General features: G+C 45.6%; 1 long non-coding RNA gene across 2 annotated transcripts; it reads right to left on the minus strand.

Moving 5' to 3' along the window:
• Positions 1–17336: 17336 nt before the first annotated feature.
• On the minus strand, positions 17337–20641 carry LOC120967377 (uncharacterized). 2 transcript variants are annotated; one of them, XR_006665043.2, is made up of 5 exons: positions 20404–20641; positions 20164–20334; positions 20029–20080; positions 19875–19942; positions 17337–18099 (listed from the first exon to the last, which is right to left on the minus strand). It is a non-coding gene; the product is annotated as an uncharacterized lncRNA (long non-coding RNA). The 2 variants fall into 2 exon arrangements; XR_006665042.2 differs by having other exon boundaries at positions 17337–19942.
• Positions 20642–72089: the final 51448 nt, after the last annotated feature.

Genomic DNA, 72089 nt, shown 5'->3' on the forward strand with positions numbered 1-72089 from the left:
ATCTTCATAAACATGCCATCTTGCTGTAGGTATGCTTGGTTTGTCATGCATTGCTATGTAGTGAGTGCATCAAGCTCACAAAGAGGCCTACATATTATTATTTCTGCCATGCTCTGTTTTCTGCTAAGTCTGAAACCTGATAACGAAACTTGCTATGTTTACATGCTTGCCATCATATCTTCTCGTCCTTTTTGTCTTATGGTCAGTAAAGGACTTTTGTCTTGTGCATTTAGTAGAACACTACCATGCCTTGTTTTGCTATGTTAAGTTCTTGTAGAATGTTGATTTCGTGCTCTGAACATTGCTACCTGATGTTGTTTTCTGCCATGTCCAGTTTTTCACTAAGTCTGAAACCTGATAACGAAACTTGCTATGTTTACATGCTTGGCATCATATCTTTTGGTCCTTTTTGTCTTATGGTCAGTAAGGGAAGTTTGTATTGTGCATTAAGTATAACACTACCATGCCTTGTTTTGCTATGTTAAGTTCATGTATCATGTTGATTTCGTGCTCTGAACATTGCTACCTAATGCTATTTTCTGCCATGTCCAGTTTTTCACCAAGTCTGTGAACCTGTAATCTTTTGCACTTTTGCCATGCTTGTTTGAGCTTGATATGTTGTGAACTAGCCGTAGCTCAGTGTTCATCTTTTGTCAATCATCTCCTGTAGATTACTTTTATATTCTTTGTTGCTATGTTGGGGTGCTGTAGCATTGTTGCTTGTTGCATTTTAAGTGCTATCTTGCTGTTTATCGCAGATTAGTGTCATTCTTGTTTTGCTTGCCATTTGCAAACCGTGCATCCGATTCCGGTGATCTTTATATCGATTTCGACCGAAATCATCTCATCTTTCCAGTGGCACTATTGGTTTGCCAAGTTACTGCCATGTTCATCATTTTCCTTCCGGAGCACGCATATGCATCGCATATCATATCTTGCATATCATACATGTTTTGCATCATGTTGCTTGCGCTTTTCTCGTTGTTGATTGTGGTTCCGTTTGTTTGTGTTCTTGTCTTGGGTAGAGCCGGGAGACGAGTTCGTGAACGAGGAACCTGTCGAGTACGCTTACGAGGATCAAGATTTCGACAACTCTGAGAACCTTGCAGGCAAGATGACCACCCCTCGAAATCACTTCTATCTTTGCTATGCTAGTTGTTCGCTCTATTGCCATGCTCCGCTACCTATCACTTGCTATTTCATGTCTCCCATTTTAGCCATGTCATCCCCTAACCATCCTTTCCTAGCAAACCGTTGTTTTGGCTAAGTTACCGCTTTTGCTCAGCCCGTCTTATAGCGTTGCTAGTTGCAGGTGAAGTTGAAGTTTGTTCCATGTCGGAACATGGATATGTTGGGATATCACAATATCTCTTATTTAATTAATGCATCTATATATTTGGTAAAGGGTGGAAGGCTCGGCCTTATGCCTGGTGTTTTGTTCCACTCTTGCCGCCCTAGTTACTGTTATACCGGGATTATGTTCCTTGAGTTTGCGTTCCTTACGCGGTCGGGTGATTTATGGGACCCCCTTGACAGTTCGCCTTGAATAAAACTCCTCCAGCAAGGCCCAACCTTGGTTTTACCATTTGCTACCTAAGCCTTTCCCCCCGGGTTTTCGCGAGCCCGAGGGTCATCTTATTTTAACCGCCCCCCCCCCCGGGCCAGTGCTCCTTCGAGTGTTGGTCCGAACCGAGCAGCCTGCGGGCCACCTCGGGGAAACTCGAGGTCTGGTTTTACTCGTAGCTTGACTTATCCGGTGTGCCCTGAGATCGAGATATGTGCAGCTCCTATCGGGATTTGTCGGCACATTCGGGCGGCTTTGCTGGTCTTGTTTTACCATTGTCGAAATGTCTTGTAAACCGGGATTCCGAGACTGATCGGGTCTTTCCGGGAGAAGGTTTATCCTTCGTTGACCGTGAGAGCTTATGATGGGCTAAGTTGGGACACCCCTGCAGGGTATTATCTTTCGAAAGCCGTGCCCGCGGTTATGAGGAAGATGGGAATTTGTTAATGTCCGGTTGTAGATAACTTGTCACTTGACCCAATTAAAATACATCAACTGCGTGTGTAGCCGTGATGGTCTCTTCTCGGCGGAGTCCGGGAAGTGAACACGGTCTGAGTTATGTATGACGTAAGTAGGTGTTCAGGATCACTTCTTGGTCATTGCTAGATGACGTCCGTTCCGTTGCTTCTCTTCTCACTCTCATTTGCGCAAGTTAGCCACCATATATGCTTTTGCCGCTGCAGCTCCACCTCATTACACCATCTTTTCCTACAAGCTTAAATAGTCTTGATCTCGCGGGTGTGAGATTGCTGAGACCCCGTGACTCACAGATTCTACCAAAACAGTTGCAGGTGCCGACGATGCCAGTGCAGATGATGGTGTCGACTCAAGTGGGAGTTCGACGAGGAACATGGCCGTTACTATGTGTCTTTTCTTGATGATCAGTAGTGGAGCCCAGTTGGGACGATCGGGGATCTAGCATTTGGGGTTGTCTTATTTTCATCTGTATTTTGGCCGTAGTCGGTCTATATGATTGTATTTTGGATGATGTATGATATTTATTTATGTATTGTGTGAAGTGGCGATTGTAAGCCAACTCTTTATCCCATTCTTGTTCATTACATGGGATTGTGTGAAGATGACCCTTCTTGCGACAAAACCACTATGCGGTTATGCCTCTAAGTCGTGCCTCGACACGTGGGAGATATAGCCGCATCGTGGGCGTTACAAGTTGGTAATCAGAGCCATCCCCGACTTAGGAGCCCCTGCTTGATCGAATCGCTGGCGTTGTCGAGTCTAGAATAAAAATGTTTTGAGTCTTAGGATTATATATATCGGAGAGTAGGATTCTATTTACTCCTCAGTCCCTTCGTCGCTCTGGTGAGGTCTCCTGACGTAGAAGTTTTGACTACTCTCTCCTCAAATTTCACTAAAAAAAATTTAGGATCACGCGGGTATCTTGGAATCGTTCCGATGGTTTTGTGACGAGAACATTGTTCTTGGTGCCTCCTGTCATTTAGGGGTTGTGGCAGTCTCCCGGGGAGTTGAGCTCCGAGGTGTTGTCGTCACAATTTTATCGTTGCAGTTCTGGAATACCTGAGTTTCGCCGACATCGAAATCTCTTTTATGCAGTTGTTGGTGAGATCACCTCGACGCCACCCAGTACTGGGGCGGGAGTTCGGGAGTATTGCCATAACTTGTATAACGGATGTTTTTCGAAGGTTGAGGTAAACGATTTCCGAAGGTTTCTTGGTTATGTGTTGACAGATGGATACAGCTAGATCTAGGGATTGCTAGTTTGGGTGATATATTTTGTGTCCCCTGTATCCCCTACACCAGATTGCATAACCAGAAAGTTTCGGGAGTTTATAAGTGGGAATTCAAGTAGCCTTAGGATATCTTTCCGACAAACGCATGATATGAGATTGGGGTTCGACGTCTAGTGGTCCGCCTGTACACGGTTGATTTTACAGTGGTCTCGTAGTGTCTTAAAGAGTCCATGGCTTTGCCGACTCGGGGACGCTTCGTATGTCATGTGCACAGCCTTGTACATGATGGTGCTGTACGATTGAGCCCGTGTGGGCCCCACCACGAAAACTTCGGACGAAATCTCTATCATATGTTTGTTCCGGCTTATTCTGCAAGCCAATACTTTGTTTTATTTTGTATTGTGGTTTTCGAGTTGCTTCGAATTCATATGTTCATTCCATATCTTTTTCTAAGTGGCTTCTCAACTTATGGAAGTGTGATGATTTACTACAGAATTCATTCGTTCATCTTCGTTCGAATGTTTATTGTGAAGACTATATGTTGCAATTTCTGTCCGTTGATTCTACTTATCTATTTGTCTATCAAGATGCTAACGGATGTCACCCTCTTTAGGATGGCTCCGCCAACGCGTCAGAATCAGGATCGCAATGAAGGGAGTCAAGAGAACCCTCCGCCACCTCCTCCACCTCCGGAGGCATGGCATGCTATCATGGCAGCCACCAACGCCAATGCTCAGATGATTCTGCAACTCTTGCAAGAACGTACTCAAGAGCAAGGCAATCAAGGCAATCAAGGTCAAGGCAACAATCAGTTTCACTTTGCCACTCTCAACCAGTTTCTCGCAAATCAGCCCAAGTCTTTCAGCTACTGTGCCGAGGCCACGGATGCCGATGATTGGCTCGTGGACATCAACAAGCATTTTGAATGTAGCAATGTCAGGCCTGAGGACTATGTCAAGTTCGCTTCTTTCCAGCTCAAGGACCAAGCTGCTGATTGGTTTCAGCAATACAAAGATTCCAGAGGAGGTCGTGTGATCACTTGGACTGACTTCTGTCGGGACTTCAAAGCGCACCACATTCCACAAAGTGTTGTTGAGAGCAAGCGTGAGGAGTTCCGCAATCTCAAGCAAGGCAACATGTCTGTGTATCAATACAACATTCAGTTTCAGAAACTTGCTCGCTTCGCTAAACAAGACGTTCCTGATGAGAAGAGCATGATCTATCACTTCAGAGGTGGCCTTAAAGAGGATCTGCAGTTAGCTCTCGTTCTTGTTGAGCCTACTCACTTTGATCAATTCTACAATATGGCACTGAAGCAAGAGGCTGCTCAGCTCAAGTGTGAGGCTTCTAAGAAGAGAGTCAGAGACGCAGTTCAGTCTTCTTCTTCCTCACTTGTGAAAGCTAAGCAACAGAAGTTCTGGTTGCCTCCTCCTCCTCCGTTTCGTCAGCCTTATCAGCAGAAGAACAAAGGTGGCCATGGTTCTTCCAACTCTTCCAACTCTGGCTATCAGAACAAGTCTCAGAATCAAGCTCCCAAGTCCAATGCTCCTTATCACCGTCCACTCTCAGAGGTGACTTGCAACAAATGTCAGCAGAAAGGTCACTATGCTAACAAGTGCTTCAACCAGAGGCGTCTTCCTCCTCCTCCTCCTGTCAGATCTTCCAGCAATGCAGTGGTCAAGCATAATCCAAAGTCTGCCAAGGTGAACATGATGAATGCAGCTCAAGCGGAGGAATCTACTGATGTGATAATGGGTAATCTTCATGTTAATGATATTCCTGCAAAAGTTCTTTTTGATACTGGTGCATCTCTTTGTTTCATGTCAAGACCGTTCTTTGCCAAGCATGAATTCACGTGTTCTCATCTGAGTAAACCCATGAATGTCGTTTCTCCGGGTAAACGTTTGAGTTCTAGTATGATGGTTCCGGATGTTTCCATCAAGATGGGCGACTATGATTTTCAGTCTTCTCCAATTGTTCTTGGTGACTCGGATATTGATCTTATTCTCGGGATGGACTGGCTTTCTAAGCACAAGGCTCAACTTGATTGTGCTGCCAGGGAAATTCAATTGACACACTCATCTGAGGATGTGATTATCTATGCCGCTCGTGATGAAACCATTCGGTTTATCTCTCTCAATGAGAAGGGCGAATTGAATGCCATCTCTCAAATTCCACTCGTTTGCGAGTATCAAGATGTCTTTCCGGAAGAGCTTCCGGGTATGCCTCCTCATCAGCCAGTTGAGTTCGTTATCGAACTGGAGCCTGGCAGTGAACCCGTTTGCAAGCGTCCATACAAGCTTGGACCCAACGAGCTGAAGGAATTGAAGAAACAGCTCGATGAACAAGAACGTCTGGGTTTGATCAGACCGAGTTCTTCTCCATGGGGTTGTGGTGTTCTTTTTGTCAAGAAGAAGGATGGCACGGACCGACTTTGTGTCGACTACCGTCCATTGAACAAGAAGACAATCAAGAACAAGTATCCACTTCCCAACATCAATGAGCTATTTGAGCAACTCAAAGGGGCTAAAGTATTCTCGAAGCTTGACCTTCGTATGGGTTATCATCAGATTCGCATTCGTGAAGAAGATATTCCCAAGACAGCATTCAGAACAAGCTTTGGTTCTTATGAATATACTGTCGTGTCTTTCGGCCTTGTCAATGCTCCTCCGGTGTTCTCTCGGATGATGAATTTCATCTTCAACCCCTATACCAATGAATTCGTTCTAGTGTATCTCGATGATATCTTGGTCTTCTCCAAGAATAAGCAGGATCATGCCAAACATTTGCGATTGGTGCTCGACAAGCTCAGAGAGTATCAATTCTATGCGAAGTTCTCTAAATGTGAGTTTTGGCTCGATGAAGTTCTTTTCCTTGGTCACATCATCTCTGCCAACGGCATCGCTGTTAACCTTGAGAAGGTGTCCGCAGTTGTGGATTGGGAACCTCCTCAAAATGTCAAGCAGCTCCGCAGTTTTCTGGGTCTTGCAAGCTATTGCCGAAGATTCGTTGAGAATTTCTCCAAGATTGCAAAGCCTCTTTCCAACCTCCTACAGAACCATGTGAAGTATGTCTGGTCTCCTGAGTGTGACGTTGCTTTCAACACTCTCAAAGAGAAACTAGTCACAGCTCCTGTCTTGACTCCTCCTGATGAATCCAAGCCGTATGAAGTTTTCTGTGATGCTTCTCTCCAAGGTCTCGGTGCTGTGTTAATGCAAGAAAAGAAAGTTGTGGCCTATACCTCTCGTCAGTTGAAGCCCAACGAGAAGAACTACCCCACTCACGATCTTGAGTTGGCGGCAGTTGTCCATGCATTAATAACGTGGAGACATCTCTTGTTGGGAAGACAAGTGGACATTTTCACTGATCACAAGAGTCTCAAGTACATCTTCACTCAGCCCAACCTCAACCTCAGGCAGACTCGATGGGTCAAAATGATTCAAGAGTACAATCCGAGTATCGAATATACTCCAGGCAAGGCCAATGTCATTGCAGATGCTTTAAGCAGGAAGGCTTATTGCAACAGCTTAATCCTCAAGCCTTTCCAACCGGGTCTTTGTGAAGCTTTCCGCAAGCTGAATCTCCAAGTTGTTCCTCAAGGCTTTCTTGCCAACCTCATAGTCTCTCCTACTTTGGAAGACCAAATTCGTGAGGCACAACTCCTTGATGCCATGGTGAAGAAGGTGAAACGTGGTATCGATAAGGGCCTTTCCAAATACAAGTGCTATCGCATTGATGACAGAGACACTTTATTCTTCGAGGACCGGATTGTGGTTCCTAAAGGTGATCTACGGAAAGTCATAATGAACGAGGCGCACAATTCTCTTCTTTCCATTCATCCTGGAAGTACGAAGATGTATCATGACCTCAAGCAGTCGTATTGGTGGACTCAAATGAAGCGAGAAATTGCTCAATTCGTGAATGAATGTGATGTCTGCCGAAGAGTGAAAGCAGAACACCAACGACTAGCTGGTCTCCTCCAACCTCTTGTTATCCCAGAATGGAAGTTTGATCATATCAAAATGGACTTCGTGACTGGATTTCCAAAGTCCAAGCGCGGAAATGATGCTATCTTTGTTGTCATTGACAAGCTTTCTAAAGTGGCTCATTTCCTTCCAATCAAAGAATCCATCACAGCAGCTCAGCTGGCAGAACTTTACACCTCCAGAATTGTCTCGTTGCACGGCATTCCACAATTGATTTCTTCAGATCGTGGAAGCATCTTCACCTCTAAGTTCTGGGACTCCTTCCAGAAGGCCATGGGCACAAACATTCGCTTCAGCACAGCTTTCCATCCTCAAACTAGTGGCCAAGTCAAGCGAGTCAATCAAATTCTTGAAGATATGCTCAGGGCTTGTGTCATTTCCTTTGGCATGAAATGGGAAGATTGTCTTCCATATGCTGAATTCTCCTACAACAACAGCTTCCAAGCGAGTTCGGGCAAGGCCCCATTTGAGATTCTCTATGGCAGAAAGTGCCGTACTCCTCTCAACTGGTCAGAGACTGGTGAACGTCAACTTCTTGGCAATGACTTAATCACTGAAGCTGAAGAAATGTGCAAAGTCATCCATGATAATCTCAAAGCCGGGCAATCGCGCCAGAAGAGTTACTATGATAGTAAGCATCGTGATTTGGCTTTCGAGATCGGAGGCCATGTCTACCTCCGCGTCTGTTCAATGAAAGGCACTCGTCGCTTTGGTATCAAAGGGAAGCTTGCCCCTAGATACGTGGGTCCTTTCAAGATCATTGGCAAAAGAGGCGACCTCGCCTATCAACTTGAGCTTCCTTCCAACTTCGCGAACGTGCACGATGTGTTCCACGTGTCACAGCTCCGCAAGTGCTTCAAGACGCCTGAGCGCACTATCGACTTCGAAGAGATTGACCTCCAAGAAGATTTGTCTTATCATGAGCACCCCGTTGCTATTCTTGAAGAAACTGAGCGCAAGACTCGCAACAAGTCCATCAAATTTCTGAAAGTGAAGTGGTCGCACCATTCCGACCGGGAAGCACCTGGGAACGCGAGGACCATCTCCGTTCCGAATATCCGGAGTTCTTTCAGTCCTAGATCTCGGGATGAGATCCTCTCGTAGTGGTGGAGTGTTGTAACAACCCGCACGTAACTTGCCATAATTGTAACTCCGACTCTTGCCATTTCCGGCTATGTGTCATGATTTTCCCTCCATTGTCGGGTTTTGTTTTTTGTTTTGTTTTTTTGTCATGTCATGCATTTCATATCATGTCATCATGCGCATTGCATTCGCATACGTGTTCGTCTCATGCATCCGAGCATTTTCCCCGTTGTCCGTTTTGCAATCCGGCGCTCCTATCGCCTCCGGTGCATCCCTTTCGTTTTCTTTCGTGTGCGGGTGTCAAACTTTCTCGGAATGGATCGAGGCTTGTCAAGTGGCCTTAATATACCGCCCGGAGACTACCGGTCAAGTTTCGTTCCATTTGGAGGCCAAGAAGTTGAAATGGGAAGATTGTCTTCCATATGCTGAATTCTCCTACAACAACAGCTTCCAAGCGAGTTCGGGCAAGGCCCCATTCGAGATTCTCTATGGCAGAAAGTGCCGTACTCCTCTCAATTGGTCAGAGACTGGTGAACGTCAACTTCTTGGCAATGACTTAATCACTGAAGCTGAAGAAATGTGCAAAGTCATCCGTGATAATCTCAAAGCCGCGCAATCGCGCCAGAAGAGTTACTATGATAGTAAGCATCGTGATTTGGCTTTCGAGATCGGAGGCCATGTCTACCTCCGCGTCTGTTCAATGAAAGGCACTCGTCGCTTCGGTATCAAAGGGAAGCTTGCCCCTAGATACGTGGGTCCTTTCAAGATCATTGGCAAAAGAGGTGACCTCGCCTATCAACTTGAGCTTCCTTCCAACTTCGCGAACGTGCACGATGTGTTCCACGTGTCACAGCTCCGCAAGTGCTTCAAGACGCCTGAGCGCACTATTGACTTCGAAGAGATTGACCTCCAAGAAGATTTGTCTTATCATGAGCACCCCGTTGCTATTCTTGAAGAAACTGAGCGCAAGACTCGCAACAAGTCCATCAAATTTCTGAAAGTGAAGTGGTCGCACCATTCCGACCGGGAAGCACCTGGGAACGCGAGGACCATCTCCGTTCCGAATATCCGGAGTTCTTTCAGTCCTAGATCTCGGGATGAGATCCTCTCGTAGTGGTGGAGTGTTGTAACAACCCGCACGTAACTTGCCATAATTGTAACTCCGACTCTTGCCATTTCCGGCTATGTGTCATGATTTTCCCTCCATTGTCGGGTTTTGTTTTTTGTTTTGTTTTTTTGTCATGTCATGCATTTCATATCATGTCATCATGCGCATGGCATTCGCATACGTGTTCGTCTCATGCATCCGAGCATTTTCCCCGTTGTCCGTTTTGCAATCCGGCGCTCCTATCGCCTCCGGTGCATCCCTTTTGTTTTCTTTCGTGTGCGGGTGTCAAACTTTCTCGGAATGGATCGAGGCTTGTCAAGTGGCCTTAATATACCGCCCGGAGACTACCGGTCAAGTTTCGTTCCATTTGGAGGCCAAGAAGTTGAAATGGGAAGATTGTCTTCCATATGCTGAATTCTCCTACAACAACAGCTTCCAAGCGAGTTCGGGCAAGGCCCCATTCGAGATTCTCTATGGCAGAAAGTGCCGTACTCCTCTCAATTGGTCAGAGACTGGTGAACATCAACTTCTTGGCAATGACTTAATCACTGAAGCTGAAGAAATGTGCAAAGTCATCCGTGATAATCTCAAAGCCGCGCATCGCGCCAGAAGAGTTACTATGATAGTAAGCATCGTGATTTGGCTTTCGAGATCGGAGGCCATGTCTACCTCCGCGTCTGTTCAATGAAAGGCACTCGTCGCTTCGATATCAAAGGGAAGCTTGCCCCTAGATACGTGGGTCCTTTCAAGATCATTGGCAAAAGAGGCGACCTCGCCTATCAACTTGAGCTTCCTTCCAACTTCGCGAACGTGCACGATGTGTTCCACGTGTCACAGCTCCGCAAGTGCTTCAAGACGCCTGAGCGCACTATCGACTTCGAAGAGATTGACCTCCAAGAAGATTTGTCTTATCATGAGCACCCCGTTGCTATTCTTGAAGAAACTGAGCGCAAGACTCGCAACAAGTCCATCAAATTTCTGAAAGTGAAGTGGTCGCACCATTCCGACCGGGAAGCACCTGGGAACGCGAGGACCATCTCCGTTCCGAATATCCGGAGTTCTTTCAGTCCTAGATCTCGGGATGAGATCCTCTCGTAGTGGTGGAGTGTTGTAACAACCCGCACGTAACTTGCCATAATTGTAACTCCGACTCTTGCCATTTCCGGCTATGTGTCATGATTTTCCCTCCATTGTCGGGTTTTGTTTTTTGTTTTGTTTTTTTGTCATGTCATGCATTTCATATCATGTCATCATGCGCATGGCATTCGCATACGTGTTCGTCTCATGCATCCGAGCATTTTCCCCGTTGTCCGTTTTGCAATCCGGCGCTCCTATCGCCTCCGGTGCATCCCTTTTGTTTTCTTTCGTGTGCGGGTGTCAAACTTTCTCGGAATGGATCGAGGCTTGTCAAGTGGCCTTAATATACCGCCCGGAGACTACCGGTCAAGTTTCGTTCCATTTGGAGGCCAAGAAGTTGAAATGGGAAGATTGTCTTCCATATGCTGAATTCTCCTACAACAACAGCTTCCAAGCGAGTTCGGGCAAGGCCCCATTCGAGATTCTCTATGGCAGAAAGTGCCGTACTCCTCTCAATTGGTCAGAGACTGGTGAACATCAACTTCTTGGCAATGACTTAATCACTGAAGCTGAAGAAATGTGGCTTGTCAAGTGGCTTTAATATACCGCCCAGAGACTACCGGTCAAGTTTCGTTCCATTTGGAGGTCGTTTGGTACTCCAACGGTTAACCGGGCTTCCGCAAAGTCCATTTGAGTGTCCAGCAGAAACCCCCGTCCAAAACCAGCCCAAAACCCACCAAACTCTCTTCCATGCTCTAGGTCGTTCGATCACGATCGTGTGGGCGAAAACCGCACCTCATTTGGAGCCTCCTAGCTCCCTCTACCTATTTATAAGTGAGCATCCCGAAATACATTTGCAGACGAAACCCTAGTTTCTCCACCGCGCGCCGCCGGACGAAATCGTCTGCCGACGGACATGTCCGCCCGCCTGCGCCGCCGCCACGTGTCGCCGCCGCCTTCGCGCCGCCGCGGCCCGCCGGGCCCGAGGCCGGCCCGCCCGCGCCCCGACCGGGCCCCGCGCCGCGCTGCCGTCTCCGCCGCGCCGGCCGGCCCCGCCGCCCCGCCGCCGGCCGCCGCCGCCGCCGCCCGGCCCCGCCGTGCCCCGCCGCCGCGGTCGCGCCGCCCCATCGCCGGAGTTCGCCGCGCCGTCCTCTCCTCCTCCGGCCTACCTCGCCGCCGCCCTTCTTCCTCCCGCCGGCGAGCGCCATCGACCGAGCCGGCGAGCTCCTCGAGCTCCTGTAGCTTCCCCGATCCAGATCCATCGTGAGCGTTGACTTCCCGCACCCCCCAAGTTTCTCCAAGTCTTGGATTTTTCTCAGCATTTGCTCCTATTCGTGATGCCGTAACTCCTTGCATGTAGCTCCGATTCGCGCGTGTAATATGTCAAATTGTTCGCCTCGTGATGCTCTTCAGTTTGTTAAATTGCACCATGTTCATTAGAGGTCATCTTGATGCCCAAATCTCTGTTGGAAGAGGGCTAGTTGCTGTTATTCTCTGGTTCTTATCAGAACTTGGAGATTTGACATTTTTGTATCATTAAATCTGTGCATCTTTTGGGCATGAGCTCTACATGTGTTTTGAAGTATGCCATGCCATCTTTCCAGTGGTGTAGTCCATGTATTTTTGTGATCTCTGTGGTGACAAGCACAAGCATGCAAAGTAGGCCCCGTAATATTTCTGATTTCAGGGACAGTGATTTCTCCAAGTCTTTGTCTGCTGTAATTTTGTTGCCATGTAAACTTGATGCTACAGAGAGATCCGTGCATATTTTGGAGATGTTCAGTAAGGATGTTTTGTAGCTATAGTTGTAATGGATCCATTCCTGCAATTGTTTGCAATTATGGAGTGCTATAGCATGACTCAATCTTGCTCTACTTTTGCGATAAAATATTTCTGGCAGATTCTTAACATGATATGCAATCTTGCCAAGCTTATTGTAGTTGATCTATACATGCTATGCAATTGTTCTTGCCATGGTTATCTTCATAAACATGCCATCTTGCTCTAGGTATGCTTGGTTTGTCATGCATTGCTATGTAGTGAGTGCATCAAGCTCACAAAGAGGCCTACATATTATTATTTCTGCCATGCTCTGTTTTCTGCTAAGTCTGAAACCTGATAACGAAACTTGCTATGTTTACATGCTTGCCATCATATCTTCTGGTCCTTTTTGTCTTATGGTCAGTAAAGGACTTTTGTCTCGTGCATTTAGTAGAACACTACCATGCCTTGTTTTGCTATGTTAAGTTCCTGTAGAATGTTGATTTCGTGCTCTGAACATTGCTACCTGATGTTGTTTTCTGCCATGTCCAGTTTTTCACCAAGTCTGTGAACCTGTAATCTTTTGCACTTTTGCCATGCTTGTTTGAGCTTGATATGTTGTGAACTAGCCGTAGCTCAGTGTTCATCTTTTGTCAATCATCTCCTGTAGATTACTGCCATGTGCTTTGTTGCTATGTTGGGGTGCTGTAGCATTGTTGCTTGTTGCATTTTAAGTGCTATCTTGCTGTTTATCGCAGATTAGTGTCATTCTTGTTTTGCTTGCCATTTGCAAACCGTGCATCCGATTCCGGTGATCTATATCGATTTCGACCGAAATCATCTCATCTTTCCAGTGGAATTCTTGGTTTGCCAAGTTACTGCCATGTTCATCATTTTCCTTCCGGAGCACACATATGCATCGCATATCATATCCTGCATATCATACATGTTTTGCATCATGTTGCTTGCCCTTTTCTCGTTGTTGATTGTGGTTCCATTTGTTTGTGTTATTGTCTTGGGTAGAGCCGGGAGACGAGTTCGTGAACGAGGAACCTGTCGAGTACGCTTACGAGGATCAAGATTTCGACAACTCTGAGAACCTTGCAGGCAAGATGACCACCCCTCGAAATCACTTCTATCTTTTCTATGCTAGTTGTTCGCTCTATTGCCATGCTCCGCTACCTATCACTTGCTATTTCATGTCTCCCATTTTAGCCATGTCAGCCCCTAACCATCCTTTCCTAGCAAACCATTGTTTTGGCTAAGTTACCCCTTTTGCTCAGCCCTTCTTATAGCGTTGCTAGTTGCAGGTGAAGTTGAAGTTTGTTCCATGTCGGAACATGGATATGTTGGGATATCACAATATCTCTTATTTAATTAATGCATCTATATATTTGGTAAAGGGTGGAAGGCTCGGCCTTATGCCTGGTTTTTTGTTCCACTCTTGCCGCCCTAGTTACTGTTATACCGGGATTATGTTCCTTGAGTTTGCGTTCCTCACGCGGTCGGGTGATTTATGGGACCCCCTTGACAGTTCGCCTTGAATAAAACTCCTCCAGCTAGGCCCAACCTTGGTTTTACCATTTTCTACCTAAGCCTTTTCCCTCGGGTTTTCGCGAGCCCGAGGGCATCTTATTTTAACCCCCCCCCCCCGGGCCAGTGCTCCTTCGAGTGTTGGTCCGAACCGAGCAGCCTGCGGGGCCACCTCGGGGAAACTCGAGGTCTGGTTTTACTCGTAGCTTGACTTATCCGGTGTGCCCTGAGAACGAGATATGCGCAGCTCCTATCGGGATTTGTCGGCACATTCGGGCGGCTTTGCTGGTCTTGTTTTACCATTGTCAAAATGTCTTGTAAACCGGGATTCCAAGACTGATCGGGTCTTTCCGGGAGAAGGTTTATCCTTCGTTGACCGTGAGAGCTTATGATGGGCTAAGTTGGGACACCCCTGCAGGGTATTATCTTTCGAAAGCCGTGCCCGCGGTTATGAGGCAGATGGGAATTTCTTAATGTCCGGTTGTAGATAACTTGTCACTTGACCCAATTAAAATACATCAACTGCGTGTGTAGCCGTGATGGTCTCTTCTCGGCGGAGTCCAGGAAGTGAACACGGTCTGAGTTATGTATGACGTAAGTAGGTGTTCAGGATCACTTCTTGGTCATTGCTAGATGACGTCCGTTCCTTGCTTCTCTTCTCGCTCTCATTTGCGCAAGTTAGCCACCATATATGCTTTTGCCGCTGCAGCTCCACCTCATTACACCATCTTTTCCTACAAGCTTAAATAGTCTTGATCTCGCGGGTGTGAGATTGCTGAGACCCCGTGACTCACAGATTCTACCAAAACAGTTGCAGGTGCCGACGATGCCAGTGTAGATGATGGCGTCGATCTCAAGTGGGAGTTCGACGAGGAACGTGGCCGTTACTATGTGTCTTTTCCTGATGATCAGTAGTGGAGCCCAGTTGGGACGATCTGGGATCTAGCATTTGGGGTTGTCTTATTTTCATCTGTATTTTGGCCGTAGTCGGTCTATATGATTGTATTTTGGATGATGTATGATATTTATTTATGTATTGTGTGAAGTGGCGATTGTAAGCCAACTCTTTATCCCATTCTTGTTCATTACATGGGATTGTGTGAAGATGACCCTTCTTGCGACAAAACCACTATGCGGTTATGCCTCTAAGTCGTGCCTCGACACGTGGGAGATATAGCCGCATCGTGGGCGTTACACTATGTGTTTGATCTCTCTCTCTCTCTCTCGTGTTCTTGAGGTGGTACGATCTTGATGTATCGCGAGCTTTGCTATTATAGTTGGATCTTATGATGTTTCTCCCCCTCTACTCTCTTGTAATGGATTGAGTTTTCCCTTTGAAGTTATCTTATCGGATTGAGTCTTTAAGGATTTGAGAACACTTGATTTATGTCTTGGATGTGCTTATCTGTGGTGACAATGGGATATCACGTGATCTACTTGATGTATGTTTTGGTGATCAACTTGTGGGTTCCGTGACCTCGTGAACTTATGGATAGGGGTTGGCACACCTTTTCGTCTTGACTCTCCGATAGAAACTTTGGGGCACTCTTTGAAGTACTTTGTGTTGGTTTGAATAGATGAATCTGAGATTGTGTGATGCATATCGTATAATCATACCCATGGATACTTGAGGTATGGTGACATTGGAGTATCTAGGTGACATTAGGGTTTTGGTTGATTTGTGTCTTAAGGTGTTATTCTAGTACGAACTCTATGATAGATCGAACGGAAAGAATAGCTTCGTGTTATTTTACTACGGACTCTTGAATAGATCGATCAGAAAGGATAACTTTGAGGTGGTTTCGTACCCTACCATAATCTATTCGTTTGTTCTCCGCTATTAGTGACTTTGGAGTGACTCTTTGTTGCATGTTGAGGGATAGTTATATGATCCAATTATGTTATTATTGTTGAGAGAACTTGCACTAGTGAAAGTATGAACCCTAGGCCTTGTTTCCTAGCATTGCAATACCGTTTACGCTCACTTTTACCACTTGCTACCTTGCTGTTTCTATATTTTCATATTACAAAAACCTATATCTACCATCCATATTGCACTTGTATCACCATCTCTTCGTCGAACTAGTGTACCTATACAATTTACCATTGTATTGGGTGTGTTGGGGACACAAGAGACTCTTTGTTATTTGGTTGTAGGGTTGTTTGAGAGAGACCATCTTCATCCTACGCCTCCCACGGATTGATAAACCTTAGGTCATCCACTTGAGGGAAATTTGCTACTGTCCTACAAACCTCTGCACTTGGAGGCCCAACAACGTCTACAAGAAGAAGGTTGTGTAGTAGAAATCAAGGTGTCGTACGTTCGGTACTTGGATCGATTGGATCGTTAAGATGTTCGACTACATCAACCGCGTTACTAAATGCTTCCGCTTTCGGTCTACGAGGGTACATGGACACACTCTCCCATCTCGTTGTTATGCTTCTCCTAGATAGATCTTGCGTGATCGTAGGAATTTTTTTGAATTACCACGTTCCCCAACAGTGGCATCCGAGCCAGGTCTATGCGTACATGTTATATGCATGAGTAGAACACAAAGAGTTGTGGGCGATAATAGTCATACTGCTTACCACCAACGTCTTACTTTGATTTGGCGGCATTGTTGGATGAAGCGGCTCGGACCGACATTACATGACCGCGTTCATGAGACTGGTTCTACCGACATGCTTCGCACACAGGTGGCTAGCGGGTGTCTGTTTCTCCAACTTTAGTTGAATCGAGTTTGACTATGGCCGGTCCTTCTTGAAGGTTAAAACAACACACTTGACGAAAAAATCGTTGTGGTTTTGATGCTTAGATAAGAACGGTTATTGCTAGAAGCCCGTAGCAGCACTACAAGAAATACGCTCAATTATGACTCCCCATTTTGGTCGTTAATTCGTCATTGCTTTCGTTTATTGACCTTTTTTGACCAAATTCAGAAGGTCAACAGTTGGCCGTCAAGAACAAGCAAACGTGACATTTTCTGGAATTTTTGTCATGGCTGCCCTTGACCAAAATTTTGGTCTTTAATTCTTTGACCAAAATTATGGTCATTACTAATAAGCCTAGACCACGTAGGATCTGACATGGCGATGTCCACATGGCAAAAATGATGACATGGACGCCATGTAGGATCAGTAGAAATCAGTTTCTTCAATGGGCCGAGCCCAATAATTAGCCCATTTTCACAATTACTTTTGGGCAACAACTATGAGCCAAGCCCATTAATTTAGTCCATTTTTAGATTTACTTTTGGGCCACAACCATGGGCCTAGCTCAATAGATTAGCCTATTTAATGTTTGTTCTTGGGCTGAGGCAATGTACAACCGATTTATTAATTGAGCCAGCCCTTTTCTCTAAACGGTCCAGCCCACTCACACAATTTAGTAGTTTTGGTCCAGCCCTTATTCAAGGGAGATCAACATTTCATTGGACAATTTGGTGGTCAACCAAAAGCACAGGATAATATAATGGTAATAATAATATAATTCTCAAAATAACACAACAGTATCATTACACCACAGTATCATTACACCACAGGATCACAAAATAACACAGCAGAATGAACAAACAGCACATCGTTTCATCAAATTTGTCCCAGCAGTATCATTACACCACATGTTTATAAGATAGTACCAACCAGAATAACACAACCAATAACCTAGTATCTTGTACATGAGCATCCAGAGCAGATGCAGATCTATTGAATATCTTCTTGGAGCTTGACTCAAGGTCACATTTCAAAGGAATGTGCTGGAGGGACATTCTTTAGTGAGAATGTTAGCAACATTTAATGCTTGCAAGAACATACAGAAGCAGATATACTTCCCAATGATATTTACAAGACCAATATATTTCTTACCAAGGTGCATACAGATGTAATAAAGGATGAGGGCACTCTTAAGTTTGAAACATTTCAAAGTTAAGAAATGAGAACAGACAGCAGAGCATCAGGTTTGCAAGCTAAAGCAGGACACAGAGTAACTTCTGTGAGACTGAAATTCTAGAATACCAGGATATAATAGATTTACTTTCTTTTTTAGCTACTGAAAAAACAAACAGTTTACTGAGATAGGACAGTGGCAGAAATACTAATCAAGTTACTCAATAATAAGGCATCTAAGAAGGATCTGATGAATATTGCATGAAACACCAGCAATGTGAAACTGGAACAACAGGAAGAACAAAAAACAGAGTAAAAAAGTTTAAGAAAGGGAAAATGGACACCTTTGTCGCATCAGGGTCAGTATATTTCCTTGGAAATATCATCATAACCCTGCAAAGAACAATGTGCATCAGACAAGAACCACAAGAGTAAAGCATCAAGACAAACTGAATATGGTGTCCACTTTATGCTACAACATCATCATCAGGATTAGAACAACATATGGATACTCAGTGCTGGATGAGACCATATAAAATACCACTACAAGAAAATAGGCCGCCGCACGCCGCGGTGCACCAGCATACTTGATCCGGCCTTGATGTTCATGAGCATGTCGGCCTCCCACTCCGCGGTGGGCAGCTCAAAGCTGAACCAAACCAGCCAGGTCACAATGGTTAAGTGACGCTGGACCAGACCGCTGACGAGCGGCAGCAGCCTAAGGTGAACCGCACCTCATGCACTTATGCACCTCACATATTTGAAGTTTGCATATTAGAAAAGGAAGGAGGATATCAAGCTACCATGTAAAAAACACTAGATCAATTGTAGATTAAAAAATTGACAACAACCCATATTTATTTACACGAGACATGTCATATGATTGCATACCAGAAATGACATCAAGGAACTGGTAATACTCTGCTAAATTGGCTATTAAGCAAGTTCAGGTTTCTGAAGGATGAGAAATCTGCTCCTAAAATAACAGTGCTATGTGCAGACTTGAAGAATGGCATGACAGGTTATTTACTACTACATAAGTATGATTGCACCTAAGCAAAAATACCATTCTGCTACCACAACCATCCTTTATTCTCCTTTTCCCTTTATTCTCAAGTAGTTATATTTATTTTCTCGGTATGATTAGTAAACTGATTAAAAGAAATAAAGCATGAATGCCAACACAATTGGAGTGAACTTAGGAAAAAAATATTGCAACCATGAGAGAATTGTGTCCAGTGAATATTAAGATCAAATATCAAGTAAATATAAGGAATATCCCTGTGAACCATTGCCGGCCAATTATAGCTACATAATTATCTATTGGTTCCATCTAATTTGCTCCACAACAGCTCTAGCAAAGGGCTGATGTGACTGAACAAACAGTTCTGCATAATAATAAAAATGATATAGGATACTCCATTTGAACTACAAAAAACATGTAGGTTTACTTGTAGATATATCTGCCATGTAAGTAGAAAGAAGTGATAGATTCCTGTAGATATAGAAGGTGGTCGCGAGATGGATAAGTCATAAAACAGCCTTTCACATGTTAGGAATTGTATCTGTCTCTTGCAGTTTGTTCATATGCAGGTAAGGCTATTAAGAATCCCACAGCAGGGTGTAGGGAAAAAAAGGTATCCTCAATGTCTATTTTTTAAAACAGCAAGGGCGGTATATACATGGTAACATATATTGCATCAGCCCTTGGTTGGTTGCTGGGTGCAAACTACTATGGGATGCATCACAACACACAGAAGTAATTACTTTTTTAAACAGAAAAGTAATTCGACATGGTGCACCAATGAACACATATACTCAATATGTATTCTATTGATTTAAATAGACATTGATTAAAAGCTGCATATACCCTTTTTTCACTACAAACAGAAGTTCTATGGAATCTAAAAATTTGAGCACCTATATAGACAGTGAGCAACTAAAAGATTTATCATATAATATATGATAGGATGTATGCATGATAAGAAATGGATTGACGAAAAAAAAGCTTGTTCATGCACACAATGGAAATCTTCTCACTGTCCAATAGTTATGTATATAAATGGCAGGAAAAAAATGTGTGAGCGTTCATGCATACAGTGGAACAGATTATGAAGTAACCAATTAAACATTAGTTCCTGATTATCCACATATGCATAGGAGCTCACCACGTGTGGGGGTAGGGGATGGGAGGAGGACATCCTACAGTAGCAGTTTCTCCTCATCAGAGCAGCACCTGCACAAAACAGAGCCTTCAACTTGTCTAGATCCGGAAGAGAAACAGAAAAATTAAAAAGGCAGAACAAGAAAGGAGAACCTTACATGGCATCCTGTACTAGGAGCAGCTCCTCTCTCCAGCCATGGCCTTGAATTCCTTTCCTCGACACAATACAAGAACGCATCAAGAGGAGAAGAAGAGAAGTCGTAGAAGGAGACAGCGGGAGGAGCGATTCATACTCTCTAGGGCTCCGAGCGCTGAGAGGGAGGCTCCATGAGTGATGCGGGAGAAGGAGCTCCGTCTCCATGGTCTGGTGGTGGAGCTGCGTCGTTCATGGCATCGGGACATGGGAGGAAGAAGCCTTCCCATCCATGGCGTCCCGGTGCTCGAGCGGCTACGGTGCGCTAGATCTGCGAGGGAGACGAGATGATGTGAGGAAGAGACAGAGGAATGTGACGATGAGGAGTGGAGGGACTCACCTAAGTCACCGGAGCAACGCCGGAGCCACGCTGGCGACATGCTGGCCCAAACCCTAGCTGCTGGGCAGGGTCACACTTGGCCACTGAGGACACGCGCGCCGGATCTGGCCCGATGGGAGGAAGGAGCATTGAGAGGGGGCACGGTGGTGTGCTGGGCACGCCGGAGGACGCTGGAATCGGGCGGGATCGGGCGCCGTCGGTGGTGGTGGTGGTGGCGGCGGCGAGAAGTGGTGCGGGGGAGAGGGAGAGACGAGTGAGAGAGGAGGGATGGGGTGGGTGGGTGGGATTTCGCGTTCGCGGGCTAGGTCTTATTGTTCGCGGGCTGTGAGAATGAAAACCAAACGAAATCGTTCGCGGGCTCCAAACCTCCGGGCGCCAAAGTGTGAGTCTGACTTTGCCTCACTTTTGTCTAAAAAAAGACTTTGCCTCACTTCACTCTCAAAAAAAAGACTTTACCTCACTTTTATTTATTTATTATTATCATTTCTTTCTTTCTTTTCTTTTCCTCAAAAAATTACTATTCCCAACTATACTTCAAACAAAAAAGAAACAACTTTTCCCAACACATCAAAAGGGAAAAAGGAACTTAATTCTCGTCTCCATAGATAAACTTCTCTTCGCGGGCACACATGGACGGCTCCCTCTCATCGCTCCCGGCCCGCACGGACCATCTCTCCGGCTTACCCCGCACCCTCGACGATAGCATGTGTGCCGTCCTTCACCATTGAATGGCGGCATGCACGGTCGAGATCGGACCACTCACCCCTGCTACTATTACTTCAGTAGCCACTCGATGATGATCCCGGGTGGCAGCACGTTGTTGCAACCCATTACATGTTTGTGACGTATGTTGTTCTCTCTACGGCAGCACACACAACGTCCCTCACAATCAGATGTCCAACAAACAGGGACACGACCCTCCATGGCACTACAGGGGTCCCGAACCATCAGAAGCCTGCCACCATGGCTCCCTTGTGCCCAAAATGAGTTTTTTTTTGTGAAGAATGTACCATATATTTGTTGCAAAATTGGACCAAATCATTTTTCTAAAATATTAGGCTATATTTAATGCATAATTGACCAAATAGTTGGGTGTCAGAAGTTTTGATCTACCTCTCGTAAAAAAGACAAATTTCCGCTGATTCATCTGAAAGCAGATCAAATTTGAACTGCAGCTGTCGCATACTTTGCTTTTTATTTTTTTCCGCCGATTCCCGTCGTTTTGACCGCATTTTGAAACGGACATAAAAAATTCAAAAAAAATAAAAAAAATGGAAAACCTTCGCATTGTGTCATTATATGTGGCCAAGTTATCAGGAAAAATAACAAGCTTGTAATACGATAATTATTTTTTAAAAGTGTTCTCAGAAACGAGCTATCATGTGTGGAGATCAATGGCTTTCAAGCCAAATGATCAATCTTATGGCCACATTCATGGCATGGTTTGTTCAAATGATCTCATATTGTGCACAAGGGTGCATATTGGAATGGCAAACAATGTTACCTAAGGAAGTTTTCATTTTCTTTGGACGAAAAAATCATTTTCCATTTTCCGAGTGCCCAAAATGAGTTTTTTTGTGAAGGGCCTACCATATATCTGTTGAAAATTTGGACCAAATTAATTTTATAAAATACTAGGCCATATTTAATACACAATTGACAAAATGATTGGGTGTCCAAAGCTTTTGATCCACCTCTAGTGAAAAAGACAAATTTCCGCCGATTCAACAGGAAGCGGGTCAGATTTGAACTGCAGTTGCCTCATAGTTTGCTTTTTATTCTTTCCAAAAATCATTTCTAGTTACATAAGTATCTATTTAATCATAAATACATGGTTTGGTGGCGATACATCGAGGTTTGGACGGTGGCCGAGTGCCCCAACTCTAGAAAACGTAAACTCGCACGCCCGCGCGTGGTCACCGCGTGACCGTGGCGTTGCCTTGTGTTCTGGGCAGCCTAGGCATGTCTAGTGGGTTGGTCACTCCCCAGGTAGGTTCTAGGAAGAAAATTACAATATAAGATTCTCACGAGGAGACCAAACTATGCTCAAACATGAATTAGCAGCCAAGTGTTTGAATAGCGGTACGGGAAATGTGCATGGCCAATGGGCATGAGTTTTGGCTGAGGATGATCATCTACTAAGAAGATTGTCTTCACAAATTTTCAGCTCAAAAGGAGGAGCCTAGGTGGTACTTGCTTTGCAAAGTACCACACTGGACGGTCATACCCCTCATTTGAACGCATTTTGAAATTGGCATAAGAAAATAAAAAACAGAAATATGTAAAATATTTGCATTGTGTCATTATATGTGACCTAGTTTTCTTCCTATATTTTCCGTATACGTCCAGAACATTTTTCTTTCTTTCTGTTGGTTTTCATTCTACATTTTTCATATACGTCAAGAACATTTTTAATGCATGTTTAATATCTTACAAATACTTGTTTAACATTTTTTTCAAATGCTTGCTTTAACATTTTCTAAATACAAGATTTACTTTGTTTACAGACATTGTATATTTTCTGTATACATTTTTCTTATACATGAGACACAAAAAAAATTTATACACAATTAACAATTTCAAGTGCTTGGTTAGAACTTTTTGAATACATAGTCAACATTTTTATATACAACATTTAAATATTTTTTAAATACAAGATTAATATTTTTAATAAATGGTTTATTTACACATTTTAACATTTTCAAATGCTTGATTTACATTTTTTATATAATTTTTTAATATTTTTTAAATGCTCAATTAACATTTTTAAATACATGATCAACTTTTTCCACATACATTGTATATTTTTTGTACATATGGTAATCATTTTCTTTATACACATGTAAGATTTTCAAATGCTTGGTTAAGATTTTTTCAAACGTTTTATGTGAAGTTTGTTTTTCAATATATATATAGAATAATTGGAAGTATAAATAATAAAAAAATAAAAAAAGAATGAACGAACAAAAAACAGACCAAAAAAGAGCCGCGGCCCAGTAGTTGGCCCACTCGGCGGACAAAAAATATAAAAGAAAAAAAGGTGCCCTTGTCCCACCAAGGCCCAAGCCCACTCGACACTACCCATTAAATAGGTTACGGGCGAGAATGTACCAGTGTCTTTGTTATGATGTGGTGGTTTGTCTTCTTAGGGGAACTCGACTAGTAGCTAGTTCGAATCACGTGGTGTGGTTTTTTTTTGCTTTATTCACCTTTGTGGGACGGGTCCTTTTTTTCTTTGGGAGTGGCTTTTTGGCGTGGTGGCCTTTCTTTTTTGCTTTATTCACCTTTGTGGGACAGGTCCTTTTTTTTCTTTGTGAGTGGTGTTTTGGATCTTAGATGTAGATACACCTATTATGAAATATGTATAGAAAAAATCCCGTGTGTACATCTGGACATCCTGTGTCCGCACACAAAATTTCGGTGAACAAGGGCATTTTTGTTGCATGTGTAAAAAAGATTAAAAATGGCTTGTGAATAGCTGTAATAAAGCATAGAAAATTGTCTTTTTTACACAAGCCACAAAAAATGTCATTTTTCATCGAAACTTGGTGCACACACATATAGTGTCCGGATTTACACGCGATAATTTTTCTCGGTTTTTTTTACTTTTTAAAATATGTATTTAGACAATGGGTGCATATACACCTATGAGCCAAAGTGAATTTTTGCCTTTTTCTGCTTTATTCACCATTGTGGGACGGGTCCCACATGTCATTTGTACTGTGTTTGTTGGCCCCGTGTGTAAATGTAGACCCAGTTTAGTCAACAAGTCAATCTATGGACGGACTGACGCTACAACCGACACATAAGCCAAAATGACACGACACATAGGTAAAATTGATGATGTGGACGTCCAGTCATCCATGTTACAACACCATGACCATCTGGATTGGTCGTAATCAGCTAGAAATAAGGCTGTCGACCACTGTTGTCTGCTTATGACCATTTTCTGTAAGGCAATTATGACCTTTTTGACCAAAATAGTCACTATGGTTTATGGTTTCGACTCTCCTAAACAGGCCACGACCAATTGGATCGACATGGTCATAGATTTATGACGATTTCTTCCACAGTCACTGCCAGAAGGTCACAATTGAGCATATTTCTTGTAGTGCAGCCACGTAAAACTTGCAACAACAAAGTAGAGGACGTCGAACTTGTTTTTGCAGGGCGTATTATGATGTGATATGGTCAAGACGTGATGAGATATCAATTGTTGTATGAGATGATCATGTTTTGTAACCGTTATCGGCAACTGGCAGGAGCCTTATGGTTATCGCTTTATTGTATGAAATGCAATCGCCATGTAATTGCTTTACTTTATCACTAAGAGGTAGCGGTAGTCGTAGAAGCAATAGTTGGCGAGAAGACAACGATGCTACGATGGAGATCAAGGTGTCAAGCCAGTGATGATGGAGATTATGACGGTGCTTTGGAGATGGAGATCAAAGGCATGATACGTCCATTTTGCGTCATGCTTTTATATCGATATTTATTGCATTATGGGCTGTTATTACACATTATGTCACAATACTTATGCCTATTATCTCTTATTTTACAAGGTTTACACGAAGAGGGAGAATGCCGGCAGCTGGAATTCTGGGCAGGAAAAGGAGCAAATATTAGAGACCTATTCTGCACAACTCCAAAAGTCCTGAAACTCCACGGAAGTCAGTTTTGGAATATATAACAAATATTGGGCGAAGAAAGCACCAGAGGGGGGCCACCCACCGTCCACAAGGGTGGGGGCGCGCCCTACCCCCCTGGGTGCGCCCCCTGCCTCGTGGGCCCCCTGGCAGGCCTCCGGTGCCCATCTTTTGCAATATGAAGTCTTTCGCCCTGGAAAAAATCAGAAGGAAGCTTTTGGGACGAAGCGCCGCCGTCTCGAGGCAGAACCTGGCGAAACCAATCTAGGGCTCCGGCGGAGCTGTTCTGCCTGGGAAACATCCCTCCGGGAGGGGGAAATCAGCACCATCGTCATCACCATCGATCCTCTCATTGGGAGGGGGTCAATCTCCATCAACATTTTCACCAGCACCATCTCATCTCAAACCCTAGTTCATATCTTGTATCCAATCTTTGTCTCAAAACCTCAGATTGGTACCTGTGGGTTGCTAGTAGTGTTGATTACTCCTTGTAGTTGATGCTAGTTGGTTTATTCGGTGGAAGATCATATGTTCAGATCCTTTATGCATATTAATACCCCTCTGATTATGAACATGAATATGATTTGTGAGTAGTTACGTTTGTTCCTGAGGACATGGGAGAAGTCTTGCTATAAGTAGTCATGTGAATTTGGTATTCGTTCGATATTTTGATGAGATGTATGTTTTCTTTCCTCTAGTGGTGTTATGTGAACATAGACTACATGACACTTCACCATTGTTTGGGCCTAGGGGAAGGCATTGGGAAGTAATAAGTAGATGATGGGTTGCTAGAGTGAGAGAATCTTAAACCCTAGTTTATGCATTGCTTCGTAAGGGGCTGATTTGGATCCACATGTTTCATGCTATGGTTAGGTTTACCTTAATACTTCTTCTGTAGTTGCGGATGCTTGCAAGAGGGGTTAATCATAAGTGGGATGCTTGTCCAAGGAAGGGTAGTACCCAAGCACCGGTCCACCCACATATCAAATTATCAAAGTAACGAACGCGAATCATATGAACATGATGAAAACTAGCTTGACGATAATTCCCATGTGTCCTCGGGAGCGTTTTCCTTTATATAAGAGTTTGTCCAGGCTTGTCCTTTGCTACAAAAAGGATTGGGCCACCTTGCTGCACCTTGTTTACTTCTGTTACTTGTTACCCGTTACAAATTACCTTATCACAAAACTATCTGTTACCGATAATTTCAGTGCTTGCAGAGAATACCTTACTGAAAACCGCTTGTCATTTCCTTCTGCTCCTCGTTGGGTTTGACACTCTTACTTATCAAAAGGAGTACGATAGATCCCCTATACTTGTGGGTCATCAAGGCACAAGATGATGATGGCCATATCATGTCACATATTTTAATTGCATGTGATGTTTATCCTTTATGCATCTTATTTTGCTTAGTACGGCGGTAGCATTATAAGATGATCCCTCACTAAATTTCAAGGTATAAGTGTTCTCCCTGAGTATGCACCGTTGCTACAGTTCATCGTGCCGAGACACCACGTGATGATCGGGTGTGATAAGCTCTACGTTCACATACAACGGGTGCAAGCCAGTTTTGCATGTCCAGACTATGATAGATCCCCTATACTTATCGAAAGGACTACGATAGATCCCCTATACTTGTGGGTCATCAAGACTCTTTTCTGGCGCCGTTGCCGGGGAGTGAGGCGCCTTTGGTAAGTGGAATTTGGTAAGGAAAAATTTATATAGTGTGCTGGAATTTACTGTCACTTGTTACTATGGAAAATAATCCTTTGAGGGGCTTGTTCGGGGTATCTTCACCCCGACCAGTAGAGCAAAGAGTTGCTCCTCAACCTACTGAAAATGTTTACTTTGAAATTCCTTCGGGAGATGGAACATTGCATCCCGATTTGCACCTAATCTATGTGGATGAAGTTTGTGGATTATTTAAGCTTGCAGGTATGCCCGAGGATGTTATCAAGAAGAAGGTCTTCCCTTTATCTTTGAAGGTAAAGGCATTGACATGGTTTAGGCTATGCGATGATATTGGATCATGGAACTACAACCGATTGAAATTGGAATTTCATCAGAAGTTTTATCCTATGCATCTGGTTCATCGTGATCGTAATTATATATATTTTTTTTTGGCCTCGCGAAGGAGAAAGCATCGCTCAAGCTTGGGGGAGGCTTAAGTCAATGTTATATTCATGCCCCAATCATGAGCTCTCAAGAGAAATTATTATTCAAAAAATTTATGCTCGGCTTTCTCTCAATAATCGCTCCATGTTCGATACTTCTTGTACTGGTTCTTTTATGATGAAGACTATTGAATTCAGATGGGATTTATTGGAAAGAATTAAACGCAACTCTGAAGATTGGGAACTCGACGAAGGTAAGGAGTCAGGTATAACACCTAAGTTTGATTGTGTTAAATATTTTATGGATACCGATGCTTTTCGTGAATTTAGCACTAAATATGGACTTGGCTATGAGATAGTAGCTTCTTTCTGTGAATCATTTGCTACTCATGTTGATCTCCCTAAGGAGAAGTGGTTTAAATATCATCCTCCCATTGAAGTAAAAGTAGTTGAACCTATTAAAGTTGAAGAAAAGACTATCACCTATAATGTTGATCCTATTGTTCCTACCGCTTATATTGAGAAACCACCTTTCCCTGCTAGAATAAAGGATCATGCTAAAGCTTCAACTGTGGTTCGTAAGAGTAATACTAGGACACCTACACCCCCTAAGCAAATTAAAGTTGAACCTAGTATTGCTATGGCTAAAGATCTCTTGGCCGATAATATTGATGGGCATGTTATTTACTTCTGTGATGAAGCTGCTAGAATTGCTAGACCCGATACTAAAAATAAACATAGACCTATTGTAGGCATGCCTATTATTTCTGTTAAAATAGTAGATCATTGCTATCATGGCTTATGTGATATGGGTGCTAGTGCGAGTGCAATACCTCATTCTTTATACGAAGAAATTATGCATGATATTGCGCCTGCTGAGTTAGAAGGTATTGATGTTAAATTAAGCTTGCCAATAGAGATACTATTTCACCAGTTGGGATTGTTAGAGATGTTGAAGTCTTGTGTGGGAAAGTTAAATATCCTACTGATTTTCTTGTTCTTGGTTCCCCACAAGATGACTTTTGTCCCATTATATTTGGCAGACCCTTCTTGAATACTGTTAATGCTAAGATAGATTGCAAAAAGGATGTTGTTACTATTGGTTTAGGGATATGTCTCACGATTTTAATTTTGCTAAATTTCGTAGACAACCCCATGATAAAGAATTGCCTAGTAAAGATGAAATTATTGGTCTTGCTTCTATTGCCGTCCCTCCTAATGATCCTTTAGAACAATATTTGCTAGACCATGAAAATGATATGTTTATGAATGAAAGAAGGGAAATAGATGAAGTATTCTTTAAACAGGGACCTATTTTGAAACACAACTTGCCTGTTGAAATTCTAGGGGATCCTCCTCCACCAAAGGGTGATCCCGTGTTTGAGCTTAAACCATTACCTGATACTCTTAAATATGATTATCTTGATGAAAAGAATATATCCTGTTATTATTAGTGCTAACCCTTCAGAGCAGGAAGAAGAGAAATTATTGAAAACTCTGAAGAAGCACCGTGCTACTATTGGATATACTCTCGATGATCTTAAGGGCATTAGTCCCACTCTATGCCAACACAAAATAAAATTGGAGAAAGACGCTAAACTGGTTGTTGATCACCAATGAAGGTTAAATTCTAAGATGAAAGAAGTGGTAAGGAAAGAAATAATAAAGCTTCTGGAGGCAGGTATAATTTATCCCGTTGCTGATACTCAGTGGGTAAGTCATGTCCATTGTGTCCCTAAGAAGGGAGGTATTATTGTTGTTCCTAATGATAAAGATGAATTGATCCCACAAAGAATTGTTACAGGTTATAGAATGGTAATTGATTTCCGCAAACTAAATAAAGCTACTAAAAAGGATCATTACCCTTTACCTTTTATTGATCAAATGCTAGAAAGACTATCCATGCATAATGCTTTCTAGACGGTTATTCTGGTTTCTATCAAATACCTGTGTCAAAAGAGGATCAAGAAAAGACCACCTTTACTTGCCCTTTTGGTACCTTTGCTTATAGACATATGCCTTTTGGTTTATGCAATGCACCTGCTACCTTTCAAAGATGTATGACTGCTATATTCTCTAACTTTTGTGAAAAGATTGTTGAAGTTTTCATGGATGCTTTTTCCATATATGGAACTTCTTTTGATGATTGCTTAAGCAACCTTGATCGAGTTTTGCAGAGATGTGAAGAAACTAATCTTGTCTTGAATTGGGAGAAGTGCCACTTTATGGTTAATGAAGGTATTGTCTTGGGGCATAAAATTTCTGAAAGAGGTATTGAAGTTGATAAAGCTAAAGTTGATGCTATTGAAAAGATGTCGTGTCCTAAGGACATCAAAGGTATAAGAAGTTTCCTTGGTCATGCCGGTTTTTATAGGAGGTTCATTAAATACTTCTCCAAAATTTATAGGCCTCTGACTAATCTCTTACAAAAAGATGTTCCTTTTGTCTTTGATGATGATTGTGTAGAAGCATTCGAAATACTTAAGAAAGCCTTGATTTCTACACCTATTGTTCAGCCACCTGATTGGAATTTACCCTTTGAAATTATGTGTGATGCTAGTGATTATGTTGTAGGTGATGTTCTAGGACAAAGAGTTGATAAGAAATTAAATGTTATCCAATATGCTAGTAAAACTCTAGACAGTGCCAGAGAAATTATGCTACTACTGAAAAAGAATTTTTAGCAGTTGTATTTGCTTGTGATAAGTTCAGACCTTATATTGTTAATTCTAAAGTAACTGTTCACACTGATCATGCTACTATTAAATATCTTGTGGAAAAGAAAGATGCTAAACCTAGACTTATTAGATGGTTTATCCTACTACAAGAATTTGATTTGCATATTATTGATAGAAAGGGAGCTGAGAACCCTGTTGCAGACAACTTGTCTAGGTTAGAAAATGTTCTTGATGACCCACTCCCTATTGATGATAGCTTTCCTGATGAACAATTAGCTGTCATAAATGCTTCTCGTACTGCTCCATGGTATGCTGATGATGCTAACTACATTGTTGCTAAATTTATACCACCTAGTTTCACATACCAGCAAAAGAAAAAGTTTTTCTATGATTTAAGACATTACTTCTGGGATGACCCACACCTTTATAAAGAAGGAGTAGATAGTGTTATTAGACGTTGTGTACCTGAGCATGAACAAGAACAGATCCTACGCAAGTGTCACTCCGAGGCTTATGGAGGACACCACGCTGGAGATAGAACTGCACATAAGGTATTGCAATCCAATTTTTATTGGCCTACTCTCTTCAAAGATGCCCGTAAGTTTGTCTTGTGATGAATGTCAGAGAATTGGTAATATTAGTAGACGTCAAGAAATGCCTATGAACTATTCACTTGTTATTTAACCATTATTTGGGGCTTTGATTATATGGGATCGTTTCCTTCCTCTAATGGGTGTACACATATTTTAGTTGCTGTTGATTACGTTACTAAGTGGGTAGAAGCTATTCCAACTAGTAGTGCTGATCATAACACCTCTATTAAGATGCTTAAAGAAGTTATTTTTCCGAGGTTTGGAGTCCCTAGATACTTAATGACTGATGGTGGTTCACATTTTATTCATGGTGCTTTTTGTAAAATGCTTGCTAAATATGATGTTAATCATAGAATTGCATCTCCATACCACCCGCAGTCTAGTGGTCAAGTAGAACTGAGTAATGGAGAGACTAAATTAATTTTGCAAAAGACTGATAATAGATCTAGAAAGGATTGGTCCAAGAAACTTGATGATGCATTATGGGCCTATAGAACTACATATAAAAATCCTATGGGTATGTCTCCATATAAAATGGTTTATGGAAAAGCATGTCACTTACCTCTCGAACTAGAACATAAGGCATATTGGGCCATTAAAGAGCTCAATTATGATTTCAAACTTTCCGGTGAGAAGAGACTATTTGACATTAGCTCACTTGATGAGTGGAGAACCCAAGCTTATGAGAATGCCAAACTGTTTAAAGAAAAAGTTAAAATATGGCATGACAAAAGGATACAAAAGCGTGAGTTTAACATAGGTGATTATGTTTTGTTATACAACTCTTGTTTAAGATTTTTTGCAGGAAAACTCCTCTCTAAATGGGAAGGTCCTTACGTTATCGAGGTCTATCGTTCCGGTGCCATAAAAATCAACAACTTCGAAGGAACAAATCCGAAGGTGGTGAACGGTCAAAGAAACAAACATTATATCTCAGGTAATCCCATAAATGTTGAAACTAATGTTATTAAACCGTAAAACCCCGGAGGAATACATAAGGGACACTTTCCAGAACGTTTCGGACTCTGAAAAGGAATAGGTATGTGGTACGGTAAGTAAACCGACTCCAAAACAGTTCTAACAGCACTTTTTCTCCGTTTTGGAATATTTAAGAAAATAGGAAAATAAGAAGTAGTCCGAAAGGGACACGAGGCATCCACGAGGGTGGAGGGCGCGCCCTACCCCCTGGGCGCGCCCCCCTGCCTCGTGGGCACCTCGTGTGCTCTCCGGACTCTGTTTTCTTGCACGATACTTCTTTTGGTCGATAAAAATTCATTATATAGTCTCCCGAAGGTTTTCACCACCGTACCACGCAAATATCCTCTGTTTTTGTTTTGATTTGTTTCTACCGCAGATTACAACAAGATGTCTTCTCAAGAGTCAGTCGGGGAGAGTAGGGTGTCTCATCCGACACCGGGACCAGGAGCAAATAGTGATGCTGACCATTTTGGGCCATCAACAGAGGAAGAGATGGAGGCCGACTTGAAAAGGATAGATGCCATGGAGGAGGATCAAGAAGTTACTTCTCGTTTCCGAGCCGGATTCACGATGGGGGAACTACAGAGCTCAGCTATTCCAAACTCGGTCATCCCTTCCAATGTTAGATTTCTTTCTTATGAAAATATGAAAAAGAGTGTTACTTGTTCTCCCGCAACTATGCAACATCCATGGGTGAAAGGAGCATTAGCCGTCACGGGTAAGCTCCGTAAGGAAATAATGGACCTCAAGCAGCAAGTCAATAAGCTCGAGGAAGAGAATCATATCCTGAGGGGCATCATTGCCAAGAATATCACATCACCACCTCCGAAGAAAGAGACATAAATACATGGGTATGGGCACTCCCCTTGGCAACTGCCAAGCTTGGGGGAGGTGCCCCGGTATCATATCACCATCACACTCATATCTTTATCGTTTTTCTTAGTTCAATCCTTTTGGTAATATCTTGATCTAGTAGAATAAAGTTTTAGCATGATCTAGTTTTGAGTTTTGCTTTATGATCCTTCTATGTAATTGAGTATGTGAGCTATATATAATAAAGATTAGTTTTGAGTCGAGGGCTTTGCTATCTTGGTATGATCTTGAGGGAATAATAGTAAAAAGAAAGAACAAAAAGAAATAAACAGATCATATTGATCTTATGGGGAGTAATGACTTCACATATAAAGAGTATGATGAATAAAAGTTGTTGAGAGTTAACAAACATAGTTTTGGTCATCATTGCAATTAATAGGAAGTAATAAAGAAAGAGAGGTTTTCACATATAAATATACTATCTTGGACATCTTTTATGATTGTGAGCACTCATTAAAATATGACATGCTAAAAAGTTGATGTTGGACAAGGAAGACAACGTAATGTGTTATGTTTTCTTATATCCGAAATAAAGTATATTGTCATGGATCATCCAACATGTTGGGCTTTCCTTTCCCCCTCATGCTAGCCAAATTCTTTACACCAAGTAGAGATACTATACTTGTGCTTCCAAATATCCTTAAACCCAGTTTTGCCATGAGAGTCCACCATACCTACCTATGGATGGAGTAAGATCCTTCAAGTAAGTCGTCATTGTTGCATGCAATAAAAATTGCTCTTTAAATATGTATGATTTATTAATGTGGATAAAATAAGCTTTATACGATCTTGTGATGTGGAAGAAATAAAAGCGACGGACTGCATAATAAAGGTCCCTATCACAAGTGGCAATATAAAGTGACATTCTTTCGCATTAAGATTTTGTGCATCCAACCATAAAAGCACATGACAACCTCTGCTTCCCTTTGCGAAGGGCCTATCTTTTTTTTGTCTTATGTCTTATGCAAGAGTCGCGGTGATCTTCACCTTTCCTTTTTACACTTTATCCTTTGGCAAGCACATTGTGTTGGAAAGATCCTGATATATATACCCAATTGGATGTAAGTTATCAGAAACTATTAATGTTGACATTACCCTTGAGGTAAAAGGTTGGGAGGCAACACTATAAGCCCCTATCTTTCTCTGTGTCCGATTAAAACTCCATACCCATAAGTATTGCGTGAGTGTTAGCAATTGTGAAAGACTAAATGATAGTTGAGTATGTGGACTTGCTGAAAAGCTCTTATATTGACTCTTTCCGATGTTATTATAAATTGCAATTGCTTCAATGACTGAGATTATAGTTTGTTTGTTTTCAATGAAGTTTCTGATTCATACTTTACATTGTGAATAGATTGTCACTTTAGCATAAGAAATCATATGACAATATATATATGTTGTTGTTATAAGAATGATCATGATGCCCTCATGTCCGTATTTTATTTTATCGACACCTCTATCTCTAAAACATGTGGACATATTTTTCGTTATCGGCTTCCGCTTGAGGACAAGCGAGGTCTAAGCTTGGGGGAGTTGATACGTCCATTTTGCATCATGCTTTTATATCGATATTTTTGCATTATGGGCTGTCATTACACATTATGTCACAATACTTATGCCTATTCTCTCTTATTTTACAAGGTTTAGATGAAGAGGGAGAATGCCGGCAGCTGGAATTCTGGGCTGGAAAAGGAGCAAATATTAGAGACCTATTCTGCACAACTCCAAAACTCCTGAAACTCCACGGAAGTCAGTTTGGAATATATAAAAAATATTGGGCGAAGAAAGCACCAGAGGGGGGCCACCCACCGTCCACGAGGGTGGGGGCGCGCCCTACCCCCTGGGCGCGCCCCCTGCCTCATGGGCCCCCTGGAAGGCCTCCGGTGCCCATCTTTTGCTATATGAAGTCTTTCGCCCTGGAAAAAATCAGAAGGAAGCTTTCGGGATGAAGCGCTGCCGTCTCGAGGTGGAACCTGGCGAAACCAATCTAGGGCTCCGGCGGAGCTGTTCTGCCGGGGAAACATCCCTCCGGGAGGGGGAAATCATCACCATCGTCATCACCATCGATCCTCTCATCGGGAGGGGGTCAATCTCCATCAACATCTTCACCAGCACCATCTCATCTCAAACCCTAGTTCATCTCTTGTATCCAATCTTTGTCTCAAAACCTCATATTGGTACCTATGGGTTGCTAGTAGTGTTGATTACTCCTTGTAGTTGATGCTAGTTGGTTTATTTGGTGGAAGATCATATGTTCAGATCCTTTATGCATATTAATACCGCTCTGATTATGAACATGAATATGATTTGTGAGTAGTTACGTTTGTTCCTGAGGACATGGGAGAAGTCTTACTATAAGTAGTCATGTGAATTTGGTATTCGTTCGATATTTTGATGAGATGTATGTTGTCTTTCCTCTAGTGGTGTTATGAGAACGTCGACTACATGACACTTCGCCATTGTTTGGGCCTAGGGGAAGGCATTGGGAAGTAATAAGTGATGATGGGTTGCTAGAGTGACAGAAGCTTAAACCCTAGTTTATGCATTGCTTCGTAAGGGGCTGATTTGGATCCACATGTTTCATGCTATGGTTAGGTTTACCTTAATACTTCTTTTGTAGTTGCGGATGCTTGCAAGAGGGGTTAATCATAAGTGGGATGCTTGTCCAAGGAAGGGCAGTACCCAAGCACCGGTCCACCAACATATCAAATTATCAAAGTAACGAACGCGAATCATATGAACATGATGAAAACTAGCTTGACGATAATTCCCATGTTTCCTCGGGAGCGTTTTCCTTTATATAAGAGTTTGTCTAGGCTTGTCCTTTGCTAACAAAAGGATTGGGCCACCTTGCTGCACCTTGTTTACTTTTGTTACTTGTTACCCGTTACAAATTACCTTATCACAAAACTATCTGTTACCGATAATTTCAGTGCTTGCAGAGAATACCTTACTGAAAACTGCTTGTCATTTCCTTCTTCTCCTCGTTGGGTTTGACACTCTTACTTATCGAAAGGACTACGATAGATCCCCTATACTTGTGGGTCATCAAGGCACAAGATGATGATGGCCATATCATGTCACATATTTTGATTGCATGTGATGTTTATCCTTTATGCATCTTATTTTGCTTAGTACGGCGGTAGCATTATAAGATGATCCCTCACTAAATTTCAAGGTATAAGTGTTTTCCCTGAGTATGCACCGTTGCTACAGTTCATCGTGCCGAGACACCACGTGATGATCGGGTGTGATAAGCTCTACGTTCACATACAACGGGTGCAAGCCAGTTTTGCATGTCCAGAATACTCGGGTTAAACTTGACGAGCCTAGCATATGCAGATATGGCCTCGGAACACTGAGACCGAAAGGTCGAACGTGAATCATATAGTAGATATGATCAACATAGTGATGTTCACCATTGAAAACTACTCCATCTCACGTGATGATCGGACATGGTTTAGTTGATATGGATCACGTGATCATTTAGATGACTAGAGGGATGTCTATCTAAGTGGGAGTTCTTAAGTAGTATGATTAATTGAACTTTAATTTATCATGAACTTAGTACCTGATAGTTTTTGCATGTCTATGTTGTTGTAGATCAATGGCCCGTGCTACCGTTCCCTTGAATTTTAATGTGTTCCTAGAGAAAGCTAAGTTGAAAGATGATGGTAGCAACTACACGGACTGGGTCCGTAACTTGAGGATTATCCTCATTGCTGCACAAAATAATTACGTCCAGTAAGTACCGCTAGGTGCAAGACCCGCTACAGGAGCAACTCCGGACGTTATGAACGTCTAGCAGAGCAAAGCTGATGACTACTCGATAGTTCAGTGTGCCATGCTTTATGGCTTAGAATCGAGACTTCAAAGACGTTTTGAATGTCATGGAGCATATGAGTTGAAGTTAATATTTCAAGCAAATGCCCAAATTGAGATGTAACGCCCGGATAATCATGCTACATTAATTCCATGCTAAGCATGCCACGTCACCTCTGTTACTGTTGCTAACCTCACGATGATTCGAAACCGTTCCAAAATTTAAATTCTAAATAGTGGTAAACATCCAAAGTTTTCAAAAGTCAAAACAAAAATGTTCGGTGGGTGCCAAATAAGGCATAGTTAATTATGGTGAAGTAAACACGTTTTTAGAAAATGCCTAAATATTTTAAAATGATGTAAAATAGAAAAGAAAATAAATAAAAAGAAAAGAAAGCTAACAAAAAAAGGGAAAAGGAGCCCCCCCACTGGGTCGTGGCCCAACTTGGCCGAACGGCCTCGGCCCACCAGGCCACCAGGCCGGCCCATCAACCGCGCCCATATCCCCCACTCCCCCAAACCCTAACCCCCCACCGACACCCCACCCTCCCCCTCCCTCCCCCGATCCAGATCGGATCGGGCTCGACCCCGTCGCCCCGCTCGCCCCCGACGCCGCCCCGCTCGCCTCCGACGCCGCCCCGACGACCCCGTCGCCCTGCTCGCCCCCGACGCCGCCCCGACGACCCCGCGACCACGCCGCCTCGCCGTTGGACGTCGCCACGCCGGAGCTCCTCCGCCGGCCTGCTTCCTCCTCCCCACCGGCCTGCTCCCACGTCGCCCGTCGTCCCCATCTTCCACCTCACGCCCCGCTGCCACTCCCCTACCGGCAATGTGAGCCCCGCCGCCGCGCTCGTCTTCGCGCGAGCACCTCTTGCTCCTCCTCTCCCCTCTGCTCCCGTCACCGAATCCGACCGTGCCGTCGTCCGCGTCGTGGCCCTGGTGCCGTCCCCGATGGCCACCGGCCCCGCGCTGCTTCGCCCCTGCCGGCGCCCTCTGCGGCTGCCGCTGCCGCCCCACGACCGCCACGCTCGTCGACGCCCTTGGCCTCACTGCCGCGCACCCGTGCCGACCACGCCCGAGGCGCTCGCGCCTACGGCCGCGCCCGCCGGACGGCGCCCACATCCGCCCCGTTCCTGCGCCCCACCCCTTGCGCCGGCGACGCCGCCATACCCACTGCCAACTCCGGCGCTGCGGCCGCCGTGCCTTGCTCCTGCCCCTCGCCCCGCCCTGTTGTGGTGGCCTTACCCCGCCGCCCGCCGGCGGCCTCGCCACGCCCGTGGCTGGCGCCCCCCCCCTCCCTCTGCCTGTCGATCTGGGCGCTTGCCCAGTCGGGCGCCGACGCCCGCGTCCGCTAGCCGATCCGCCCCGTTAGGCCCCTGTGCCACTGACCAGAGGGGCCCAGCCCACAGAACGAAAAAAAAGAAATAAATAATAAAAAATTAATTAATTAATTAACTAAATTAATTAAGTTAATTAACCCTGTTTAGATTAATCTAATTAATTAGTAAATTTAATTAATAGTTAATTAATTAGTTAACCCTAATTACCCTAATCAGTCTATGACATGTGGGACCCACGTGTCAGATGACTGCTGACGTCAGCATGATGTCATGTTGATGTCATCACAACACTGTTTCGGATAATGTAAATATTAAATAATTAAATAAATTCCAGAAATTAATTTAAATCTTTTAAAATTCATATAAAATAAACCGTAGCTCGGATGAAAATACTTTCTACATGAAAGTTGCTCAGAACGACAAGACGAATCCGAATACGTAGTTCGTTCGTCCGCCACACATCCCTAACATATCGAACTCGCAACTTTCCCCCTCTGTTTCACCTATCCGAAAATGCGAAACATCGGGAATACTTTCCCGGAAGTTCCCCCCTTCGCCGGTACCACCTACTGCCGCGTTAGGACACACCTAGCACCGCTCATTGTCATGTCACGCATCGTCATGCTTATGTTTGCATTGTATTTACTGTTTCTTCCCCCCTCTTCTCTCCGGTAGACTACGAGACCGACGCTGCTGCTGACCAGTTCGACTACGGAGTTGACGACCCCTCCTACTTGCCAGAGCAACCAGGCAAGCCCCCCCCCCTTGATCACCAGATATCGCCTATTCTTCTCTACACTGCTTGCATTAGAGTAGTGTAGCATGTTACTGCTTTCCGTTAATCCTATCCTGATGCATAGCATGTACTTGCTACTACTGTTGTTACCTTTACCCGCAATCCTACATGCTTAGTATAGGGTGCTAGTTTTCCATCAGTGGCCCTACATTCTTGTCCGTCTGCTGTGCTATACTATCGGGCCGGGATCACCTGGGCGGTGATCACGGGTATATACTTATATACTCTATACAAGACACATGTGGTGACTAAAGTCGGGTCGGCTCGTAGGAGTACCCGCAAGTGGATCTTTGTGGCGGAGCGACAGGGCAGGTTGAGACCGCCTAGGTGAGAGGTGGGCCTGGCCCTGGACGGCGTCCGCGGTTACTTCAAAATAACACGCTTAACGAGTTCTTGGTATTTGATCTGAGTCTGGCCATTTGGTCTATACGCACTAACCATCTACGCGGGAGTAGTTATGGGTATCCCGGTGTCGTGGTATCAGCCGAAGCTCTTTTTGACGTCAGCGACTGAGTGGCGCGTGCCGCATTGGACCGTAAGCTCGCGCTTGTATTAAGGGGGCTAGGTCTGCTTCCGGCCGCGTACGCAACGTGCAGGTGTGCATAGGGCGATGGGCCCAGACCCTGCGCGCATAGGGTTTAGACCGGCGTGCTGACCTCTCTGTTGAGCCTAGGTGGGGCTGCGACGTGTTGATCTTACGAGGCCGGGCATGACCCAGAAAAGTGTGTCCGGCCAAATGGGATCGAGCGTGTTGGGTTATGTGGTGCACCCCTGCAGGGAAGTTTATCTATTCGAATAGCCGTGTCCCTCGGTAAAAGGACGACCCGGAGTTGTACCTTGACCTTATGACAACTAGAACCGGATACTGAATAAAATACACCCTTCCAAGTGCCAGATACAACCCGGTGATCGCTCTCTAATAGGGCGACGAGGAGGGAATCGCCGGGTAGGATTACGCTATGCGATGCTACTTGGAGGACTTCAGTCTACTCTCTTCTACATGCTGCAAGATGGAGATGGCCAGAAACGTAGTCTTCGACAGGACTAGCTATCCCCCTCTTATTCTGGCATTCTGCAGTTCAGTCCACTGATATGGCCCTTTACACATATACCCATGCATATGTACTGTAGTTCCTTGCTTGCGAGTACTTTGGATGAGTACTCACGGTTGCTTCTCTCCCTCTTTTCCCCCTTTCCTTTCTATCTGGTTGTCGCAACCAGATGCTGGAGTCCAGGAGCCAGACGCCACCGTCGATGACGACACCTACGACACTGGAGGTGCCTACTACTACGTGCAGCCCGCTAACGACGACCAGGAGTAGTTAGGAGGATCCCAGGCAGGAGGCCTGCGCCTCGTTCGATCTGTATCCCAGTTTGTGCTAGCCTTCTTAAGGCAAACTTGTTTAACTTATGTCTGTACTCAGATATTGTTGCTTCCGCTGACTAGTCTGTGATCGAGCACTTGTATTCGAGCCCTCAAGGCCCCTGGCTTGTATTATGATGCTTGTATGACTTATTTATGTTTTAGAGTTGTGTTGTGATATCTTCCCGTGAGTCCCTGATCTTGATCGTACACATTTGCATGCATGATTAGTGTACGGTCAAACCGGGGGCGTCACAAGTTGGTATCATAGCCGACTGCCTGTAGGAATCCCCCTTTCCACACTCCTTGGCCGAAGTCGAGTCTAGACATTACAAAACTTTTACTAACATGGTTGTGTGTCTTACGGGCCCACGTCTCCATTGGGTGGTACTAGGATCTTTTACTCCTCGACCTTTACTCTGGGACTCTGGACACTCTTCTACTCGGGTTAAACGAATTTACTAACTCTAACACTAGGATCCCGTGACCGCATTCACCCCAAAGTTGGATAAGCCATAGTTGTTTCTTAGATTAGTATTTTGAACAATTCACACACTGTCGTTTGACTCCATTGAAACGTCTTTGCTTTCAGATGGAACCCACGAGGCAGGTCGTGCGCCACACGACGGCCATTGGTGCCTCGGGATCACCGCTGTGCTAGCTGAGATGATGACCTATCTGGGTTATCGCTGGCACCCTGAGTACACCGTCTACGAGGAGTACCAGGACTTTAACCAGGAGCAGTACCGTGCCATCGTCCACCTCTACTCGCGGGAGTATGACTCCACTACTGTGCTGCGCACCGCTCATGGTGTTGGAGTGACCATCGATATGGCTGTCCACGATGCTGCTTATGCTGCTCTGACACGTCTTCGTGGAGAGTATCGGGAGTTGGACACCTCCCCTTTCAGGCACATTGCTATCGCATCTGATGTTGGTGCGGAAGGATACTATACTGCTGCCTACTCCACTGTCACCCGAGAGCCCTTCTACCATCAGAACCTGGTTCTGCATGCGGATGGGCTGGATCGAGCTAACCGAGCTCTTCGCCACGAGTTGTACACCACCCGTCAGCACCTTTACCGTGCTCTGACGCTGCTGCACCCCTTTGTCCGATCTAGGGAGCTGCCCCGTTCTGCGATCTACCCAGCCAGGACTGTGATGCCCCAGGGTGTCGGCTAGCCAGATGTGGGAGGCCACTCTCCCGCACTTGGACCTCTTCTGCCACCTGAGCGTCAGGTTCTGCACCAGAGTATTCGCGGACCCCAGGTTGCTGACGTGGAGTTCCCGATGCGACACTACCAGCTTTCAGGCTACACCTACCTCCACAGTACCTCTTGGGACTGATGTAGGCTTGCTTGTTAGTGTTACATGCATTCGCCGCGAGCCTGTGTGCCGCCTATGTTGTTTTAGTCTATGTACTGAACTCTGTGTACTGAACTCTATGCATGACCCCTTTTGTAAGTTATGCCGACTACTATGTAGTAGCTATCGTGCTCCTTTCATTATGCATGTTTCATCATGAATGATTCCTGCCTTTGCAAATTTCTCAATGCTGAACTACCCCTGTTATATATTAGCAGGATGGTTAGACCAGGTGGTCATGGTAGTGGTGGCAATGCCCCACCACCACCTGAGTACATGGCTGGTATGATCCAACAGTTTGAACTGAACTGCCAATTCATGGAAAATATGATGGCTCAGTTTCCTCGCCCCAATATGGACCAGCAACCAACCCCAGTAACTCTGCAGGAATTCATGCGCCTCAATCCAACTGTGTACCGCAGCTCAACTCAGCCTCTGGATGCTGATGACTGGCTCCGTGACATCACCTATGAGATGGAGTCTGCCAATGTAGCCCCTGCCAGCTATGTCAACTTTGCTTCCTTCTTTCTGAAGGGACCCGCAGCTCAATGGTGGGACAGCCACAGGCGTACTCTGCCAGCTGGAACAATCATCACCTGGCCAGACTTCCAAGCTACTTTCCGTGCCCGCTTCATTCCTCAGGGAGTCATGGACCGGAAGAAGCGTGAGTTCCGCAACCTCACCCAAGGCAACAAAACTGTTGAAGCTTATCAGCGGGAGTTTCTGGACTTGTCTCGCTATGCTGAAGAGGACATTGCAACTGATGCACGTAGACAGGAGAAGTTCCGTGATGGCCTTTAAGCTGGCATCAAGCTCGCACTTCTAGTGCATGACTTTGCTGATTTCGCCACCCTGGTGAACAAGGCCATCAATGTCGAAACTGGTCTGCAGGAATACCAGAGCTCTCACAGGCGCAACCGTGACACGAGCTCATCTTCGGGCCCGCCCTCACAGAAGCGTAAGATATGGATCCCGAACAGCATGTACCGTCCTAATGCATCTGCCCCAAGGCAGACCTATGCTGCACCTCGTCTGCCTCCACCACCATCTAGGCAGTCAAGACTTCCAGCTCCACCATCCCAAGCTCCTGTTCCCATCCCAATAATGGACTGTGCTACAAGTGTGGACAGCCAGGTCACCGTGCCAGGGACTGCAATCAGAATCAGAATCAACTTGCCCTTCCCGCAGCTGGCCGTGGTAACAACCAACCCCGCAACAACAATGCTAAGTCTTATGGTCGTGCTCATGCCAACCACGTTGATCTGAACGAAGCTCAAGACCAGCCTGCTACTGTGATGGGTACACTCCTCGTAAATTCAGTACCAGCATCCGTTTTATTTGATACAGGTGCATCGCATTCATTCATGTCAGAAGATTTTGCATACAAGCACGACGTTAAATGTGAGGAGATGAACACCTCGGTATTGGTCAAAACCCCCGTGGGACAGTGTCAAACCTCCCTGGTTGGCATCGATGTCCCCGTGGAAATCGAAGGGCTGGAATTCTATGCCTCTCCCATTATCCTGAAGTCGTCTAACATCGACCTCATTTTGGGGATGGATTGGTTGAAAGCGCATACTGCTTCAATCATTTGCGCCACTAAGACCGTCCATCTGCTACACCCTTCAGATGAAATAGTTGCTTACCAAGCTCATCTGGTGCAAAATGCTGAGGCAAGGCTCTATGCATTGAATGCATTGAACGCTGCACCACTCGAGGGCATTGAAAACATTCCCATCGTGCGTGAATTCCTCGACGTCTTTCCTGAAGAACTTCCAGGGATTCCCCCTGCTAGAGCTGTCGAATTCATCATCGACTTGAAACCAGGCACCACTCCTATAGCCAAGCGACCCTACAAGATGCCGCCGCATGAACTCCTTGAGCTTAAGGAGGAAATCGACAATTCTCTTCGCAAAGGATTCATTCGCCCAAGTTGCTCTCCTTGGGGAGCACCTTCTCTCTTTGTCAAGAAGAAGGATGGGACAAACCGATTAGTTCAAGACTACCGTCCTATAAACCAAGCTACCATTCAGAATAAATACCCTCTTCCTCGGATCAATGATCTGTATGATCAACTGGCGGGCTCGTCAGTGTTCTCTAAGCTCGACTTGAGGTTGGGTTACCACCAGATCCGTGTTCGTGAAGAGGATATCCCAAAGACCGCCTTCGTGACTCGATATGGTTCATACGAGTACACCGTCATGTCTTTTGGTTTAACCAATGCTCCAGCCACCTTCTCTCGTCTGATGAACTATATATTCATGGATTACCTCGACAAGTTCGTCGTGGTTTATCTGGATGATATCCTGGTATTTTCCAAGAACGAAGAAGAACATGCTGAACATCTTCGACTTGTGCTGGAAAAGCTACGAAAGCATCAAGTATATGCCAAGTTCTCCAAATGTGAATTCTGGCTACCCGAAGTAACCTATCTTGGGCATGTCATCTCTAAGGATGGTATTGCCGTCAACCCTGAACAAGTCCAGGCTATCCTTGATTGGACTCCTCCCAAGAACTTTAAGCAAGTCAGAAGTTTTCTCGGTCTCGCCAGCTATTGCCGTCGATTCGTCGAGAACTTCTCCAAGATCGCCAGGCCTCTGACTAACCTGTTGCATAAGGGCGTCAAGTTCCAATGGACAGACAAATGTCAGGAAAGTTTCCAGGCACTCAAAGACAAGTTGACTTCTGCCCCAGTTCTAGCTCCACCTGATACTAAGAAGGACTTCGTCATTTACTACGACGCTTCCCGTCAAGGATTAGGCTGTGTCCTAATGCAAGACCGCAAAGTGATTGCTTATGCCTCTCGGCAATTGCGCCCTCACGAAGAGAACTACCCAGTTCACGACCTCGAACTTGCTGCTGTCATTCATGCGCTGAAGCAGTGGCGACATTACCTTCTTGGTAATCGTTGCGAGATCTTCACTGACCACCAAAGTCTGAAGTATCTGTTTACTCAGCCGGACCTGAACCTCCGTCAGCAGAGATGGATGGAGCTTGTTGCAGACTTTGACTTGGGTATTTCCTATACGCCGGGCAAGGCTAATGTAATGGCTGATGCCTTGAGCCGCAAGTCTTACTGCAACCACCTCCAGGTTCACAAAGTTCAGCCCTCGCTTGTTGAAGAATTCAGGAAGCTGAACCTCCATATTGTTCCTCCGGGTGCACTCGCTCCCCCTCCTAAGGAGTTTGGCAAGATGAACCTCCACGTTGTTACCCAGGGTTCCCTCAATACCCTAGTTGCTAAACCAGATCTCGTGGACAGCATCAAAAGGCTACAGAAGTATGACTCTCAAGCCCATAAGATTAAGCGCTACCTCGCTGAAGGAAAGCCCTCATTCTTCACTATTGCTGATGATGGCACTTTGTACTTCAAGGGCGCCTAATGGTGCCATGTGCAGAGAAAAACCTGGATATGACACAGGAAGTTATGAAAGAAGCTCATGATACGCCTCTATGTATCCATCCTAGTAGTACAAAGATGTACCAAGACATCCGTCAGAGATTCTGGTGGTCTAATATGAAGCAAGACATTGCTCGTTATGTTGCTGAGTGTGACGTTTGCCATCGTATCAAAGCAGAACATCAAAGGCCTGCTGGAACTCTGCAACCTATCTCTATTCCTGAATGGAAATGGGACCATGTTGAGATGGACTTCGTCACTGGATTTCCCAAATCACAGAAAGGTAATGATGCTATTCTTGTCGTCATTGACCGGCTTTCCAAAGTTGCACATTTCCTGGCGGTCAAAGAAACGATCACTGCTAGTCAGCTGGCAATGCTCTGTATGTCCAGGATTGTTTCACTCCACGGTATTCCATTGGTTATCAGCTCAGACCGTGGCAGCTTATTCACTTCAAGATTCTGGGCAAGTTTCCAAGAAGCTATGGGAACTCATCTGTCATTCAGTACTGCATTTCATCCTCAGTCGCAAGGGCAAGTTGAACGCGTCAACCAAATTCTCGAAGATATGCTTCGAGCTTGTGTTATTTCCTTCGGCAAGAAATGGGAGGAATCTCTCCCGTATGCTGAGTTCTCTTATAATAATAGCTATCAAGCTAGTCTGAAGATGGCCCCCTTCGAAGTGTTGTATGGACGAAAGTGCCGAACCCCTCTGAACTGGTCAGAAACTGGGGAACGTCCACTCTTCGGTCCGGATATTATCCAACATGCCGAAGAACAAGTCCGCATTATTCGTGAGAATCTCAAGACTGCTCAATCACGTCAGAAGAGTCAGTATGACCGTCATCATAAAGACATGGTCTATCAACCTGGCGAAAAGGCTTATCTTCGAGTCACACCAATGAAGGGTGCTCACCGCTTTGGAATCAAGGGCAAACTAGCTCCTCGATATATTGGCCCATTCACTATTCTCGAAAGGCGTGGAAAAGTGGCATACCAACTGGAGCTTCCGCCGAACCTTTCTCAGGTTCACGATGTGTTCCATGTGTCACAGCTCCGCCGTTGCTTCAAGGACCCAATCCGAGCAGTGGATCATGAAGTGCTCGAATTGCAGCAGGACCTCTCCTATAAGGAGCATCCGGTCCGCATTCTCGACCAAGCTGAACGCCGCACACGTCAGAAGGCGATCAAGTTTCTCAAAGTCCAGTGGTCGCACCATTCTAAAGATGAGGCCACTTGGGAACGCGAGGATCGCCTGCGTGATGAATACCCCGCACTGTTTCCATCTACCTCCTAAATCTCGGGACGAGATTTCTTGTAGTGGAGGTGATTTGTAACGCCCGGATAATCATGCTACAGTAATTCCACGCTAATCATGCCACATCACCTCTGTTACTGTTGCTAACCTCACGATGATTCAAAACCGTTCCAAAATTTAAATTCTAAATAGTGGTAAACACCCAAAGTTTTCAAAAGTCAAAACAAAAATGTTCGGTGGGTGCCAAATAAGGCATAGTTAATTATGGTGAAGTAAACACATTTTTAGAAAATGCCTAAATATTTTAAAATGATGTAAAATAGAAAAGAAAATAAATAAAAAGAAAAGAAAGCTAACAAAAAAAGGGAAAAGGAGCCCCCCCACTGGGCCGTGGCCCAACTTGGCCGAACGGCCTCGGCCCACCAAGCCACCAGGCCGGCCCATCAACCGCGCCCATATCCCCCACTCCCCCAAACCCTAACCCCCCACCGACACCCCACTCTCCCCCTCCCTCCCCCGATCCAGATCGGATCGGGCTCGACCCCGTCGCCCCGCTCGCCCCCGACGCCGCCCCGACGACCCCGTCGCCCCGCTCGCCCCCGACGCCGCCCCGACGACCCCGTCGCCCCGCTCGCCCCCGACGCCGCCCCAACGACCCCGCACCCCGCGACCACGCCGCCTTGCCGTTGGATGTCGCCACGCCGGAGCTCCTCCGCCGGCCTGCTTCCTCCTCCCCACCGGCCTGCTCCCACGTCGCCCGTCGTCCCCATCTTCCACCTCACGCCCCGCTGCCACTCCCCTACCGGCAATGTGAGCCCCGCCGCCGCGCTCGTCTTCGCGCGAGCACCTCTCGCTCCTCCTCTCCCCTCTGCTCCAGTCACCGAATCCGACCGTGTCGTCGTCCGCGCCGTGGCCCTAGTGCCGTCCCCGATGGCCACCGGCCCCGCGCTGCTTCGCCCCCGCCGGCGCCCTCTGCGGCTGCTGCTGCCGCCCCACGACCGCCACGCTCGTCGACAACCTTGGCCTCACTGCCGCACACCCGTGCCGACCACGCCCGAGGCGCTCGCGCCTACGGCCGCGCCCGCCGGACGGCGCCCACATCCGCCCCGTTCCTGCGCCCCACCCCTTGCGCCGGCGACGCCGCCATACCCACGGCCAACTCCGGCGCTGTGGCCGCCGTGCCTTGCTCCTGCCCCTCGCCCCGCCCTGTTGCGGTGGCCTTACCCCGCCGCGCGCCGGCGGCCTCGCCACGCCCGTGGCTGGCGCGCCCCCCCTCTGCCTGTCGATCTGGGCGCTCGCCCAGTCGGGCGCCGACGCCCACGCCCGCGTCCGCTAGCCGATCCGCCCCGTTAGGCCCCTGTGCCACTGACCAGAGGGGCCCAGCCCACAGAACGGAAAAAAAAGAAGAAATAAATAATAATAATAATAATTTAATTAACTAAATTAATTAAGTTAATTAACCCTGTTTAGATTAATCTAATTAATTAGTTAGTTTAATTAATAGTTAATTAATTAGTTAACCCTAATTACCCTAATCAGTCTATGACATGTGGGACCCACATGTTAGATGACTGCTGACGTCAGCATGATGTCATGCTGATGTCATCACAACACTGTTTCGGATAATGTAAATACTAAATAATTAAATAAATTCCAGAAATTAATTTAAATCTTTTAAAATTCATATAAAATAAACCGTAGCTCGGATGAAAATACTTTCTACATGAAAGTTGCTCAGAACGACAAGACGAATCCGAATACGTAGTCCGTTCGTCCGCCACACATCCCTAACATATCGAACTCGCAACTTTCCCCCTCTGTTTCACCTGTCCGAAAATGCGAAACATCGGGAATACTTTCCCGGAAGTTCCCCCCTTCGCCGGTACCACCTACTGCCGCGTTAGGACACACCTAGCACCGCTCATTGTCATGTCACGCATCGTCATGCTTATGTTTGCATTGTATTTACTGTTTCTTCCCCCCTCTTCTCTCCGGTAGACTACGAGACCGACGCTGCTGTTGTCCAATTCGACTACGAAGTTGACGAACCCTCCTACTTGCCAGAGCAACCAGGCAAGCCCCCCCTTGATCACCAGATATCGCCTATTCTTCTCTACACTGCTTGCATTAGAGTAGTGTAGCATGTTACTGCTTTCCGTTAATCCTATCCTGATGCATAGCCTGTACTTGCTACTACTGTTGTTACCTTTACCCGCAATCCTACATGCTTAGTATAGGGTGCTAGTTTTCCATCAGTGGCCCTACATTCTTGTCCGTCTGCTGTGCTATACTATCGGACCGTGATCACCTGGGCGGTGATCACGGGTATATACTTATATACTCTATACATGACACAGGTGGTGACTAAAGTCGGGTCGGCTCGTAGGAGTACCCGCAAGTGGATCTTTGTGGCGGAGCGACAGGGCAGGTTGAGACCGCCTAGGTGAGAGGTGGGCCTGGCCCTGGACGGCGTCCGTGGTTACTTCAAAATAACACGCTTAACGAGTTCTTGGTATTTGCTCTGAGTCTGGCCATTTGGTCTATACGCACTAACCATCTACGCGGGAGTAGTTATGGGTATCCCGGCGTCGTGGTATCAGCCGAAGCTCTTTTTGACGTCAGCGACTGAGTGGCGCGCGCCGCATTGGACCGTAAGCTCGCGCTTGTATTAAGGGGGCTAGGTCTGCTTCCGGCCGCGTACGCAACATGCAGGTGTGCATAGGGCGATGGGCCCAGACCCTGCGCGCATAGGGTTTAGATCGGCGTGCTGACCTCTCTGTTGAGCCTAGGTGGGGCTGCGACGTGTTGATCTTACGAGGCCGGGCATGACCCAGAAAAGTGTGTCCGGCCAAATGGGATCGAGCGTGTTGGGTTATGTGGTGCACCCCTGCAGGGAAGTTTATCTATTCGAATAGTCGTGTCCCTCGGTAAAAGGACGACCCGGAGTTGTACCTTGACCTTATGAGAACTAGAACCAGATACTGAATAAAATACACCCTTCCAAGTGCCAGATACAACCCGGTGATCGCTCTCTAACAGGGCGATGAGGAGGGGATCGCCGGGTAGGATTACGCTATGCGATGCTACTTGGAGGACTTCAGTCTACTCTCTTCTACATGCTGCAAGATGGAGATGGCCAGAAGCGTAGTCTTCGACAGGACTAGCTATCCCCCTCTTATTCTGGCATTCTGCAGTTCGGTCCACTGATATGGCCCTTTACACATATACCCATGCATATGTACTGTAGTTCCTTGCTTGCGAGTACTTTGGATGAGTACTCACGGTTGCTTCTCTCCCTCTTTTCCCCCTTTCCTTTCTATCTGGTTGTCGCAACCAGATGCTGGAGTCCAGGAGCCAGATGCCACCATTGACGATGACACCTACGACACTGGAGGTGCCTACTACTACGTGCAGCCCGCTAACGACGACCATGAGTAGTTAGGAGGATCCCAGGTAGGAGGCCTGCGCCTCGTTCGATCTGTATCCCAGTTTGTGCTAGCCTTCTTAAGGCAAACTTGTTTAACTTATGTCTGTACTCAGATATTGTTGCTTCCGCTGACTCGTCTGTGATCGAGCACTTGTATTCGAGCCCTCGAGGCCCCTGGCTTGTATTATGATGCTTGTATGACTTATTTATGTTTTAGAGTTGTGTTGTGATATCTTCCCGTGAGTCCCTGATCTTGATCGTACACATTTGCGTGCATGATTAGTGTACGGTCAATCCGGGGGCGTCACATGAGAGATATGAAGTCTCCAATAAGTTCTATAGCTACAAGATGGAGGAGAATAGTTCTGTCAGTGAACATATACTCAGAATGTCTGGGTACCACAACCACTTGACTCAACTCGGAGTTAATCTTCCTGATGATTGTGTCATTGACAGAGTTCTTCAGTCACTGCCACCAAGCTATAAAAGCTTCGTGATGAACTATAATATGCAAGGGATGGATAAGACAATTCCCAAGCTCTTCACGATGGTAAAGGCTGCGGAGGTAGAAATCAAGAAGGTGCATCAAGTGTTGATGGTTAACAAGACCACTAGTTTCAAGAAAAAGGGCAAAGGGAAGAAGGGGAACTTCAAGAAGAACGGCAAGCAAGTTGTTGCTCAGGTGAAGAAGCCCAAGTCTGGACCTAAGCCTGAACTGAGTGCTTCTACTACAAAGGGATTGGTCACTGGAAGCGGAACTGCCCCAAGTATTTAGCGGATAAGAAGGATGGCAAAGTGAAAGGTATATTTGATATACATGTCATTGATGTGTGCCTTACTAATGCTCGTAGTAGCTCCTGGGTATTTGATACTGGTTCTGTTGCTCATATTTGCAACTCGAAATAAGGGCTATGGATTAAACAAAGATTGGCTAAGGACGAGGTGACGATGCGCGTGGGAAATGGTTCCAAAGTCGATGTGATCGCCGTCGGCACGCTACCTCTACATCTACCTTCGGAATTAGTTTTAGACCTGAATAATTGTTATTTGGTGCCAGCGTTGAGCATGAACATTATATCTAGATCTTGTTTAATGAGAGACGGTTATTCATTTAAATCAGAGAATAATGGTTGTTCTATTTATATGAGTAATATCTTTTATGGTCATGCACCCTTGATGAGTGGTCTATTTTTGTTGAATCTCGATTATAGTGATACACATATTCATAATATTGAAGCCAAAAGATGCAAGGTTAATAATGATATTGCAACTTATTTGTGGCACTGTCGTTTAGGTCATATTGGTGTAAAGCGCATGAAGAAACTCCATGCTGATAGGATTTTGGAATCACTTGATTATGAATCACTTGATGCTTGCGAACCATGCCTCATGGGCAAGATGACTAAGACTCCGTTCTCCGGAACAATGGAGCAAGCAACTGACTTGTTGGAAATAATACATACTGATGTGTGAGGTCCAATGAGTGTTGAAGCTCGCGGCGGGTATCGTTACTTTCTGACCTTCACAGATGATTTGAGCACATATGGGTATATCTACTTGATGAAATATAAGTCTGAAACATTTGAAAAGTTCAAAGAATTTCAGAGTGAAGTGGAAAATCATTGTAACAAGAAAATAAAGTTTCTATGATCTAATCGTGGAGGTGAATATTTGAGTTATGAGTTTGGTCTTCATTTGAAACAATGTGGAATAGTTTCTCAACTCACACCACCTGGAACACCACATCGTAATGGTGCGTCCGAACATTGTAACCGTACTTTATTAGATATGGTGCGATCTATGATGTCTCTTACTGATTTACCGCTGTCGTTTTGGGGTTATGCTTTAGAGACAACTGCATTCACGTTAAATAGGGCACCATCTAAATCCGTTGAGACGACACCATATGAACTGTGGTTTGGCAAGAAACCTAAGCTGTCACTTCTTAAAGTTTGGGGTTGCGATGCTTATGTGAAAAAGCTTCAACCTGATAAGCTCGAACCCAAATCGGAGAAATGTGTCTTCATAGGATACCCAAAGGAGACTGTTGGGTACACCTTCTATCACAGATCCGAAGGCAAGATATTCGTTGCTAAGAATGGATCCTTTCTAGAGAAGGAGTTTCTCTCGAAAGAAGTGAGTGGGAGGAAAGTAGAACTTGATGAGCTAATTGTACCTTCTCCTGAATTGGAAAGTAGTACATCACAGAAATCAGTTCCAGTGACTCCTACACCAATCAGTGAGGAAGCTAATGATGATGATCATGAAACTTCAGATCAAGTTACTACTGAACCTCGTAGGTCAACCAGAGTATGATCCGCACCGGAGTGGTGCGGTAATCCTGTTCTGGAAGTCATGTTACTAGACCATGACGAACCTACGAACTATGAGGAAGAGATGATGAGCCCAGATTCCGCGAAATGGCTTGAGGCCATGAAATCTGAGATGGGATCCATGTATGAGAACAAAGTGTGGACTTTGGTTGACTTGCCCGATGATCGGCAATCCATAGAGAATAAATGGATCTTCAAGAAGAAGACTGACGCTGATGGTAATGTTACTGTCTACAAAGCTCGACTTGTTGTGAAAGGTTTTCGACAAGTTCAAGGAGTTGACTACGATGAGACATTCTCACCCGTAGCGATGCTTAAGTCTGTTCGAATCATTTTAGCAATTGCCGCATTTTATGATTATGAAATTTGGCAAATGGATGTCAAAACTGCATTCCTTAATGGATATCTTAAAGAAGCCTTGTATATGATGCAACAAGAAGGTTTTGTCTATCCTAAAGGTGCTAACAAAGTGTGCAAGCTCCAGCGATCCATTTATGGACTGGTGCAAGCCTCTCGGAGTTGGAATATACGCTTTGATAGTTTGAACAAAGCATATGATTTTATACAGACTTTTGGAGAAGCCTGTATTTACAAGAAAGTGAGTGGGAGCTCTTGTCACGACCGGTTTTTCAATAATATAATTATTAAGAGACCAATCCCTTTGCGGACCAGTAAGGAAGAATTCCTTCTCACTGGTAGACAATATCATGGTCACAGAAGAAAAATACCAGGAGTACTGAATATAATACAAAGTTGAGCGGATACTGCCCAACAATTTATTACATGCACGCCGATAAAACAAGACGGCGGATAGGGTGGCATAACTACTAACACACGATAATAACGGTGGTGGAAATACCACCGCGAAGCGAGTGATATGACTCCTGAAGACTACAGCTCTTCGAGCATCGGAGTGAGGCTCGAGGAGACTTATTGCGGGTGGCGGAAGCGTATATAATACAAGTGACCAATATCCGGGATCGCACAGGACTGACTGGGACTCCTCTAGGCGTCGGACGCGCTATCAAACTCTTCATCCAAGAGATCGCCTTCGTCAACATCTGGCCAAATCAACAAGCCAGGTGAGTACTATGAAAGTACTCGCAAGACAGTTCGGACATAAGATATAACAAATGTAAACATGAAGCATATGAACAAGTTAACCAGTGCGTTCAGACATAGAGATAATAAATACTGGGTGCCAAGCGAGGGTCTGAATGACTCCTCGAGCGGAAACTGCAAGAATAGTAGTACTGGTGCCAAACGAGTGTCTGAATGACTCCTCGAGAGGAAACTGCGGAATAATAATACTGGTGCCAAACGAGTGTCTGAATGACTCCTCGAGAGGAAACTGCGGAATAATAATACTGGTGCCAAACGAGTGTCTGAATGACTCCTTGAGCGGAAACTGCGGAATAATAATACTGGTGCCAAACGAGTGTCCGAATGACTCCTCGAGCGGAAAATGCAAGTATAATAATGCCGCAGTCGGGCGTCAGGGCGACACCACATAAAGGGCTTATAACAGAAAATAAAGGCAGTGCATGCCACAGTCGGACGTCTGAGCGATATCACATAAGGGCTTATATTGTAGCTCAAACATTCAGTAACTCGAGATTATAAATTATTACAAGTACGAGACAAATATAAGATTAGTCCATCCACAGTAATAGTAATTTAAACTGGGTTTACCACTTGAGTTTGTTCACCGGGGACAAGTTTTCCACGCGGATAGATATGGGTATACTGATTTCACTACGTGATCATGGATACGATGACTTGGAAGAATTTGACTCTGCAGAGTTTGTACTTAACCACAGCCAACGGATTTCAGTAGTCACGGGGACTAGTTCTGTTTACGGTGTTTTGGAAGAAACACGTCTAACCAGCACACACCCATTTCAATATTCCGAAGCCAGGGATCACCCTCGGCAACGTTCAAGAAAAACCTTGAGACGGGGAGGCTACAACCTCGCGTAGCATGGGATCAAATTTCTATACGCGCGCTCTAAGGGGGTGCCCCCCTCTCGGTCCCAACCGGAAACACCCATGCCCCCTGACCGGATGACTGGCTTTAATCCTAGGCCAAGGTACCATCATCCCGGCCCCTCTGTTTGGTGTGTACACGGAAAGAGGTTACCAACTTACTAAACCGCATCCTGGCAAATGAAACATGTGGTAGCACGGAAGGGGAAAGAACGATAACGTGACTCCGTCTACGTTAACGTCGGAAGTTGTCGGATGACGCAAGGCTGGCATGCTACAACAGTACCACCTTGCTGCCCTTCATGTCACCACATGATTTGGCCATCTCTCACCAGAGATCATCGCGACTTCGGAAAAAAAGCGGGTAGTTGCCTCACAAGCAACGGGGAACTCACCGATACTCATATGCCACGCACAAACTTTCACGCAAACATGCAAAACACCTGTCATATCAAAGGTTCAAACATGCTTGCCTGGTTTGGAGAAGTCGGAGTCTAGCTCGGCGAAGTTCGCGGCTCCGTCACCTCTTCCGGAACCTACGGCAATAACGGAAACGGGCACTAATGTGAAAATCAACGCGTGCACAGAAACTTCTCCAAAAAATTTCCAAATAAATCCCATAAAAAACTAGACAAAATTTTAAGACTGTCAGAAAAAGAATCACTCAAAAATTCCTTTTTATTAAAAAGTTATAAAGGTTTCTGTCCAGGGACCCATCTGTAATGAAACAGAAAAGTTCTAGGGTTTAAACTGAGAAACCAGAAAACGCTTCGGAAAGAAATGCGCTAGCTAAAGAGGGAAAGCGTATTTTGCCCGAAGGCGCCAACAGAAAACGGTTCGAGGGAGAATAGAACAGAGGCTGACATGGGGGGTCCACATGTCAGGTTCAAAAAGCTCGCCGGCGCCCGAAGACTGCGGTGGACGCCGGCGTCGAACCACGGCGAGTCAGGAAGATCGGAGGTTACCAAGAGCTTCAGCGTGTCCTTCCGCGTCGGTGGGTGGTGGACTCGACCAACGGGGAGCACCACGTCGACGGAGACACTTTCTCCGGCGGACGGCGGCTCGGGTGATGGTGGAGAACTCCGGTGGAGGGCTGCAAACTTCGAATTGAAGCGCGGGTCAGAAGGAGGGATGCATAGAGAAGCTACTGGCAAGGGATGGGAGGCAGGGGCGCACGCACGGGAGCGAATCGAGCTGGATCCCGTGGCAGGTCGCGGCGGCCGGAGTCGAGGAAGGAGACCTCCTCGAGGCTCTTCCAGTGGCTAGGCGTGCTCTAGGTGGAGTGCAGGGATGGTGTGGGTTCGAGTTGAAGCTCGGGGCCTCTATTTATAGGCGGATCGACGGGGTGGCTGTGAACGGAGAATCTCCGGCGAGCAATTACGGCGATGCAGTGGATTGGCAGGAGGTTTGAGTGGCCAGGCAGCATCAGTGGAAGTTACTGGTGTCATTCCCCCGCTAAACTCGGCTGGTCTTGGCGTAACGGCGCCGGTCCACGGTGGGGTGGCCGCACGGGCACGTCGGCGGCAGAGAGCGCGCTCCGCGCCCTGCGGTTCACGACGAGAGTGGCAGCGCGTTCGGGGAGTGGAAGGCCACGCGGCGCGCTCCGGTGGCTTGGGCGGCGCTGGGTGGCGCCGTCGGCGCTGCGCCTCTCTCTGGCGGCCGCAAAGCCGCCGCTGGCGTCGGTCACGGGGCGGCGCACCTTCTGCTGCTCGTCGCCGACGTCCGCAAGGTGCCAGGCATTCGTGCGGAGCAGGAACAAGGGGGAGGGGACGAGGAGCAAGGCGCCAACGCTGCACTGTCGAGATCGACAACATGTTCTGAAGAAAACGACAGTAGGGCACTGAACTGAATTTCTGAATCTCTGAACTTGACATTGACAAAGCACTGCAGGTGTTCGACAGAATGATTTGGCAATGAGAAAAAAAATTCTGGAGCTGGTACTTGGTGAGGTGACCACTCAATGCACCCAGAGGCTGCCTTATTTTTCTTGGAATATTTGGAGAAAGATTTGAATGAATTTCACCAAATTTGACAAATCTGGTCCAAACTTGCAGCAAGTGTAGTTTGAAAATTTTGAACTGAAGGCCAGTGGATCTTCATGGATCTTGGTTGAGGGTTCAAAGGACTAGGAAGGGGAACTGGTTTGGGGGCAAAAATCAAAACAGAAAGTGGAGTTCCTTTGTAAATCACCAATGGCTAGAATAGAAGACAGAAATTTATTTGATAAGTTTTAAATGGAAAAATAAACATAGGGGAGGTTCAACTTGCTGGATTTGATGCAAAACATGATCCAAAGATGAGGGAAGGTTTAGGAGAGTGGATTTGCACTAAGGCCATGGCAGAAGAGAAAAGTTGAAAGTGGTAAAGGATTATTCCAAAAGCCATAGTGCATTTTCAAGGAGATTTTTAAAAGGCATTTTCCCTCAAGTGAAAAGTATTTTGTCTTGAGTCCAAAATAAAAGCAAGAACCTCCAAGACCAAAAACAAGTCTTGGGTGAATCCAAACAAAACTCTTGTCATGAGAAAAATATTTGAAAGGGAGGGTCCTTTTGAAGAAAATTTTTAATTCACCTCCCTCAAGTCAAATAAAATCTTTTGAAAAATCCAAATAAAATTTTGGGTGTCACAACACCTACCCCCTTAGGAAAAATCTTGTCCTCGAGATTTCTGCTGATCCTCAAATAGATATGGATATTCTGTCCGAAGGAAGTCTTCCCTTTCCCATGTAGCTTCATCCTCAGTGTGGTTGCTCCACTGAACTCTAAAAAACTTTGTCGTTTTCTGACGGGTCCTCCGTTCAGACTCCTCTAAAATCTTTACTGGCCTCTCTCTGTAGGTGAGGTCTGGTTGCACATCAATGCTTTCATGAGGTACATGCTTCTCCGGGTTACTCACACATTTTCTCAATTGTGAGACGTGGAATACGTCATGGACGTCTGACAGCTCCTTGGGTAGGTCTAGTTGGTAGGCTACCGTGCCTCTTCGAGCCTTTACATAAAATGGTCCAATAAATCTTGGGGCTAGCTTCCCCTTAATTTTGAACTGTTGTAGACCCCTCATAGGAGATACTCGGAGGTATACGGAATCACCGGGTTCAAAGCTGACTTCACGATGCTTCTGATCATAGTAGCTCTTTTGTCGGCTCTACGCTGTCTTCAGTCTGTCCCTGATCTGCTTAACTTTCTCCTCGGCCTCTTTAAGCATGTCTGGGCCGAAGATACGGCTATCACCTGTTTCTGACCAATTCAGTGGGGTACGACACCTCCGTCCGTACAATGCTTCAAAGGGTGCCATTTGCAAGCTGGCTTGGTAACTGTTGTTGTAGGCAAATTCGGCATACGGCAAACTCTCTTCCCAACTGGATCCATAGGTGAGCACACAGGCTCTTAGCATATCCTCTAGGATTTGGTTTACACGTTCTGTTTGTCCATCGGTCTGAGGGTGGTACGCTGTACTGAAAGCTAGTTGTGTGCCCAGAGCTTGTTGTAGGTGATCCCAAAATTTGAAGACAAATTGTGTGCCTCGGTCGGATATTATAGTCTTTGGGACTCCATGCAAACAGACTATACGGGAGAGATAAAGTTTGGCCAGTCTTTGCGTGGAGTAGGTAGTCTTCACGGGAATGAAATGAGCAACCTTGGTTGGTCGGTCTGTGATGACCCATATGGCGTCGTTTCCGCGTTGTGATCGGGGTAATCCGACAATGAAGTCCATTCCTATTTCATCCCATTTCCACTCTGGTATCCTGTTTGGCTGGAGTAGCCCTGCTGGCTTTTGATGCTCGGCTTTGATGCGCTGACATGAATCGCAACAAGCAATAAATGTGGCTATATCTCTTTTCATACCGTGCCACCAAAAAAATTCCTGAATGTCTTTGTACATTTTGGTCCCTCCAGGATGGATCGAGTATGGAGCGGTGTGGCTTTCGGTTAAGATTTGTTGCTTGAGTTCCTCAATGTTAGGTACGCAAAGTCTGTCTCCGTACCATAAGGTTCCTTCACTGTCTGTGATGAACTCTGAAGTCTTACCAAGGTTCATTTTCTTCTTTATACCCTCGATGCTGGGATGCCCCTATTGAGCCTTCTTAATTTGTTCCAACAGGGTGGGTTGTATCTCCAGATTTGATACGGTGCCTTCAGAGACTAACATCATGTTGAGCCTAGCGAACTCTTGCTGAAACTCAGGCCTCAAGTTTTGGGGACTGTCATTGTCCGGGCTGGGGTTTCGACTAAGGGCATCGGCCACTACATTTGCTTTCCCTGGATGGTAGTGAATACCGACATCATAGTCCTTGACCAGTTCCAACCAGCGTCGTTGGCGTAAATTTAGCTCTGGCTGTGTGAAAATATATTTGAGGCTCTTATGGTCCGTGTATATTTCACAGTGATTCCCCAACAGAAAGTGCCTCCACTCCTTGAGTGCATGAATGACTGCTGCTAGTTCCAGGTCATGTGTTGGGTAATTTTCCTCATGTTTTCTCAGCTGCCTGGAGGCATATGCGACAACTTTGCCATCCTGCATTAGTACACATCCGAGACCTTTTCGGGATGCGTCACAATACACTTCAAAACTCTTGTGAATGTCTGGCACAGTTAATACCCGTGCGGTTGTCAGCTTCTTCTTTAGTTCTTGGAAGCTCTGCTCGCATGCTTCCATCCATACAAATTTCTGTTGGGGAACGTAGCAGAAATTCAAAATTTTCTACGCATCACCAAGATCAATCTATGGAGTTTACTAGCAACGAGAGGGAAGGAGTGCATCTACATACCCTTGTAGATCGCGAGCGGAAGCGTTCAAGAGAATGGGGTTGATGGAGTCGTACTCGTCGTGATCCAAATCACCGATGATCCTAGCGCCGAACGGACGGCACCTCCGTGTTCAACACACATACGAAGCAGCGACGTCTCCTCCTTCTTGATCCAGCAAGGGGGGAGGAGAGGTTGATGGAGATCCAGCAGCACGACGGCGTGGTGGTGGAAGTAGCGGGATTCCAACAGGGCTTCGCCAAGCGCTGCGGGAGGAGGGAGATGTGTCACGGGAGGGAGAGGGAGGCGCCAGGGCTTAGGTATTGCTGCCCTCCCTCCCCCCCCCCCACTATATATAGGGCCAAGGGAGGGGGGGCACAGCCTTGGCCCTTCCTCCAAGGAAGGGTGCGGCCAGGGAGGAGTCCTTCCTCCCCAAGGCACCTCGGAGGTGCCTTCCCCCTTTAGGACTCTCCCTTTTTCTTATCTCTTGGCGCATGGGCCTCTTGGGGCTGGTGCCCTTGGCCCATATAGGCCAAGGCACACCCCCTACAGCCCATGTGGCCCCCCGGGGCTGGTGGACCCCCTTGGTGGACCCCCGGACCCCTTTCGGCACTCCCGGTACAATACCGATAAAGTGCGAAACTTTTCCGGCGACCAAAATAAGACTTCCCATATATAAATCTTTACCTCCGGACCATTCCGGAACTCCTCGTGACGTCCGGGATCTCATCCGGGACTCCGAACAACTTTCGGGTTACCGCATACTAATATCTCTACAACCCTAGCGTCACCGAACCTTAAGTGTGTAGACCCTACGGGTTCGGGAGACATGCAGACATGACCGAGACGACTCTCCGGTCAATAACCAATAGCGGGATCTGGATACCCATGTTGGCTCCCACATGCTCCTCGATGATCTCATCGGATGAACCACGATGTCGAGGATTCAATCAATCCCGTATACAATTCCCTTTGTCCATCGGTATGTTACTTGCCCGAGATTCGATCGTCGGTATCCCTATACCTTGTTCAATCTCGTTACCGGCAAGTCTCTTTACTCGTTCCGTAATTCACATCATCCCGTGATCAACTCCTTGGTCACATTGTGCACATTATGATGATGTCCTACCGAGTGGGCCTAGAGATACCTCTCCGTTTACACGGAGTGACAAATCCCAGTCTCGCTTCGTGCCAACCCAACAGACACTTTCAGAGATACCTGTAGTGCACCTTTATAGCCACCCAGTTACGTTGTGACGTTTGGTACACCCAAAGCATTCCTACGGTATCCGGGAGTTGCACAATCTCATGGTCTAAGGAAATGATACTTGACATTAGAAAAAGCTCTGAGCAAACGAACTACACGATCTTGTGCTAGGCTTAGGATTGGGTCTCGTCCATCACATCATTCTCCTAATGATGTGATCCCGTTATCAATGACATCCAATGTCCATGGTCAGGAAACCGTAACCATCTATTGATCAACGAGCTAGTCAACTAGAGGCTTACTAGGGACATGGTGTTGTCTATGTATCCACACATGTATCTGAGTTTCCTATCAATACAATTCTAGCATGGATAATAAACGATTATCATGAACAAGGAAATATAATAATAACCTATTTATTATTGCCTCTAGGGCATATTTCCAACAGTCTCCCACTTGCACTAGAGTCAATAATCTAGTCCACATCACCATGTGATTAACACTCATAGGTCACATCACCATGTGACCAACATCCAAAGAGTTTACTAGAGTCAACAATCTAGTTCACATCTCTATGTGATTAACACTCAATGAGTTCTGGTTTGATCATGTTATGCTTGTGAGAGAGGTTATTTAGTCAACGGGTCTGAACCTTTCAGATCCGTGTGTGCTTTACGAATATCTATGTCATCTTGTGGATGCTACCACGCGCTATTTGGAGCCATTTCAAATAATTTCTCTACTATACGAATCCGGTTGACTACTCAGAGTCATCCGGATTAGTGTCAAAGTTCGCATCGACGTAACCCTTTACGACGAACTCCTTTTCACCTCCATAATTGAGAAAATTCCTTAGTCCACTAGATACTAAGGATAAGTTCGACCGCTGTCATGTGATCCATTCCCGGATCACTATTGTACCCCTTGACCAACTCATGGCAAGGCACACTTCATGTGCGGTACACGGCATAGCATACTGTGGAGCCTACGTCTGAAGCATAGGGGACGACCTTCGTCCTTTCTCTCTCTTCTGCTGTGGTCAGGTCTTGAGTCTTACTCAATACTCACACCTTGTAACACAGCCAAGAACTCCTTCTTTGCTGATCTATTTTGAACTCTTTCAAAATCATGTCAAGGTGTGCGTTCTTTGAAAGTATCATCGGGCGTCTTGATCTATCTCTATAGATCTTGATGCCCAATATGTAAGCAGCTTTATCCAGGTCTTCCTTTGAAAAACTCCTTTCAAACAACCCTTTATGGTTTCCAGAAATTTTTACATCATTTCGGATCAACAATGTCATTCACATATACTTATCAGAAATGTTGTAGCGCTCCCACTCACTTTATTGTAAATACAAGTTTCTAACAAACTTTGTAAAAACCCAAAAACTTTGATCACTCCATCAAAGCGTATATTCTGACTCCGAGATGCTTGCTCTAGTCCATGGAAGGATCGCTGGAGCTAGCATACCTTTTAGCATCCTTAGGATCGACAAAACCTTTCTGATTGTATCACATACAACCTTTCCTTACGAAAACTGGTAAGGAAACTTGTTTTTGACATCTACCTGCCAGATTTCATAAATGCAGCTTATGCTAACAAGATTCCGACGGACTTAAGCATCGCTACGGATGAGACAATCTCATCGTAGTCAACTCCTTGAACTTGTGGAAATACACTTTGCCACAAGTCGTGCTTCATAGACGGTAACATTACCGTCCATGTCTGTCTTCTTCTTAATGATCCATTTATCTCGGATTTCATGGCTTCTAGCCATTTGTCGGAATATGGGCCCACCATCGCTTCTCCATAGCTCGTAGGTTCAGTATTGTCCAACAACATGATATCTCAGACAGGATCACGTACCACTCTGAAGTAGCACGCATCCTCGTCGTCCTACGAGGTTTGGTGGTGACTTGATCCGAAGTTTCATGATCACTATCATAAGCTTCCACTTCAATTGGTATAGGTGCCCCAGGAACAACTTCCTGTGCCCTGCTACACACTAGTTGAAGTGACGGTTCAATAACCTTATCAAGTCTCCACCATCCTCCCACTCAATTCTTTTGAGAGAAACTTTTCCTCGAGAAAGGACTCGTTTCTAGAAGCAATTACTTTTGCTTCCAGATCTGAAATAGGAGGTATACCCAACTGTTTTGGGTTTTCTATGAAGATGCATTTATCCGCTTTGGGTTCGAGCTTATCAGCCTGAAACTTTTTCACATAAGCATCGCAGCCCCAAACTTTTAAGAAACGACAACTTAGGTTTCTCTAAACGGTGTCATCTCAACGGAATTGCGTGGTGCCCTATTTAAAGTGAATGCGGTTGTCTCTAATGCCTAACCCATAAACGATAGTGGTAATTCGATAAGAGACATCATGGCATGCACTATATCCAATAGGGTGCAGTTATGATGTTCGGACACACCATCACACTATGGTGTTCCAGGCGGTATTAATTGTGAAACACTTTCCACAATGTCTTAATTGTGTGCCAAACTCGTAACTCAGATACTCATCTCTATGATCATATCACAGACATTTTATCCTCTTCTCACGACGATCTTCAACTTCACTCTGAAATTACTTGAACCTTTCAATAATTCAGACTTGTGTTTCATCAAGTAAATACACTCAGCATCTACTCAAACCATCTGTGAAGTAAGAACATAACGATATCCACTGCATGCCTCAGCACTCATTGGACTGCATACATCAAAATGTATTACTTCCAATAAGTTGCTCTCTTGTTCCATCTTACTGAAAACGAGGCCTTTCAGTCATCTTGCCCATGTGGTATGATTTGCATGTCTCAAGTGATTCAAAATCAAGTGAGTCCAAACGATCCATCTGCATGGAGTTTCTTCATGCATATATACCAATAGACATGGTTTGCATGTCTCAATCTTTTCAAAAACGACTGAGTCCAAAGATCCATCTACATGGAGCTTCTTCATGCGTTCTATACCAATATGACTCAAATGTCAGTGCCACAAGTATGTGGAACTATCATTACTATTTTATATCTTTTGGCATGAACATGTGTATCACTACGATCGAGATTCATTTTAGGTGCAAGACCATTGAAGGTATTATTCAAATAAACAGAGTAACCATTATTCTCCTTAAATGAATAACCGTATTGCGATAAACATAATCCAATCATGCTCAACGCAAACACCAAATCTCGATGGTAGAGGGAGCATGCGATGCTTGATCACATCAACCTTGGAAACACTTCCAACACATATCGTCATCTCACCTTTAGCTAGTCTCCGTTTATTCCACAGCTTTTATTTCAAGTTACTAACACTTAGCAACCGAACCGGTATCTAATACCCTGGTGCTGCTAGGAGTACTAGTAAAGTACAAATTCATATAACGTATATCCAATATACTTCTGTCGACCTTGCCTGCCTTCTCATCTACCAAGTATCTAGGGTAGTTCCGCTTCAGTGACCGTTCCCCTCATTACAGAAGCACTTTGTCTCGGGTTTGGGTTCAACCTTGGGATTCTTCACTAGAGCAGCAAACGATTTGTTGTTTCATGAAGTATCCCTTTTGCCCTTGCCCTTCTAGAAACTAGTGGTTTTACTAACCATCAACAATTGATGCTCCTTCTTGATTTCTACTCTCACGGTGTCAAACATCACGAATAGCTCAAGGATCATCATATCTATCCCTGATATGTTATAGTTCATCACGAAGCTCTAATAGCTTGGTGGCAGTGACTATGGAGAACCATCACTATCTCATCTGGAAGATTAACTCCCACTTGATTCAAGCGATTGTAGTACTCAGACAATCTGAGCACATGCTCAACGATTGAGCTTTTCTCCCTTAGTTTGCAGGCTTAAGAAACTTGTCAGGGGTCTCATACCTCTTGACGTGGGCACCAGTCTGAAATCCCAATTTCAGTCTTCGGAACATCTCACATGTTCTGCGACGTTTCAAAACCGTCTTTGGTGCCACAATTCTAAACCGTTAGCATTACGCACTGAACTATCACGTAGTCATCAAAACGTGTATGTCAGATGTTTCGTAACATCTACAGACGACGCTGAGGTTCAGCACACCGAGCGGTGCATTAAGGACATAAGCCTTCTGTGCAGCAATGAGGACCATCCTCAGTTTACGGACCCAGTCCGCATAATTGCTACTACCAACTTTCAACTAAATTTTCTCTAGGAACATATCTTAACCAGTAGAACTAAAGCGCAAGCTATGACATAATTTGCAAAGACCTTTTGACTATGTTCATGATAATTGAGTTCATCTGATTAATGAACTCCCACTCAGATAGACATCCCTCTAGTCATCTAAATGATACATGATCCGAGTCAAACTAGGCCGTGTCCGATCATCACGTGAGACGGACTAGTCATCATCGGTGAACATCTCCATGTTGATCGTATCTACTATACGACTCATGTTCGACCTTTCGGTCTCTTGTGTTCCGAGGCCATGTCTGTACATGCTAGGCTCGTCAAGTCAACCTAAGTGTTTCGCATGTGTTCCGAGGCCATGTCTGTACATGCTAGGCTCGTCAACACCCGTTGTATTCGAACGTTAGAATCTATCACACCCGATCATCACGTGGTGCTTCGAAACAACGAACCTTCGCAACGGTGCACAGTTAGGGGGAACACTTTCTTGAAATTATTATAAGGGATCATCTTACTTACTACCGTCGTTCTAAGCAAATAAGATGCATAACATGATAAACATCACATGCAATCAAATAGTGACATGATATGGCCAATATCATTTTGCTCCCTTGATCTCCATCTTCGGGGCACCATGATCATCTTTGTCACCGGCATGACACCATGATCTCCATCATTGTGTCTTCATGAAGTTGTCACGCCAACGATTACTTCTACTTCTATGGCTAACGCGCTTAGCAATAAAGTAAAGTAATTTACATGGCGTTATTCAATGACACGCAGGTCATACAAAAAATAAAGACAACTCCTATGGCTCCTGCCGGTTGTCATACTCATCGACATGCAAGTCGTGATTCCTATTACAAGAATATGATCAATCTCATACATCACATATATCATTCATCACATCTTCTGGCCATATCACATCACATAGCACATGCTGCAAAAACAAGTTAGACGTCCTCTAATTGTTGTTGCAAGTTTTTACGTGGCTTGTATAGGTTTCTAGCAAGAACGTTTCTTACCTACGCAAAAGCCACAACGTGATATGCCAATTTCTATTTACCCTTCATAAGGACCCTTTTCATCGAATCCGATCCGACTAAAGTGGGAGAGACAGACACCCGCTAGCCACCTTATGCAACTAGTGCATGTCAGTCGGTGGAACCTGTCTCACGTAAGAGTACGTGTAAGGTCGGTCCGGGCCGCTTCATCCCACGATGCCGCCGAATCAAGATAAGACTAGTAACGGCAAGTAAATTGACAAAATCGACGCCCACAACTACTTTGTGTTCTACTCGTGCATAGAAAATACGCATAGACCTAGCTCATGATGCCACTGTTGGGGAACGTAGCAGAAATTCAAAATTTTCTACGCATCACCAAGATCAATCTATGGAGTTTACTAGCAACGAGAGGGAAGGAGTGCATCTACATACCCTTGTAGATCGCGAGCGGAAGCGTTCAAGAGAACGGGGTTGATGGAGTCGTACTCGTCGTGATCCAAATCACCGATGATCCTAGCGCCGAACGGACGGCACCTCCGCGTTCAAGACACGTACGGAGCAGCGACGTCTCCTCCTTCTTGATCCAGCAAGGGGGGAGGAGAGGTTGATGGAGATCCAGCAGCACGACGGCGTGGTGGTGGAAGTAGCGGGATTCCAACAGGGCTTCGCCAAGCGCTGCGGGAGGAGGGAGATGTGTCACGGGAGGGAGAGGGAGGCGCCAGGGCTTAGGTATTGCTGCCCTCCCTCCCCCCCACTATATATAGGGCCAAGGGAGAGGGGGGGCGCAGCCTTGGCCCTTCCTCCAAGGAAGGGTGCGGCCAGGGAGGAGTCCTTCCTCCCCAAGGCACCTCGGAGGTGCCTTCCCCCTTTAGGACTCTCCCTTTTTCTTATCTCTTGGCGCATGGGCCTCTTGGGGCTGGTGCCCTTGGCCCATATAGGCCAAGGCGCACCCCCTACAGCCCATGTGGCCCCCCGGGGCTGGTGGACCCCCTTGGTGGACCCCCGGACCCCTTTCGGCACTCCCGGTACAATACCGATAAAGTGTGAAACTTTTCCGGCGACCAAAATAAGACTTCCCGTATATAAATCTTTACCTCCGGACCATTCCGGAACTCCTCGTGACATCCGGGATCTCATCCGGGACTCCGAACAACTTTCGGGTTACCGCATACTAATATCTCTACAACCCTAGCGTCACCGAACCTTAAGTGTGTAGACCCTACGGGTTCGGGAGACATGCAGACATGACCGAGACGACTCTCCGGTCAATAACCAACAGCGGGATCTGGATACCCATGTTGGCTCCCACATGCTCCTCGATGATCTCATCGGATGAACCACGATGTCGAGGATTCAATCAATCCCGTATACAATTCCCTTTGTCCATCGGTATGTTACTTGCCCGAGATTCGATCGTCGGTATCCCTATACCTTGTTCAATCTCGTTACCGGCAAGTCTCTTTACTCGTTCCGTAACTCACATCATCCTGTGATCAACTCCTTGGTCACATTGTGCACATTATGATGATGTCCTACCGAGTGGGCCCAGACATACCTCTCCGTTTACACGGAGTGACAAATCCCAGTCTCGATTCGTGCCAACCCAACAGACACTTTCAGAGATACCTGTAGTGCACCTTTATAGCCACCCAGTTACGTTGTGACGTTTGGTACACCCAAAGCATTCCTACGGTATCCGGGAGTTGCACAATCTCATGGTCTAAGGAAATGATACTTGACATTAGAAAAAGCTCTGAGCAAACGAACTACACGATCTTGTGCTAGGCTTAGGATTGGGTCTCGTCCATCACATCATTCTCCTAATGATGTGATCCCGTTATCAACGACATCCAATGTCCATGGTCAGGAAACCGTAACCATCTATTTATCAACGAGCTAGTCAACTAGAGGCTTACTAGGGACATGGTGTTGTCTATGTATCCACACATGTATCTGAGTTTCCTATCAATACAATTCTAGCATGGATAATAAATGATTATCATGAACAAGGAAATATAATAATAACCAATTTATTATTGCCTCTAGGGCATATTTCCAACAATTTCTTGTCCTTCGTGAGCAACTGTGTCATAGGTTTTGCCACAGTGGAGAATCCTTCAATAAATCTTCTATAATATCCGACCATTCCTAGGAAACTCCGCACATCTGTAACATTGGCGGGCGGCTTCCAGTCAAGTATGGCTTTGACTTTTTCTGGGTCTACGGCCACGCCTTCTTGGTTCAATATATGGCCTAAGAAACCAACTTGTCTTAGCCAAAATTCGCACTTGCTAAACTTGGCGTACAACTGATGTTTCCTCAATTCTCCCAAAACAATTCGGAGATGTTCAGCATGCTCTTCTGGTGTCCTTGAGTATACCAGAATATCGTCAATGAATACCACAACAAATTTGTCCATGAATTTCATAAACACTTTGTTCATGAGGTGGACGAAATATGCGGGGGCGTTCGTTAGTCCAAAAGGCATCACTGTAAACTCGTATAATCCGTATCTGGAAGTGAATGTTGTCTTGGGGATATCTTCTGACCGTACCTTCAGTTGATGATATCCCGATCTCAAATCAATCTTTGAGAATACCTTGGCTTGTGCGAGCTGGTCAAACAAATCATTTATCCGCGGCATCGGATATTTGTTTTTGATGGTGACCATATTGAGGGCTCGATAGTCTATACACAGTCTCAGTGTCCCATCCTTTTTCTTGGCGAACAACACTGGCGAACCCCAAGGTGAGGAGCTGGCTCGAATAAATCCTTTGTCCAACAATTCCTTTATCTGCTTCTTCAACTCCACCAATTCTGAGGGTGCCATTCTATAAGGCTTCTTATAGATGGGAGCGGTGCCAGGTGCTAGTTCGATGCTGAATTCTATCTCTCGGTCTGGTGGCATGCCTGGCAGTTCTTCAGGGAACACATCGGGAAACTCGCATACCACTGGAACTTTCCTCAGTTCAGAAATGTCCACTTTGTTCAGTTTTGGTTGTTGTGTTCGTGGCCTTTCTTGAGCTGTAACCTTTATTGTCTTGCCATGATGGTGAGTGAGAATCACGGTCCAATTGAAACAGCCAATGAATCCTTTGTTGGTGGTCAACCAGTCCATTCCTAAAATGACATCCAGTCCTTTACTCTCCAACACGATGAGATTTGCTTGGAATTGTAGTCCTTCGAACTCAATGACCACTCCTTGGCAGTAACCCTGAGCGATTTGCTTATTTCCGGGGGACTTGATGATCATAGATTTTTCCAAGGGGAGTATCGGAAAACCATGTTGTAAAACAAAACTCTTCGAAACGAACGAATGGGAAGCTCCAGAATCAAACAAAACCGTGGCAGGTACTGTGTTGACAGGGAACGTACCGAGCACGATGTCTGGGGCATTCTGCGCTTCTTCCCTGGTCACATGGTTCAGGTGACCCTTCCTGTGGTTGTTGTTGGGATTAAAATTGTTGCGCTTGGGGGCTGGATTGTTTCCACCATTGTTTGGTTTGGGGGCCGCGTTCCTCGGCTTTGGGCATTGTTTTGCATAGTGCCCTTCTTGACCACAAGCATAGCAGGTGACCCCTGGAGGGTACGTGTACTCCTTGTCCCTGGCATGAAACTGTCCGACGGGCCTTGGATCAGTAGTCGTGGATCTTCTTGCGTCTGTCCGTGGAACCTCAGCCTTGCTTCGGTTGTTGCGAGCAAGAGTCGTCTTGTCCCTCTTTCGCTTACGGATATCTTCCAGACTACGGCGCTCATTCTCCAAGGTAATGGCCTTGTCCAACAGAGTTTTAAAGTCCGGAAAGGTGTGTACAATCAGTTGGCATCTTAGTGCTGGTGCCAGGCCGTCCAGGAATTTTTCCATCTTTTTGTTTTCTGTCATGTGCTCGTCGTAGGCATAACGAGACAGCTGGGTAAACTGACCATTGTATTCTGTCACTGACATGCCTCGCTGCTTCAGGTCATCAAATTCTCTCTTCTTGATTTTTATGATGCTCCTGGGGATGTGTGCCCCACGGAAGCCTTCCTTGAACTCTTCCCAGGTGATGTTGTGTTCACTGGGATGCATGTGTAGGAAGTTTTCCCACCATGCTGCAGCTGCTCCAGTAAGGTAGTGTGGTGCATAAAGCACCTTCTCATGATCTGAACACTGAGCAATAATCAGTTTCCTTTCAATGTCACGAAGCCAATCATCGGCTTCCAGTGGCCTATCGGTGTGAGCAAAAGTTGAGGGGCGAGTCTTCTGTAACTCAGATAACTTGGAATGCGGTTGATAGGGCTCACGGTGGTTTCCCATATTGATGACATGATTCATCATCTCTTGGTGCTGTTGCTGGCTTTGCTCGAAGAGACGGCATACTTGAGACAGGGCTGCTTCGCTGTCTTGTTGACTGGACTGACCCTGAGTGAAATTGTTGCTAGTCTGTGTCCCATAAACCTCTTCTGGCTGATTGGGCATGGAGCGAGTCCACGGACGAGACATTTTTCCAGTCTGGGGTATTATTTTGCAAAACCCATGAGAAAAACTGTGTAGCACAAGGAAAACTTTGCAAAGGCAACAATTAAAAAAAATACCTCAAGGTTTTCAAGGAAAACATAAGCGGTTTTGCATGGAGAAAAGACTGCTTAACACAAATCTTACACGCGAAATACAAACACATGATACAGCACTCAGGATGTGCGTACACATTCCTGACATGTTATTTAGACTAGCGTACTCCTCCGGAAGGCAGCAAACACACCAATACAAACTAGCGTACAGAGGAAACACATCATACAAGCAGACGCAACGCGCGGCTACTCGGCGCTCTCAGTCGGAGATGGTGAAGATTTCCTTCCCTTTGCCGATGGCAAGACTCGGCGGTCCAGGAGAATCAACCTCCACCTCCTCTCTAGCTGGCTCCTGGCGCGTAACGCTGCGCTGCGGTGACGGTGCGGGAGCGACGGGTGGCAGAGCGGGTGCGGCGGGCGGTGCAGCTCTGACTGGAGTAGGAGCGATGACTCAGTCGAACTCCTCAGTGGTAGGCAGACGGCGAGCAGTGGCCAAAACGGCCGGTGCATACGAGGCTGAAGACGAGACGAATGTCAGAGGCGGTGCCGTGTGGAGAAGCTCCTTCCTGCTGGCAGGACCGCCCCGGACTAAGTCCATGCGGGCAGCCACAAGATCGTCTACGAGGTTGTCGAAAGACTCCTCCAGAGCCTTGAGATACTCCACAACCATCTCGATGGCTTCATCTCGCTCTCCCCGATGGCAGGCGAATGCATAGTGACTGGTGTATGGCACATGGCATGGGAGGTAGCGGTAGCGACGAGTCTTCATCGTAGGAAGGATGTCCCGAAGACGAGCTATCGCCTCACGGGCAGCCATCTGCATGGCATGCCTCTCCGTAGGCATGGCCCTTCCCACAAAACGGAAGTGGCGGGCTGCAGAGCGTCCTCCCTTGAATTGCACCACAGCATGGCGCATAGACACGTCGTCGCTGAGCTTGTGCTGATAGAGCGTGAACTCCGGGCGAGTTGCTGGCCCGATCGCGAGCTTGGTGATGGAGACGAGGAGCTTGACAAACCCCTCGGGCACGTTCGTGAACACTCGATTCTCACAGCTGCTGCCAGCCATCTACAAAAGTAGGCAAAAATTCTGAGTAGTCATGTCATAAATTTATGATGACCAACAGAAAATAGCTACAATTGCGAAGTGCTGAAAAAGCACAAAAGACGCTAATAACCGATTAGCGATCGCACCTAGTGGCTTCCTACAGTCAGCCTGGCTCTGGTACCAAGCTTGTCACGACCGGTTTTTCAATAATATAATTATTGAGAGACCAATCCCTTTGCGGACCAGTAAGGAAGAATTCCTTCTCACTGGTAGACAATATCATGGTCACAGAAGAAAAATACCAGGAGTACTGAATATAATACAAAGTTGAGCGGATACTGCCCAACAATTTATTACATGCACGCCGATAAAACAAGACGGCGGATAGGGTGGCATAACTACTAACACACGATAATAACGGTGGTGGAAATACCACCGCGAAGCGAGTGATATGACTCCTGAAGACTACAGCTCTTCGAGCGTCGGAGTGAGGCTCGAGGAGACTTATTGCGGGTGGCGGAAGCGTATATAATACAAGTGACCAATATCCGGGATCGCACAGGACTGACTGGGACTCCTCTAGGCGTCGGACGCGCTATCAAACTCTTCATCCAAGAGATCGCCTTCGTCAACATCTGGCCAAATCAACAAGCCAGGTGAGTACTATGAAAGTACTCGCAAGACAGTTCGGACATAAGATATAACAAATGTAAACATGAAGCATATGAACAAGTTAACCAGTGCGTTCAGACATAGAGATAATAAATACTGGGTGCCAAGCGAGGGTCTGAATGACTCCTCGAGCGGAAACTGCAAGAATAGTAGTACTGGTGCCAAATGAGTGTCTGAATGACTCCTCGAGAGGAAACTGCGGAATAATAATACTGGTGCCAAACGAGTGTCTGAATGACTCCTCGAGAGGAAACTGCGGAATAATAATACTGGTGCCAAACGAGTGTCTGAATGACTCCTCGAGCGGAAACTGCGGAATAATAATACTGGTGCCAAATGAGTGTCTGAATGACTCCTCGAGCGGAAAATGCAAGTATAATAATGCCGCAGTCGGGCGTCAGGGCGACACCACATAAAGGGCTTATAACAGAAAATAAAGGCAGTGCATGCCACAGTCGGACGTCTGAGCGATATCACATAAGGGCTTATATTGTAGCTCAAACATTCAGTAACTCGAGATTATAAATTATTACAAGTACGAGACAAATATAAGATTAGTCCATCCACAGTAATAGTAATTTAAACTGGGTTTACCACTTGAGTTTGTTCACCGGGGACAAGTTTTCCACGCGGATAGATATGGGTATACTGATTTCACTACGTGATCATGGATACGATGACTTGGAAGAATTTGACTCTGCAGAGTTTGTACTTAACCACAGCCAACGGATTTCAGTAGTCACGGGGACTAGTTCTGTTTACGGTGTTTTGGAAGAAACACGTCTAACCAGCACACACCCATTTCAATATTCCGAAGCCAGGGATCACCCTCGGCAACGTTCAAGAAAAACCTTGAGACGGGGAGGCTACAACCTCGCGTAGCATGGGATCAAATTTCTATACGCGCGCTCTAAGGGGGTGCCCCCCTCTCGGTCCCAACCGGAAACACCCATGCCCCCTGACCGGATGACTGGCTTTAATCCTAGGCCAAGGTACCATCATCCCGGCCCCTCTGTTTGGTGTGTACACGGAAAGAGGTTACCAACTTACTAAACCGCATCCTGGCAAATGAAACATGTGGTAGCACGGAAGGGGAAAGAACGATAACGTGACTCCGTCTACGTTAACGTCGGAAGTTGTCGGATGACGCAAGGCTGGCATGCTACAACAGTACCACCTTGCTGCCCTTCATGTCACCACATGATTTGGCCATCTCTCACCAGAGATCATCGCGACTTCGGAAAAAAAGCGGGTAGTTGCCTCACAAGCAACGGGGAACTCACCGATACTCATATGCCACGCACAAACTTTCACGCAAACATGC

Source organism: Aegilops tauschii, chromosome 6, assembly GCF_002575655.3.
Source record: "Aegilops tauschii subsp. strangulata cultivar AL8/78 chromosome 6, Aet v6.0, whole genome shotgun sequence".
In the NCBI taxonomy this organism is placed as follows: Eukaryota; Viridiplantae; Streptophyta; class Magnoliopsida; order Poales; family Poaceae; genus Aegilops; species Aegilops tauschii.